The 72089-nt window shown below is 45.4% G+C and overlaps 1 long non-coding RNA gene across 1 annotated transcript; it reads left to right on the forward strand.

The window, feature by feature from the left end:
• Window positions 1-26582: 26582 nt before the first annotated feature.
• On the forward strand, window positions 26583-32274 carry LOC138283230 (uncharacterized). Its single transcript, XR_011201140.1, has 3 exons — window positions 26583-26666; window positions 30037-30173; window positions 31869-32274. It is a non-coding gene; the product is annotated as an uncharacterized lncRNA (long non-coding RNA).
• The last annotated feature ends 39815 nt before the right edge of the window (window positions 32275-72089 follow it).

Below are 72089 nucleotides of genomic sequence, written 5' to 3' on the forward strand. Positions count from 1 at the left end.
ACGTTGAATCCAGCAACCTTGCTTCCCGGTGAAAATGCTGAAATTGAGAACGCTGAAGACGTCGAGCACGACTGCCTTCAGGTGACTGAATTTTGAACAAAACCCCGACCTGACATTAAGGATACTAAGCTTGATGAAAATGACCAAATTGTTTTTGTTGATGGGTCATGTTTAAGAGATGCATTGGGAATATTGAAAGCAGGATATGCTGTATGTACTGTAACAGGTGTCTTGGAAGCGTCCTGGCTTCAAGGAGTCTATTCCGCACAAGTAGCAGAGCTTGTAGCCCTTACAAGAGCATGCCAACTGTCTACATTGATGAAGGTTACCATTTACACTGACAGTCAGTACGGGTTTGGAATTGTGCACGACTTTGGGCAACTATGGTCACAGAGAGGTTTCCTGACCTCTTCAGGGTCCCCAGTGAAAAACGGGGAGAGAATAAGGGAATTGTTACACGCCATTCAGATGCCAGCCGAAATTGCAGTGGTAAAGTGTAGTGCTCATACAAAAGGACAGGACTATGTTTCCCTGGGAAATGCATATGCGGATCAGGTCGCAAGATTTTGTGCCTTGAACTGTATATTGCTCAGGGATGAATGGAATTTGATAAATGAGCCAGAGCTCGAACCAGCTGAAGCATTTGCCTTGAAGGTCGTGGATACAATGGATGAACTAAAAGCATTACAGAATAGCGTCAGGGAGGATGAAAGAGTTTCCTGGATTAAGTCACAATGTACAAGGAGACCAGATGAGTTATGGGTTTCAAATGAAGGAAAATTTGTTTTACCAAATAGTCTCTTATCGCAGCTAGCGCGGTTCTATCATGGGCAGGCTCACCTAGGGAGAGATGCCATGATAAGATTGTTCAAAACTGATTGGTTTAACCCCAGATTCCGTCAAGTTGCAGAAGCAGTTTGCCATCGTTGTGTCATTTGTCAACAGATGAACCCAGGAAAGGGAACGGTTGTGAACGTGATTCACATTGGCAGGGCGGGTGGCCCGTTCAGCAGAATGCAGATGGACTTTATTGAGATGCCTGTGCATGGAGGTCTGAAGTATGTGTTGGTGATTGTGTGCATTTTTAGTCACTGGATTGAAGCATACCCCACACGTAGAAATGACAGCCTTACAGTTGCAAAACTAATGTTGAGGGAGTTGATACCACGTTTCGGATTCCCGATCTCTTTAGAATCAGATAGAGGAAGTCACTTCAATAACGAGGTGATAAAGTTACTTTGCGCAGCGCTGAACATTGAGCAAAAACTGCATTGTAGCTATCGCCCTGAAGCCTCAGGACTGGTGGAACAAATGAATGGTACACTGAAATCAAGAATGGCGAAAATATGTGCATCGACAAATTTGAAATGGCCTGACACATTGCCTTTGGTGTTAATGTCAATGAGAAACACCCCTGACAGAAAGACTGGATTGTCCCCGCACGAAATTCTCATGGGCAGGGCCATGAGACTTCCTGCAGTTCCCGCAAACGCGCTTTTGAATATTACAGATGATATGGTGTTAGACTACTGCAAAGGTCTGGCTGACGTGGTTCGCTCTTTCTCTCACCAGGTGGAAGCAACCACCTTGTCACCGATCCAAGGTCCAGGACACACACTGAAAGCAGGTGACTGGGTCGTGATAAAGAAGCACGTGAGGAAGTCGTGTCTGGAACCCCGTTGGAAAGGCCCTTTCCAAGTGATCCTGACGACCACTACCGCTGTGAAGTGTGCGGGAGTTCCCAACTGGATCCACGCCAGTCATACAAAGAAAGTGTTGTGTCCCACAGATGAGGAAGTTGAAGCGCTGAAACTGCCAGTACCTGATAACAAAGTGCCAAGCGCTGAGACAGAGCAAAACAGAACTAGAAGCGAACAGGCAGAAATAGAGGAGAGAGAAATATTCTCTGAGGACGAAGCAACCGATTCACTTGGGGAAGACCAAGGAGAAACCTCAGACAGCGACGAAGCAGCTGAAAGTGACAAAGAGCCTGAAGAAAGTAACGGTGACAAAGGGCTCGAAAGAGGTGAAGAAGCAGGAGAGCCTGATGAGAGGAGGGCTTTCCCAGAAGCAGACGGTACAGAAAAAGAAAAGGAAAACCTGATTGACTCCCCAGAAGGAGGGGACAAGGCAGAACAGAACGAAACTGTTCAAACTTCTTCAGAAGAGATCGCAGGTCCATGAAGTGGACACAGTGCAAAGAGAAGACCAAGTATATCACCAGTAAAAGTAAGGACTAGAGAAACGTTGAACGACGGTGAAGGGCCAAGAGTGAAAGAGAAAAGAAAGGAAGTGTCTGTCGTGGTACCAACATCAAGTGAAGAAAAAGACTTGGCCAAAGAGGAAAGTACCAGTGAGGCAGAATCAAAGAGAGATGCAAAATTGAAAAGGAAAAGGATACCAAACAGGAGATATTCCGGTCCAGAATGGGCATATGTAGTCAATGACGATTGGACCGACGAATTTGTATCTCTTAGCCTCGAGAACGAAGAAGAAGAGATACCAATAGAAAAGAAAAGTTTTATGGACACTATTGACTGAAAGACTGATAAATGACATTGCTTGCTATAATCTAACGTGATACAACCAGCTGAGACATTGCTAAACCGGATGAGACATTTGCTAACTTGATAAGACTTTGATAACCTGATTGACTCTTAAACCCGATTTGAGACAACGTTGCTAACTGATAAAAGACTGAGTTATTGCCGAATTGAGACAAATGCTGCTAACCGATAAGTGACTGGGCTCCTGAAGAAAACTGTGTGAACATTGCGCTCGTTCAGCTTTGTAACTAATTGCTAAATCGTTTCTTTATAAGTGCTTCTAGCTCTCTGATTCTATACAGATCATGACTAAGTACGCTACACAAAACAGTAGAGTGAAATATTGTAAATATGCGTGTATAGGCTTGATAACTGCATTTGTACTAATAATAATGGCAATAGTGCTTGCAACGCGTGGTAAGGGTGAGAATGAGAAAATTGATGCTTCTACTTCTGCTCCTGTTACTGTCACTGAACTAACCGCATTGAAAAGACTAGAATTAGATGAGAGACACTTGCATGATAAGAAGGAACTTTCGTATAATGTTTTCTATCGCCTGCTAACAGAATATGTTGAGACTATGGATGCGAAAGATTGTTATGTGTGTACACAGATACCGACATCGGTAACGGAAGGGCTGACTTATCACCACATGCCTCTTACATATGGGATTACATGTAGTTTAGTAACTTCTAGATTTTATGGTCAAACTAACATACAGTATTTTTACTCAAATTATGATGTTACCTTTGCATATGTTCCTATAATAACGCAACTAAGCCAGATTGCTAAAGATTGGGATGCTAAAATAATGAGGGAATTTTTCGAGCCAATGCAACCTTTTGAAACAGCTCACGCTCATAGGGAAAACCTTACCTGCTCGCTCTCTGCAGTAGAAATAAGCTTTTTAGATCGCACAGATGATAGAAGGGCACAAATGAATGCGAAATTAGAAAAAGAGCTAAGTAAGAGGACTTCAGTAGATAATTATGCTTTTGCCGCAATAAAAACACAAGGGAAAATAGCTTTAGACGCTTGGCATGTAGGGAAATTTTGTATATATCGTGGTGAATCTTATTATGATAACATTTTCGTGGGAGCGAGTGAATGTAAACATACGTTTATCTTTAAGGCCAAATGGACATTCATGCTGAACGGACTTGACCCTGTCATACCTGGTGTATATTACATTTGTGGGCATAATGCCTATTATCGTCTTCCAAAGGGATGGTGGGGGAGATGTTATTTGGGTATAGTGTTCCCAAAGGTTTATCAACTGGATGACCTATCGGTGATTCCAAAGACGCCTGGATCTCATCGTATCCAGAAAAGAGAGACCGCAGCTGCTGTGGTAGGAGATATATTTGGAGCCATGATTCCTTCATTGGGAGTTGTGTTGAATTCCATCAAAATAAGAAAGTTGTCTACTATAGTGGATAACATGTTGACAAAGTTTTCAGGTGCTATAATCCTGATGGATGCTGAACTTGCAGCAGAAAGAGCTATGACTCTTCAATACAGGCTTGCCCTAGACATTCTTTTAGCAAAGGATGGTGGCGTTTGCAAAATGCTTGGTGCGCGTCACTGTTGCACGTATATACCAGACAACAGTGTGAAAATTAAAACAATGCTTGCAAATCTAACAAAAGAGAGTGCAGACTTGAAGGAATTGAAAGAACCAGGAGTTTGGGAGAAGGTTGGAAAGGGAGTTGCTTCAGTGGGAAATTGGCTTGGTGGCATTTGGAATGGAATATTACTAAAAATAATACAGGGAATACTAATAGTACTAATTTGCATCTTTGGGATTTGGGGAATAAAGAGGGGAATACTAATGATCATGGCAAGAATTAAAAGAAGGAAGGAAGAGAAAATGATGAAAAGAATGGCAGAAGAATACAAGGCAAGAACAAGGGGAACTAAAAGGCAAAGAGAACTGACAGAATTTTAATGGAATAAAATTTGTGGGAATGGTTTTGTGTGATGACAAATAGTCATCAGAGGAGGGATTGATGACGCAGAAACGAAGGTTTTACATTTATTAGCGCATAAACGTAGTGCCGCAATAATCAAGTGTGACTTTAACCGAACTAATAAAGATTGTACGGGGACAAATGTGCCCTCAGAGTAGTTCGCCAACATTTATAAGCGTGCTTTATATAACGTGATGTATTAGAATTGTACTAATCTGACAGAACCGTAAACGTGTGCCATGATTTGCTTGTTTGAAATGTTTTAACTTAGCATAACTTTAGTGGAGGCTTCGGCCTAGTTGCCTTGTCTCACGGTTTAGATGCTCGTGTTTTTCTAATGTGCTAATAAAACGTGTATTCTTGCTTGAAGCTGTACTTTTCCAGGGAGATCGGTTCACATGCTTATCTTTAAGGTTTCGTGCCAGCCTGGCATCTTCTTCTTTGCTCCAAGGTCAATCTGCAGGTGCAGACAATGGAAGCTCTGAAAGTGAGTTAATTGGTAAAATATGTTGCAACTTACGTTCCCGACTCCAAGGATAATGTATGCCTAGGTAGAAGCTTGTAAATTGTTGTTTTTGATTGGACAATTTGAAGCCAACCTATGAACCCTCCAATGGAAGACCCTACTGGATTTGAACTGTTGTTTATTTAAACCTGGTGCACAAGAAGAAAGCAGCCATTAGCCATTAGCCATTACCCATTGCACCCATTGAGGACATTATTGCCCATTGCAGCCATTATGGCCCATCTTGCCGACCTCGTCATTTTGCCATCTTCTACGATGCCAATTGATGTTCGACGCCATTTTGAATGAGACTTTGATGCTTTCTCTAATCGAGAGAAAGAGACTTTAAGTAATTCTCGCCCTAGAGACTTTAACTTCGATTTGTCCCTTTGCATAAAGTAGTAGTTTTGTCCTTTTATCTTGCCGCTGTGAGGCAATTGCCCTGTCCACCCTGCCCCCTTTGCCCCGTCCCATGCTGATCGAAACCGGTACCTGTGAGACAAAGACTTCCTTGAATGCTGATTGAATTTGGTAAATATGAAAGGAAAATGTACAATTGCATTGTGTTTCTTTTTAGGTAACCAACTGCTGATTTTTGATAAGAGCCCTAGTTAGGAGTTTTCCAAATCAATGTTGCTAAATTGTTTTTTGCATGAAATCCCACATGCAGATGCTAATTTGAGGTTAGATGAGGATTCATTTGTTGCACGATGCAATTTGAGACCTTGTTATGCTGACTAATGTATGCAATTAGCCCATTACAGATTATAGTTTTAGTGGTTTGCGTTGCTATCATCGAATGCATTGTTATTCAAATGCTGCATAGATTGCATCTTTTTCGCCGTTATGGACAGCTATTAATGTTCATTTACATATATCATTTGGTGTTGAGACACATTTATATCGTGCTAGCTTTGTTAATATAGGGAAATAAATTCATTAACTTTGAATAAACTGGTGTGGTTATTCATGGCCGGAAGGTCATGGTTCGCCGAAATGTTTTCTGGATTAATTGTGAAGTGTTATGTTGATCAGGGCATTGCTTATGTTCGTTATTGATTATTGATTTGATTAAATTGACTAATCTCGGGTGAAGAGAGCCCCACTTGGTCAAAAGATTCATCGACCCAAGAGCGTCCAAATACAGGTAATTTATTAGGACGGAACGCTCTATCAAGCTCTACCTTGCACTGCACAACAATAGCTGAGTCATTTCAAGCACTGGACAGCTATTTCTGAACTCCACACAGCTATAGAATTGCTAATGTATATAACTATACCATGCGCTAGATATAACCATGAGGGCACCTGGGCCTTGGACTGTGTGAGCCTTCATTCCCCTGAAGCTACTCCAATGCCCAAGAAAGATACAAGGGAATGGCAGTAACGTTAGGAACTGAGTAAGTATATGACTTGCCTGATGACCTGACCAGCATTTACCACAGACCAAGCTGGCCATCAGCTGTTCTTAATTTGTAAAGAACTTAATTGGAGGGGCCCAAAGCTTTTCTTAGGGGCTCACTACTACCGCTAGTGGTGGCTGCTGAATACCAAGGCTGTATCATCTTGATTCCACTTCATGCCTTTCTTCTATTCCCCCCTTCACTCCCTGCACCTTTTGCACATTGTTTTTCAAGCCTGTGTTCTCCATGTGTCACTGGTTTCCTATATTTCTGTTTCTCCTTCTTACCCCCTTTTCCTGTATTTTTCTCCTCTTGCTTTGGATGAAATTGTGATGATGACTAATAAACCCTGGTCCAAAAAATGAGTTATTTTTGCGTCGTCAGGGGTCACAGCAGCGACCTCTGGCTTGCTCCTTGCGACCGCTGGTACTATATTTGCGACTCCTGGCCTCAGAGGTAGCAAAATCAGTGTCAGGAACACAGGGGCAGCTCGTCTTTATGAATATTGGTTTAGGGCCCCAATTCCTTGTTTTTTGCCAGTTCATTCTTTTACACTAATCATGAATAAAAGTATATTATTGATGATTAGTGTAAAAAAAAATGGAGTACAGTTAGCTAGACTATGGCCCTCCCTGTCAGCAGAGGTAAGTAAAAATATGCTTTTGAATATATGTTGTGTCCATGTGTGCAGGTGAGAGTGTGTTTATGGATGATTGTGCGTGTACATATAAGCATGTGCGTCTGAGTGAACGTAAAGGTCAAATGACCTGTGATGTCACTTCCGTTACCTGTGTCCTTTGGGTGAATTGAAAATCCTGGCAACCACAGGCAAAAATTAAGCCCTGGCTCATCGGTCTCTAGATTCACTGTATAGTCACAGGGCGACCTGTGATCAAGGCAAGCAGTGGTTTAGCGGTGGCTAATCGTCATTATCACGTGTCAATCAGGAGGCATGAGGAGGGCTCACAGTGCAGCTGAAGTAACCACACCTTAGATCAGAGCAGAAGAATGAAACAGGTCAAGCTTAAGAATGAACAATACTTGAAACGTACGGGTAGTGTACCATTAAATGAGGAAAGTAATTGAAAGTGGGGGATAAAATGGAAGCTGGAAACTGCAAATTACTGCAAAAGAGTAACTGTAACTGCTGCAGCTGTGCTTTCCTGCTCTTGCCTCCACACCTTAAGGAAATGCCCATCTATTAAGCTTTAACGTCTCTTTCATATCTTCGCTCCCGAGGTGAAAAAGCATTGATTTACTTGATCAGTCGGAAAAGCTAGCATTCTAGTAACATCTGATAGAAAACGTTATCCTTTCTCTTGCTGTCAAACGTAGACATCTGTGTATTGCTTTTGTTTTGTCCTCTTTGGAAACCTGAGTAAAATGCTATGAATCTATGCTTTGCCTACGGAGTTTGTTTTAATACGGTTTGCTGGGGTATCGACTGGCTGGCACAATCTGTGATTCACAGATATTTTTCTTCTTGTGTTATTAAACCCTTTTAGACGTCGATTGGCAGTTGCACAGATGATCTTTGACAAAACTAATGCCCGAATTATCAGCGAGGGAGTTACATTCCAATCCTTGTGCAGTCATGAGTTTCTGCGGGGATCAAAATTCTGAGTTCTGTGATATTTTTGCATCCCTGCTGATTTCTTTCCCCTGATAGACCTCACCAGGTGAAGCCTGCTGAAACGTATTGAAGAAAAGGGCCCAGAAAAAAAGAAAAAACATCCAGAATTTGTTGTATTAAAGAATTATTTTGCATGTTATGCCTCATCCCCTCTGAAAAATCAGGAAAAGGGGGTATTTACCTCACGTGGTGTCTACATCACCACAGGACAACTTTATTTACCAGGCATGGTAAATACCGCACCCTCATCTGGCCCGTTTATAATTAGGGCCTAAGTAGGCCCTCTACTGCATATGAGATTAGGAAATGGGCAGTTTAGATGGGCGCTGGAGAGCATTTTCTCTTGTCACTTTTTTACGCCTCGTTGTACATTGAAAACCATGATGCAGAGCCTCAGCATACAATCCTGCCAACACCAGTGGGCAACATCAGCTTAATTGTTATCATTTTCCCAGTCCTGGAAATGTACAGTGTCTCACAGCTGTATTAAGTCATGTTAAGCACAATGCTGGATCTATGATAACTTCGTGGAAAGATAGTAAATTAACTTTTTTCACGAGAATTCACGGTGCTAGAGAGGCACTATTTATTCAGCAGCACATACTATTGTTTGCATCACGTCGAGAGACTCTACCGGGTACACAACCTTCTGATGGGCACACTAGAGTATTTGCTGCATTAGGTGAATACTGCACTTGGGTACTGTGGATGACAAATAAGGATTTCATTATTTTATGAGCTCCCATTCAGTCCATCCGATCACAACCAGGACTGAATAACCAATATATTTGGTAAATTTCACTGTTGTCCCCCGCCAACATACCCTTCATCATTGCGTTTTTTGAGAGGTACTATACCACAGACTCTTCTTGAGAGAGTTTAAGTTGCTCACTAAGTACAGGTTGTGGCTGTAGAAAGACACCTTTTTAGAGGTGCATTTACTCTGGCCTGATCGTTTTGAAGCATCCAGTAAAACTGCGTCAGTTTGAGGTTCGCAACCAGTCCTCTACTGTAACATGAAAACACTCTCTGTATGCACAGGTCCATTCCTTGTCAGCTGGGGCCCCTGCATGTTTGTACAACCCTCATGTGGTTCAGGTCTAAGGTAGCTGTACAGCAGTCGGTCTAGACAGATATTATGTGTGCGAAGTAGGCCTATCATGCCTTGTCCATGGAACTTCCGCTTGAGAGTCTACACTTAAAAGTATCTCAGGCAGAGTCGGTATCCATATTTCTGAAGACCACCATGGATTTTTGAAAATGGACTGAATAGCAATGGTTCTGTAGCCCTGCCACGTGACTATGGCCAGTGTGCCCAAATCACAGGTCCAACATGGGACTTCAGAGTCATTGTTACTTCATTACTACACATATATAAGGGTGAATGTTATTATCTCCACATTGGAAGCTTATAACTGACTGATCTTAGGAATACAGCTCAGTCTAATATTTATAGTTTAGAAATCAGTTTTGTGTAATAAAGAAATGTAATATTTTTAATTGGGGCCCATGGGATATGTGAAATGTTTTGTGGGGTCCCATGCGCCCCTTAGTGATACCTCCAGGAGGTCAGGTCCTTCATATGCTTTTTTCTCCAGAGGAGGGATATTCATCCCCTAATGTTGCAAAGTCTGTGGGAATGTAGCACCAAAGGGCAAATGCAATAAAATTCAGAGCATCCTCGGCCAGGGGATTCTCTGGCCTTTCCCTTGGTCAACAGAACTTTTCAAGCAGACTACAGGTAAAGATGAAAGAGAGAAAGAGAGAGAGAGATAGAGAGAAAGAGAGAGAGCGAGATTATAATTAAGACTTCCACAAACCACCTGATTATCACAAGATGGGTGGCGTGAGACAGAGTGTTCCACCAAGTACACCTATTGAGAGCTCATTATGTCCACTCCGCCACAAATAATGAAACCAACAAAGGTCACTTTATTATCTTGATTTCCTCAACAATCCAGAGGCATAGTCTGTCTACTGTGGGCTCGAACCATGAGGGTGTCCTATAAAAAAAAAATCGTGTTAAAAGTTCTGCAAAGGACTGGGGAGAATTTGGGATTAGACCACCTGTCCACAGAACTACCCACCTGGAATATTTTCTCCCTACGTTATTACTGAATTGCCACACATATGCTTGCTGAAATCATCCCACCTCTCTCCAGTCATAGGGAATTGGAATATTTTCCCCTGAGTCACTTTTGGATGCCCAGAAATTTGCCCACTGCAATCATCCCAAGTATGGCGATCGAGGTGCCTGCACAAACGTAGTTATGACTATTTCTTTTTGTGTACTCTACAAAGTGTCTGAATGCTAGTAAGCTTGTACACATAGTACTAATTATTTCGCAGAGTACGTAGTACAGCATGAAATGTAGCCACTTGCAACTTAGAGGAGTGAGAAACCTTGACAGGCTAGGGCGATGAGACCTGCAGACCTGCATCAGATCCATTCCAAAGTCCATAGAAGGCAATGAGTCCATTCCAGAGCTTAGGTAAGCTCAACAAATCCATTGCAAAGCACAATAGAACCATTCGTAAAGCCCGTAGGAGCAGAGAAAGGGAAATGCCTCTGCACCAGCCCTGTTGCTGGCTTCCTGTATCCTCACAAGAAGTATCCAAGGTAACCTCAGACACCAAGGTCCACTTCCCAGCACTAAAATCAAAAGGCACACATGGTAAAGAATGTGCATATTTTTCTTCATTAAAGAAACTAACATCAACATGATTTTCTTAATTTTCTTCTGTTGTGAACTCAGTCCCAGACCTAGTCTAAAGACGTGAACTTGAAGAAGTCCTGGAAGTTCAATAACTTAATCACATCTATCCTGAGTTTTTCTCTGATGTGATTCTCTTGATAGGTTAGGGTTCTACTGCTGGCTAACCACTCTTATTCTAGCCTCCATCTTGGAAGATCCTTGCTCCGTGAGCTCCCCGGGGCACACCTGATCTTTCTTATTTTTACATATTTTCCCTTGTATAAAGCTTGCTTGCAGACAGCCTTTAGATGCCTGTAGTTAAAGACCAAATGTGGACCATACCAAAACTTACACTGGGCTTTGCTTGCCATTGCTGGCTGGCTTTCCTTCCTCTTCTTGTGTTTATCCTTTCCTCCGGAGAACAGCTCCTTAGCATCTTTTTGCTTGTATGAATTGTATCCTTCCGCTGAGCACATTCAGGGAATTATTTTTTTCATTTGCATTGGGTAATGCATTGGACTGCAAGTGCTATTTTGCTCTTTTCCCTGTGTGCTGCTTTCCCATCACTCCCTCACCCCATGCTCTCTATGTTGCCTCTCTGCTCCCAGGCTTGCCTGCTACTCCTATCCCCCTTCCTGTTTTTCTGGACTTTATTGTCACTTTTTAGTTTGACCCTAAAAACTCAGCATTCTGGTTTAAAAAGACATATTGTGGACTCACCAAAAATATAGGGGATCTTAGAGACTGCCAACTGCTTACTATTGGTTGGCTTTACTGGCACTTTGATTTGCCTGCTTCTTGTTCTCTTCTGCTAGCGTGCCCATCTTGTGTCTGTCCCTCCCTTGGAGCATAGCAACTTTTTCTGTGTCCTTCCATGTTCACTTTTAGACAACTACTTTTTTTTGGTTTGCTTTAAGCACTCCACAAAAGTGCAAGTGTTTTTCAGCTGTCTTGTCATTGTGCTTCTCTTCCCCCTCCATGCTTCATGTTGCTCTGTCTCAGCCATTTACTTCTTCCCTAACCCCTCCATGATGCGTTCACCCTTGTGTGCTTCTCCCTGTATTGCTTTCTTGCCCATATGCTTATCCCGTCATCTCCACCTTGCTTTCTATTTTACTTTTTCACCCTTTTGCTTTCCTTTAGCCCCATCCACGCGCTCTACATCACTTTCCCACGCCCATGAGCCCCTGTGCTTCTTCCACCCATCACACCCCATATTGCTTCTGCCCCCTCACTCAGCCCTTCATGTTGCTTTTGCCCCCTGTATTGCTTCCTCCATCCGCTTTAAAAAAAAGACAATACTTGTGCTTGTTTGTTTCTTTTTATTTAACAGTCCAACTCGAATTGTTCAATATAAAGAAAAAAGTGCTCACATAATTTTGTAGGCACTGGCATCCATTGGGCACACACCTACAAAATAAAATAGGCAGTTGTGTCAATGGGCATGTTTTATTTTTCATAAGCCCTGCTGCACAAAATCACTAAAAACAACTAGCAAAGCGAATTGGTCCCCAAAACTAGCAAAGCCAATGGGTCCTAAAGACGAGATCTATTGGCTCTGCTAATGTTTCCAACCCCTGTTCCCCCTCCTTATTGAACATTATTAATCTCGATGCTCGGCTGGATTTTATCTTCCCCCAACCCCAATCTGGTCCACCACTTCTTCCCGACCCATGCCTTTTTAGTGTCGAGCTTGCGTCGCATGCGCTTGCGCATGCGTTTCGCTTGCGAGATGCTTTAGAAGTCAGAAAAGGGCTCGGAGCCCCGTTCACGTCACATCAGTTTTCTTTCATGGGATTTCCTGTTAGAATCTGCTTGCTTTCATTAGTGAAAGGCACGCATACGTCATGCCTTTTCCGGTGGTTAGCCCTCCTCGAGCGCAGCGACCAAGTACTGAAAACATGCATGGCTCGCTGTTTCCCGTTCAGTTTGTGGACTACTTTTTATCTTTTGTTCGCAGCTCGTTCTCGCTTGGCAGAAGTCGAGCGCTTTGCATAACATCGACGATTTTGAATAGTTAATTGCACTTTTGCTGATAGGTTTCATTACAAGTGAACTGTAGCAGCGCAATCGCGCTGTTTTTTATTTCAATGTGTAAAGGAAAATCCGGTTGGGAGTTAACAACTGCTAATAGCAGCGCAATTGCGCTGTTTTTTACTTTCAATGTGGAAAGAAAAATCCGGTTGGGAGTTTACAACCGCTAATAGCTGTAACTCGAGAAATGCGAGACCCTAGTTCATTGCAAATGCTTGCTTTAAATGTTTTCAATTTCCTTTTCAGGGGGCCCCGTGGCTGACATTTGCTGCTGTGCTGTTCCTTTCTAAAAACACACTTTCAGGCTATTTTTTTTTTTAATTATCGCTTTAAGATTGGTATCCTTCCTCTTGAAATGGTAAATTAAAATAAACCTCAAAATGATGGCCGCGACACGCTGTCTGTGTGCGCATGCACGGTGAGGAATGCACGCTTATACATCATCACGCTGGGCTGTGGTAGCATCATGATGCATATACCAAAATGCACAATGAAGCATGCGCAGATACACATCATCCCACTTTTTTTTTGCTGATGCTCTTCAACATCGATAAACAAGCATTTTTTTAAAATCTGATATTCTTCTTATAAGTGTTCTAAAATTGTGCTGAATCAACAATGACCAGCTGCTTTACCCAGATGAGTGGGGACTGACTGGCCTTACTGTAGTTTACAGTGAGCAAGGATATCTTGAAGTTTAAACAGTCAAAACCAATCATTCAGTGACCTGACAGTATTTGGGGTTGTCGTTTATAGATGTCTGTTTCAATCATGTGTGGAAATTAGTCCCAGGGTCTGTGGGCTGTGTGGGTGAGAACCAACTTGACTGAAGTGTGGTTTCATTTTTGTCACTAGGACAACTCCTTGTTTGTGTCCTTAGTAATGTCCACCCACATTTGCATGTCAGTAATATTTTCTGAGTCACTCAGTGTAGGAAGCTGGCCTGGTGTGTGGTGGGTACTAAGGTACTTGCACCTTATATCAGGTCCAGGTATCCCCTCTTAGTGAAGTGTAGGCAGTGTCTAGAAACCAGGCTCTCTAGAGTAGCTGTGGATAAGCATCCAAGGCTTTTCTAGGAGACATGCAAGGCTCATGCAATACCACTGTAGTCACACAGCACTTACACACATGAAAGAAAACGCTCAGTTGTACAAAAATAAAGGTACTTTATTTTTGGAACACAATACCATAAAATAAAAAAATGACAATCCTCCAATAAGAGGTAATACACTAAATATATACACTAGCAATAAAAAATAGGCATAGAAAAGGTTAGAAAATAGTGCAAATATCAATAACCAATAGTGACCCTAGGGGGAGCCCAAACCAAATAAAAAACAAATGGAATGTGAAAACAGGACTCTCACCTAGGTAAGTGGAATGTGTAGAGGGAAGCTGAAAGTACTAGAAAACCACAGAGGTAAGTATCACAGTACTCCCAGCGTCCAGGAAAGCAGGGGTAAATCACTAGATTTTCCCCAAACCACCCAAAAGGAGGAAAAAGAAGAAAAGAAGACACCTACACAAGACTGCAAGAAACCAGCTATGGAGTCCTGAAGAAGAAGACCTGTGGAGAGAGGTGACTAAGTCCAAATGTGACAGTTGAGTCCAGGAGGAGTAGGAGCTACTACCCACCCAGCCGTACTTGCAGGAGTTGGTCGACGGTGAAGAAGAACAGGTCAGCACTGCAGCCCTGGAGCCGGAGAAGAGTCCCTGATGGGTGCAGAAGATATCCCATGCTGGAGTGAAGATTGCAGATGGGTGTCAGTGCAGGAATTCCACCAACAAGCCTTGGCAAAGGGAAACTCCCGATTAGTGGAAAAGTAGTGCTTCCGGGGGCCAGCAAGGCCCAGGAGGACTTAACCCGGGAGGGGAAGTCGCAGGGAACCCTCAGTGTCGCAGAGAGTCCATAGGAGCAGAGGCAGCACCGACAGGAGCCCCACAGGATGGGGACACAGAGGTTGCAGCAGGAGCCCACGCAGCACTACAGAAAAGGATCCTATGCTGCGAGAGAACCACGCAGAGGGCTGTGTGTCGGAAGAAGGAGAGATGGGGACTGGAGCTGCATATCGCCTGAAGATCCTTTGGAGAAGAGGCAAACAAGCCTTGGCAGCTGCAAGAGACGCAGTGCATGGGGGTACTGTACTGCACTGGGAAGGCAAAGGCTTACCTCCACCAAAGTTGGACAGCTGGCAGAGAGGACCAAGTGGAATACTCTGGGCAACCAGCCATGATACAGGATCCACGTAGCTCAAGATGAGGGGAGAGCCACGCATCCGGTCATCATTGTAGCAGGTGCCTGCGGATGCAGGGGAGTGACTGTAGGAAAGTACCATCTTGCCTGGCATGTTACCCCCATATTTCACTGTATATATGTTGTTTAATGTATGTGTCACTGGGACCCTGCCAGCCAGGGCCCCAGTGTTCATAAGTGTGCCCTGTATGTGTTCCCTGTGTGATGACTAACTGTCTCACTGAGGCTCTGCTAACCAGAACCTCAGTGGTTATGCTCTCTCTGCTTTCCAAATTATCACTAACAGGCTAGTGACCAATTTCACCAATTCATATTGGCATACTGGAACACCCTTATAATTCCCTAGTATATGGTACTGAGGTACCCAGGGTATTGGGGTTCCAGGAGATCCCTATGGGCTGCAGCATTTCTTTTGCCACCCATAGGTAGCTCTGACAATTCTTACACAGGCCTGCCACTGCAGCCTGAGTGAAATAACGTCCACGTTATTTCACAGCCATTTACCACTGCACTTAAGTAACTTATAAGTCACCTATATGTCTAACCTTTACCTGGTAAAGGTTGGGTGCTAAGTTACTTAGTGTGTGGGCACCCTGGCACTAGCCAAGGTGCCCCCACATCGTTGAGGGCAAATTCCCTGGACCTTGTGAGTGCGGGGACACCATTACACGCGTGCACTGTACATAGGTCACTACCTATGTATAGCGTCACAATGGTAACTCCGAACATGGCCATGTAACATGTCTAAGATCATGGAATTGTCACGCCAATGCCATTCGGGTACTGCCAAACTACCTTTCCCGGGGTTTCACTGCAGCTGCTGCTGCTGCCAACCCCTCAGACAGGTTTCTGCCCTCCTGGGGTCCAGCCAGGCTTGGCCCAGGAAGGCAGAACAAAGGACTTCCTCAGAGAGAGGGTGTTACACCCTCTCCCTTTGGAAAAAGGTGTCAGGGCTGGGGAGGAGTAGCCTCCCCCAGCCTCTGGAAATGCTTTGATGGCCACAGATGGTGCCCATCTCTGCATAAGCCAGTCTACACCGGTTCAGGGATCCCCCAGCCCTGCTCTGGTGCGAAACTTGACAAAGGAAAGGGGAGTGACCACTCCCCTGACCTGCACCTCCCAGGGGAGGTGCCCAGAGCTCCTCCAGTGTGCTCCAGACCTCTGCCATCTTGGAAACAGAGGTGCTGCTGGCACACTGGACTGCTCTGAGTGGCCAGTGCCAGCAGGTGACGTCAGAGACTCCTCCTGATAGGCTCTTACCTGTGTTGCTAGCCTATCCTCCTTCCTAGGTAGCCAAACCTCCTTTTCTGGCTATTTAGGGTCTCTGCTTTGGGGAATTCTTTAGATAACGAATGCAAGTGCTCATCAGAGTTCCTCTGCATCTCTCTCTTCACCTTCTGCCAAAGGATCGACAGCTGACTGCTCAGAATGCCTGCAAAACCGCAACAAAGTAGCAAAGACGACTACTGCAACCTTGTATCGCTGATCCTGCCGCCTTCTAAACTGTTTTCCTGGTGGTGCATGCTCTGGGGGTAGCCTGCCTCCTCTCTGCACTAGGAGCTCTGAAGAAATCTCCCATGGGTCGACTGAATCTTCCCCCTGCAACCGCAGGCAACAAAAGACTGCATCACCGGTCCTCTGGGTCCCCTCTCAGCACGACGAGCGTGGTCCCTGGAACTCAGCAACTCTGTCCAAGTGACTCCCACAGTCCAGTGACTCTTCAGTCCAAGTTTGGTGGAGGTAAGTCCTTGCCTCCCCACGCTAGACTGCATTGCTGGGCACCACGTGATTTGCAGCTACTCCGGCTCATGTGCAATCTTCCAGGATTTCCTTCGTGCACAGCCAAGCCTGGGTCCCCGACACTCTAACCTGCAGTGCACAACCTCCTGAGTTGTCCTCCGGCGTCGTGGGACTCCCTTTGGTGTCTTCGGGTGAGCTCCGGTTCACTCCTCTTCTAAGTGCCTGTTCCGGTACTTCTGCGGGTGCTTCCTGCTTCTGTGAGGGCTCCCTGACCTGCTGGGCGCCCCCTCTGACTCCTCATCCAAGTGGCGACATCCTGGGCCACAGCAGCATCCAAAAACCCTAACCGCGACTCTTGCAGCTAGCAATGCTTGTTTGCGGTCTTTCTGCGTGGGAACACCTCTGCAAGCTTCTTCATGACGTGGGACATCCGTACTCCAAAGGGGAAGTTTCTAGCCCTCTTCGTTCTTGCAGAATCCACAGCTTCTACCATCCGGTGGCAGCTTCTTTGCACCCTCAGCTGGCATTTCCTGGGCATCTGCCCACTCTCGACTTTGTTGCGACTCTTGGACTTGGTCCCCTTGTTCCACAGGTACACTTGTCCGGAAATCCACTTTGGTTGCATTGCTGGTGGTGGTCTTCCTCGCAGAATTCCCCTATCACGACTTCTGTGCTCTCTGGGAAATATAGATGCACTTTACACCTACTTTTCAGGGTCTTGGGGTGGGCTATTTTTCTAACCCTCACTGTTTTCTTACAGTCCCAGCGACCCTCTACAAGCTCACATAGGTTTGGGGTCCATTCGTGGTTCGCATTCCACTTTTGGAGTTTATGGTTTGTGTTGCCCCTATACCTATGTGCTCCTATTGCAATCTACTGTAACTTTACATTGCTTGCATTACTTACTTTTTGCTATTACTGCATATTTTTGGTGTTGTGTACATATATCTTGTGTATATTTGGCATCCTCATACTGAGGGTACTCACTGAGATACTTTTGGCATAATGTCATAAAAATAAAGTACCTTTATTTTTAGTATATCTGTGTATTGTGTTTTATTATGATATTGTGCATATGACACCAGTGGTATAGTAGGAGCTTTGCATGTCTCCTAGTTCAGCCTAAGCTGCTCTGCTATAGCTACCTTCTATCAGCCTAAGCTGCTAGAAACACCTCTTCTACACTAATAAGGGATAACTGGACCTGGTACAGAGTGTAAGTACCCCTTGGTACCCACTACAAGCCAGACCAGCCTCCTACAGTGACTCCTTCACTCCAAGGGAGATTCTTCTTCTTCTTGTGCACGCTGAAGAGTTGCTGTCTTCTGAGAATGCATAGCCAGGGAAATAAGAGTCTTCCTCGTTGATTGCAGCTTTGTCAGTTCCTGGAGAGTCCAGTTGCAGTTCCAGTGGCTAGAAGTTGAAGTGGAGGTTGCAGAGGAATCCTGCTGGAGTCTTGCAAGCCGAATCTGAGGATCCACCAAAAAGAGAAACCCTAAATAGCCCTGAAAGGGGGATTGGTCACCTAGCCAGGTAAGCACCTATCAGGAAGGGGCTCTGACATCACCTGCCAGGACTGGCCACTCAGATGCTCCCAGAGTTCCCTGCCAACCTTGGAAACAAGATGGCAGAACCCAGGGACCCTCTGGAGGAGCTCTGAGCACAACCCCTGGGGTGGTTATGGCCAGTGGAGTGGTCACTCCCCTTTCCATTGTCCAGTTTCACGCCAGGGCAGGGACTGAGGGATCCTGAACTGATGTGGACTGGGCTATGCACGGAGGGCACCAAATGTGCCCTTAAAAGCATACCAGTGGCTTGGGGAGGCTACCCCTCACAAGCCAGTCACACCTATTTCCAAAGGGAGAGGGTATTACCTCAGATTGGCAAACTAGGCAGGCAGCTGATGCCCAAGGCCAGTTGTTTGCCCTGCTCGTGATAGAGGTTCGCAAGCTGCTGAAAATTTGAGCTAGGCTCAAGCCTGAGGCCTGACTGCGGCGCAGCTCAAGGTCCCGTTGCTGAGCTTCAATTTACTTTTGCCTGCCACCCTCGCTCTATCCACGTGCATAAAGGTGTACAAATCAACAGTCACAGCTTGCTGCGCAGTGAAAGGACAGAGTGGCACATGGGTTGGGGGACAACAAAATAAACAACTAACATTACATTAAAAGAAAAAGTAAAATAAAAACGTACATGACTCGCAGTCCCAACGCTCCTCTGTCCTCAGTCACTGCAGATATAGGCTCCCAGGCTGCCCTGCGGACAATCCAGATGCTGCTGAGAGCAGCATTAGGATTGGCTGGAGCACCCTGACTTGGCTCTCCCAGGCAAACAGGGAGCCTGGGCCTGCTGTGTCCAACCTAGCAACACAGTGCCAGGTTGGAGAGAGTACAGTGTGCATGTGTGTTTGGCCGGCCCGAGTGCCCAGCACTCCCCCTCCATCCCTGTCACGCCCCATGGCCCCACCCCTTTAACAATAAAACCATAATAAACATCGTTTCTCATGGTTTTATGGTTAAAGGGTTGCAGCTGCTGCTGCTGCAAGGGGGCAATACTCCTCTGCCATAGCGGAGGAGTCGCTGCTGCAAAACAAAGCATTAACATTCAAGTTAAACAGCAGAGACAAACAGATTCCCATTCTTTGGCTGATTTGTAAACGTGAAACTACAAAACCATGATTAATTGTGGCATCTCCACTTAACCACCATGTGTGATTTTAGGCAAGCGTTTTTATTTTACTGATCCTCCTTTTTCCTATCCCAGCATTTTAAAATATGTGAGTTCTGAATATCAGCTGTGTACAAAGCCTACTCTGTTTGATTTTAAAGCCTATAATGCCGCTCTATCGATAAGAACATGGGCCACAAATAGAGTTCACATGACAACTGTCTTGCCTCTTGGTTCACTAATGACACTTTTTCCAAGGTAGAGACTGTGGCAGGAATGGTTCTAAGTTCATGGTGAAACATTATCACTTTTAATAAGTACTTCTCAGTGCAGTGACGTATTACTATTAACGCCTCTGCATGTTAAAAAAATATGCAGAGGCGTAAACATTTTCAGGGCTTGACTCGTGCATGGGCTCCAAGAACTATGCAAACACTTGGCTCTGCTCTGGCTTGCCTCACCCTATTAATTTGTTGACTTGCCCACTGCAAGCTTGTAATAACCATATGTGGGCCTGTGTGAGCCTGCTCACGCTGCTCCTGCAGGACCCCATATGCTGCAGGGGCCCTGAGCACGTGCTGTTGGGCTGGTCCATTGTCATGCATAGACTGACAATGTACCAGCTCAAGCAGACAAAGGATGTGGTGCACCTCCTTCCATCAAGGCCTTAGGGCATGACAAGGACGCCCTACCCCAGGAGCTGCTGTAAGGAGCAGCAGAGTTTGAACTCACCTCCCAAGAGGAGGACAGAAGTTGTGGTGCAGCCAGTTATGAAACTATTGCTCCCTATATTTATGTTCTTAATTAAACACTGATCCATTCCTCAACAATGAATGTGAAACCCTTTAAGGTAATCGATGTTGCCAATGCAGTCCCTATTTACATGTCCCGTTTTACTGTACCTTGCATTCCCTAAGGGTATTTGCTTCTTGCAGATCTTCTTTTATAGTTTTGGTTCCATGCAACACGTTACTCTGGTAAAGTGCACTTTGTGAACTGAGTCGTATCTAGGTGTACTATGCAGCATGTGAGTACAAGTTGTGGGTGTTAATGAAATTACATGATAGAGCGCTCTGGAGAGGAGGCAGAAGGCAGTGAGAAACTAGCACAGTGGCAGCATTGTGGTGAATCCGATTTAATGTTTATTGGGATTAAGGAGATTAGCTTGGCCCTTTAGCTTGCAGCCCTGTGCCCCCCTTACCTAGTGACTTTTAACCTGCTTGGCCCACTCTGTTTTAGTCCCATTATTTTATTATTTCTTTTAAGATGTCTGCCATTGTTTATAGTTATAGTAATGTTTCGATTTGCATTATCTGTGCCACTCTGTGAAAGCATCATTATCAGAGTCATGATGAGTAATGTACTTAGGTAGTAACATCATGTCCCTTTCTCACTTACATGCGACAGGAACATAATGTACAGTTGTTGGGGATTGTTTATATAAGTGCCGCCACAAGTCTGCCTCCTTATCAGTTATTTGGGAACATACTTGTGTCAAGGGTCCTACATGATCTGTATAAATACATATCACACGGACAAGGTCATTAGAGGGTTCCTTCCAGTTGCCATCTACACTGCACATCACCTTGCTGCAGAACTCAGCCTTTGGGTGCTTCTAGTGGACCTGCTACTGGCAGATTAGGTTTATCATACCTAGCTCTCATTAGGTTAGAGATTAGGTTCTCTTTGCTAGGAATTTTACATCTCATGTTTATTGCTAGACTGTGGGGGTTTTGTATTCACAACTCTCATCTTCACAATTATGCTTCTGTTACTGTTCGTATCCCAATCATTGCAGCTCATGCATTTTACTGTAGATTGCAGTCTTTTCCATAAACCTATTGAAAACTTTCCTGCGTGTCCTTCATTGCATGGGTGTGACTGAGACTTATTGCTAACGAGAGAAAAGGGTAACTTCTGTTCCACAACGACTTCCCTGAGATGTTGCAATCTAAGAGTCCATGTGTAATGCTGCTAGAAATCACCTTTTACAGCTTGGGTTTTTGGTGAGGTACTGCTTGTGAGCCGGGTGGGTTGGGCCGACAGTTGCGAATTGTTGTAAGAATGACCTAGTCACTTACAAACAAAAGTTCTGTCATCCCTAAACCAGCAGTCTCGCCCAGGAGCAAGAGTCCAACTACAACAGCGTTGGGCTGGAATAGATCAGTCAGGCAGTGCCCGACAGGCTGCTCTGAAGGATCAGTGTGTGAGCTGTTTGTGAGCCTGTTTCATGGTCTGCTGGGTTAGTTTGTACTGTTGATTTCCCTGATATTAAAACAAATATTGTTTGTAGAAATGCTTAAATCCACGCAGGCTTCCATCCTTCGCAAAACAATTACATAGCATGTCCATACAAGTTAAAAACTGTCTCATTAAATAATCAAGGGTCACATTTCTAGACATCTAATTCACTAAAAGAGGCAACTGTTATTTTGGAGCCTGTGCCTTTTTTCTGTCCCAGTCCAGACCTGGTGAGTGAATCATGAAGGTGTTAAGAATACATGTTCATCCAATCCATGGCTTCTCTGCAGAGCTCACAGAGCGATGGCCACGTGTGTGGCAAATGCATATGCTAACCTATGGAAAAGTATGTGAATAAGGTACACAAGTCAAGATTTTAAGATCAACAAGGAAAAATTAATGCAGTGCTTACAAATGAGTGGGTGAGGTGTGTGTGCGTGAGGGAGATAGTGAAGTGGGGGAGTTAAAAGTAAGTGCTGAAGAGTAAAGAGCTATTGTGTGAGATATGCTTATGGACAATTTCAGAAAAATGTGGCGGGGGAGTGTTTATGGGTCCAACATAGTGAGAGATGAATAAGGAAAGTGGTGTGAAGCGGAGTATGGGGGTGATGGAGACAGTCAGAAGACCACTACCCTTTCAACCGACCGTAGTAATGTTCAATGCAGTGTCTTTTTTTAAGAATTGAAGCATTTCTATTACTCACAAAATTATTGTTACTATTTATCTGCTATAGATAACAAGCACTGGGAAAGGCAAAAAAAGGTGTGGCTTGCTTTTTTCAATTGTGCAATATGTTTATTTGTAATAACAGAAAACTCACAGAGAGACACCCAACTACTGGCCAGATGGCACAAGGTGTAAACCACAGGATTTTAGGTCACATGTTCCAAGCCCTTAATTACACAGGCCATGTCTCTTGGTAAAGGTGCCACGGTATGCTTCTATACCATGCCTCTTTTAGAGACCCCGCCACCTTTTTCAGCCCACTGAAAACACTGGATTTGAATGAAAGAAAGATGTATTCAGCACTATCATTGCTTATTTATAGAGGCTCTCTCTGTCCTCCCTGCTGATTCTACTACTTCTAGCAGGAGACAATGATTAACACAGAAAATAGGACTCTTTAAAAACAGAAAACTGCCTGGTAGCTCAATGTGCGCAATGCAGAGGCTGCCGATGAAGACCAGAGAGGGTACAACACCTGTTGCCCATAACTTTATATGTGCAGAAGCTGCTGACCAACAGGAGACACTGCTGCATTTACCAGAGGTGCTGCCAGATCAGAGCTAGTCAAGCAAGAAGTGCACTTGTATTGTAGACATCCTAGTAAGAACAGAAGAATATAATTTCAAGAAGGGGTGAGTGACACAAGGCTCCAGACAGCGTCATAGAACTTAGCGTCCACCTGTCCGAAGATGTAGTCACTTCCTCCTCTCCATCCTTTTAATTACTTTAACCCGATGACAAACCAGGAGGACCACCAGTTCATCCTTTCCTACCTGCGTGAAAGAACATATTCAGAGCCTGCAGTGGACTCCTGATTCTTACAGTGTTAATGCACACCACAAACTAAAACGTCTCTTGGTGTCTAAATGGTAGCTATTATGATTGTCCAACAAAATGGTACCCATTTTAATGTCCTTGAAATGATGGAGTGCTAAATGGACCCTGGCAGAGTCCAACAGTGTGACCTGCTGTTTGCACATAAATTTCGAAGCTGTGTGTGTCTGTATGGATGGAGTGTTTTTTAGTGCTGGCTGCACCTTGACACTTGCTCCATAACATGTAGTGGGGCTAAAGAAGATCCAGAAGGGAACAGAGATAGTCCCACTCTTGGCCACTTTTAGTTGGCACAAATTACTTTAGTCTCGGTCTTGAGAAGCATTTTGCTGTCAGTGGTGTATGTTCCAGGGGGTTGTTTGGGATGTTACACCTCCCTAATAAAAGTATTCCCTGATAAATAGTGGGGTACAGGAAATTTAAGTCAGGTATTGTGAGATGTGAGTCATTCTTCATACACAAAGACAAAAATGCACACACACAAACACTGTTTCGAAAGTCCACAAAAAATATTGGTTATTTTACAAAATATTGTGTTTTCTCTCTTAGTATCCCCACCGATTCGCATTCCTCTCCCTTGTCACTGCCCCTGAAAGCCCTCTCATGCAACAGGCTTGTCGTATAATGTATTTAACCATTACATTCCAGCTTGATTGTCAGAAAATCTGAAGCTCACACCCCCTCAATCTTACTGACCAACCTACGCCCCGGCCTACTGTAGAGAGACAAGTAGAAGGGCCAGAAGATAGCAGCTGATTGATCTCATAACCGCTTGAGAGAGGACCGAGAGAATGTACTTCCCAGGCAATAAGGTGTTTGCTGGTGAGCAGAAAGTATTATCATCCCATCATCCCATTAAGTCAAGTTTCAGAAAGTGGCTACAACAATATTGAGTGAGACCTGGATACCATATATATTCCTGAAGTAACCAGCAGTGTGGAAGCATAGGTGTTCCTTATCACAACCAAGTATATGCAACCAAGTATATGTGGCTGTTTTCTGTATATGTAAACATGTTTCTAGCCCTACCTTAGGTCACACCTGTAATTTAAAGCGGCAGCAAGTCTTGATTTACCAACGCCTGCCTCTTATGAAGGCAAGCTAATTGTGGTCTTCATTTGGCTTGTCGTTGAGTACATTTTCTTCAATTCACCAAAAACATGAGATCAAGCCTTTGCTTGTGAGCTATAAATTTAGTGCAGGATATTCCGATATGCTGTTTCTGAATCCATAAACATTTTTTTGTTCATTCAGCTCCCCAATTAGCCTCCTGATACTCCCAAGTAGTGCCTCGTGTGAGGTCGCGATTCTCAAATGGTTGTGATCCATGTATTTGGGCCAATTAGTTTGTCAGGTGCCTAGACCTATTTATGGTTCCAATCTAACCCTGTTAGTTCCTGAATGCCAAGTCCGTCTTTTGAGCCCAGTGGCTACTGGTCACTATTATATTAGTTTAGGGACTGCTTGCAGTTGTCAGGGAGGGTCGGCCCACTTCCCTGTTTGCATTGTCTGGTCGTTGAGATTCGGAATGTTTGAAATGTACTGAACTGGAGTTTGACTCATAATTCCAACTGCCAGGTTGCATGTTTGTATTAGGTAGTTGGGAACATACTCCGATCCTTTACCTTGAACGTTGTTCCTTCGTGAGTCTCTTGGCAAATAAGTAGGGTTTCTAGCCTGAGTGTCCTTCCAGTATGGGTGGGTTTCAGGGTCTCAGAGATGCCTTGTTCTTGTGGGTCCCTGTATGTGGCACGTGAAAGGGCATTCCTTCCTGCATCTCCCTTACCAGCACATTTTATATTATTCCTCTTGTTTATGGTGAGTTTCTTGCTTTCGGTTGTTGGTGCCTTTGAGCACTTGTTAGTGTTTTGGTTGGGTTTATATAATCTTCAGTAAGATGATAGGGGAGTGGTCGCATTGTGTGTGGTGGTTCAAGGACTGTGCCATACCACTGTGAATAATTAGTGGCTGGGACATACACAAGTGCTTTTTTACAATTGTATTTTAAGTCAGTTTGTTGTTGGTTAATGCCTTCGTCTGCTGGGCTTTGATGGCTTTTCTGTGCTTTCATTGCTGTGGCACATCTGCAATTCATTTGAGGCGGCATTTTAGTCATTATTTATCCTCTGCTACACAATTATATTCATATACTTTGTGCTACACTGAAAATAAAGGCTGTGAGAGACTCTAAATGGAGGGAGGACTCGGCCAGGGCTGGTGGGCCCTGCCGTATTCTGGAGCCTGTTGGCCCAGACCGCCCAGGGCTCAAGAGCTGGAAACCGTTGACCTCTGCAAGTCCTAGGCATTGAGATGTGTGTCTGCGACCCAAGACCCTCACAATCAGAGGGATCCTTCAAGATGAAGATGCCGAGTGAAGGGGATCTGGCCCTAGCAAGTCAGAGGCAAAAAAAGGGACTGCTAGAACTTATTGTGCAAAGTGAGGGGCCCTGGAACTACCTGGTCCTTTTTGGAGATAAGGGCTTTGCTGGACCTGATTGAATGAGGGACAGCTGTGGACTCTATAGACTATTTTGTAGGGGTATGCGAAATATTGCAAAATTTGGAGGGAATTACACATATTTATGCAAAATGCAAATCCACCTTTTAATGATATGTCTTAATGCAAAATGTGCTATTCGTACATTCTTGATGCAAAGACGCATCTGCACCAAAAATTAGCTTGAAAAACACAATTGCTGCACACAGCTGCTTGTGCTCCGGTTGTTCCCTTGCTGCTGAGTTATATTTTTTACCACGAACTGCAGAATAATTACTCGACTAACATAATTTCGGGAATTTCATGCAGCAGTGCCTGATGGGCTGGTCTGACAGGTGAGTATGATATGGATTTTTAGCAGTTGGTGGGCCTTTTTAATGACCTTGTGGGCAGGTTTTTACTATTGATTTCCCTGATATTACCACGAACATTGCCTGCAGCAAACACACATATGCAGGCTCCCATGCCTTTCAAAAAGTACTCAAATAGCCTGTCTTATGAAGTTCAAAACTGGCTGAATAGCAAATGTGGCCCACTTTATTAGCTATAAGGTTCGGTAACGTGCGGGGGGCACTTTTATTTTTGTCCCCTGGCCTATTTTTTGCCCCAGTCCGACCCTGGATATTAAGAACAGCAGGCTCCAGATACTAAGTTCACGGTCCACCGCAGGCCTAGATGGTGGAGTCTTTTTAGGCAGGGTGAGGAGAGGCTTCGCAAAGGAGATGGGGCGTTTCATGCTAATACACGGTTGGTTTTACACATCAGTGCTCCGCCCACGCCCCAGTCCCACCTAGTTTGCCAAGTAAGGGAGCTGTCTAACTGAGAACTTCAGCAGAACTGGGCTGGACAGCAGACATTGCAGAGGGGCGGTGGAGAGGAGGGAGCCGGAGTCGCCGCAGCCCTGCAGGGAACGGGGCGCAGGTGGGTATGCTTCTGTCGGGGCTCGTGCAGTGCGCGGACAGGCGGCAGTGCGGCGTGAACCGCACGTGAGCACACTTTTGAACAGCATGGGGTGGGGCTGGCTATTAGAAGAGAGAGGAGGGGGCTTTGGACACCAGGAGAGCAAATGTCTGTCGAGGGGGCGGGAGGGGGTTTACTTGGGGGTGCACTTGTGAGGATTTTTGTGAAGGAGATGTGAGTGCCGGTAGCGGGTTCTGCAGTGAGCACACATCCGTGGGGAGTGACTGAAAGGTGTGGGCGTTAAGAGAGACAAAGGAGGCATGGTTGCTGCTGTGCAAGTAAGACCCCTCAATTGGGAAACTGTGATGCAAGCGAGGGGGACTGATTCTAGGGGGCAAGCTGAGGAAGACGCGTCCGTGGGATATCCGGTTGAAGTGCTTCCGGGCGCGTGGAGGACTTTCCTGGGTTTATGGTGTGCTCCTCTGGTGTATGGGGAGTACCCTACCCGACGGAAGAAGTGCTGTGCTGACGAAAGCTGCCACGGCCCTGACAGGACAGAGGAACAGACCCCACTTGTTCACACTGGCGGGCTCGGGGTCAAGCAAAGCAGAGTGCAGTTTAAGTGAATTACAGTTCAGGCGCAGTTTTAAAGAGATTATTTAGTACGGTGCTGAACTGAACAGAGTATGCTTTAAATGCAAAAAGGAAAGGTGTCGACACGCTTACAATAGTTTTTTTAGAAAAATGTTTTAATAGTGGAGCCGTTTAGCGATACAAATAAAAAATACGGAACGCACTTTCTGTTCGTTCCTCCTCACTACGACTTCTGGGACGACGGAGACGGGAGTACAGCGACAAACCTAGGAGCTAAAGAATATCAGCTACAGAGACAGGAGCAGGGAAACCCCAAAGGCACAGAGACACATAATCACAGGAGACAAGAGAGAACTTGGCACGGATAAATACAGCACAGAAGACAGAGAAGCACAAAGACAGGCGGAGGCAGGAGCACTGAGAACTCGAGAGACAGGAGCAGAAACAACTCCAGAGACAGGAGCACAGGAACTTCCAGGTATAGAAGCACCATCAGATCCAGAAAAATGAGAACAGGGAACTCCAGAGATAGGAGCTCAGAGAACTCCAGAGACAGGAGCACAAACAACCCCATAGACAGGAGCACAGAGACCTCCACAGACAGGAGTACAGAGAGCTCCAGGTATAGAAGCACAGGCAGCTCCAGATACATGAGAACAAGGAACTTCAGAGACAGGATGACAGAGACTAAAAGGGATAGAGCACAAACATCTCCAGACACACAAGAACAGGCAACTCCATAGATAGGAGCGCACAGCGATCTTCAGTGACAGGAGCACAAACAACTCCAGAGAAAGGAGCACACAGACAGGAGCACAGAGACCTACAGGTATGGAAGCAAAACAGCTCAAGAGGCATGAGAACAGGGAACTCCAAAGATAGGATCACAGAGAGCTTCAGTGACAGGAGCACAAACAACCCCAGAGACATGAAAACAAGGTACTCCAGAGATAGGTGCACAAACAACTCCAGAGACAAGAGCACCAAGACGTCCACAGACATGAGCACAGAGACCTCCTGGGATAGAGCACAAACAGCCCCAGGCACATGAGAACAGGGAACTCCAGAGACAGGAGCACAGAGAACTCCAAAGACAGGAGCACAAACAACTCAACAGACAGGCACACAGCGACCACCAGAGACAGATGCACAGAGCCCTTCAGGTATAGAAGCAGAGCTCCAGAGATAGGAGAACAGGGCACTTCTGAGATAGGAGCACAGAGAATCAGAGACAAGACAACAAATAATTTCACAGACAGGAGCACAGATACCTCCAGACAGGAGCAAACAGAAGTCTGCAAACAGGGGCAGAAAGAAGTCTAGAAACAGGAACTCAAACAGCTCCAGACACAGAATCACCGAGACCTCCGGAGACAGGAGCATATAGACCTTCAGAGGAGCACACAGCAATCTAGAGAAAGTAACCAACATACATAGAAATGGAACTTCAGAGATGAAGGTAGGGAGACATCAAGAGAGAAAAACTCAGGGATCTCCAGAGACCAGAGCACAGGGATTTCCTTAAACTGTAGCTTAGACACCAGAGACTTCCAGGGATAGAAACATAGAGGAATACACGGGTAGGCAGGAGTACAGCAACCAATGATGACCAACAAAGGCAAGGGCAAAGAGGCCTCCAGGTACAGGAGTCTAATGATAGGCCGAGAAAATGTCAGGTCATAGACGTGGAGAGAGAAGAGAGTAAAGGCAGTATGGGGGGCAGTGGCACAGAGACCTCCAGTGCGACCAGAGAACAAAGAAACAGATATAATAAGTGCAATAGCATATGAGAACAGACTTTCTGCTGAAGATGCACAGATCACTTGAGGAAAGGATATAAAGACAGATACATGAGTACAGATAATAAAAGGGACAGACCCTTGCCTATGAACATGTACAGCAGTCTGCTGCCTTTTGGCTAGGCTTATGCTACAAAAATACACGCATACATACACACATCCATAGATACGTACATACATACATACATACCCAGTGGCAGAGAACTTCAGTGACCAGGACATGACAGATACAAGAAGACAGAGAGTGGAACGGGGATAGACAGATCTTCAGAAAGAGCCTGCAATATATAGACCTAATAGGAGAGAGAGGAACACAGACAAAAACAAGAAAAGTAGACACAAGAGTTTGGGCTAGTCGGACCAGCATAGACATAGACCGCAGCAAAAGCACAGACACCATCACAGACAGACGCACACTCATATTTTGAATTTCAAAGACAGACATAGGAGCAAAGGCACTGAGAAAGACTGGCCCAGGGCGATTGATACCACCAGAAGCAGACGTACATAGAGCTTCACAGACCGGCTCACGACGAAAGAGACTAACACAGACAGCAACAGTAGCACAATAGCTTACAAACACAGAAAACCGGAGCCCACCGGGACACGGACTGTATCACAGATATCAAATAGACAGGAACCGAGAGGCTTCCACTGTCAAACCTAAGGGGAGGCACAGAGCCTAACAAGGGCAGCACAGAGACAAAAACCTAGCACGCAAACATGACAAAAGCACACCTAAAACTGGTAGAATGTTAGCAGCGTATACAGTACGTCCTTTCTAATTAATATTTACACTTCAAATATAAATAATTACAGAACAAGTCCAATAGAAATACATCTAATTACATGCTGGTTCAAAAACTTTCAAAGGTAAAGTTTACATTTAAACAAAAACGAAATGCCCTTTTGTTAAACATAACATAAGGTTACAGAAATGTTAATTTTTTTTTCCAATTCTGGTTTGGTAAAACTAACCCACAAAACGTTTTTTACAGAAAATGCCCGCACATAACGGGAATTTGTAGGTGTTCCTCTAAGTGCAATAAGCTTAAAAACATTTGAGGAAAATACTGCAAAAGACTCATTTTGCTGAAGTTGGATCAAGCGAAAGAAGTAAAAGTTAATGAATAAGGTATCTATGAGCGTTTACTTTTTTTTTATTGAAAAAACAACCTTTTCAGTTAGAAATATGTTAAACAACGTTTAAAAACAGTTTAAACTGCAAATAATTGTTAAGATGTTTTCCCCATGGACATAACTTTAAAATCTGGGTAACTTACTTAGATGTTTTTTACAACATAAAATAGATGAGAGCAAATATTTTCTAATATAATTTTAGGTAAAAAAAGTAATAATTAACTTGTTTAGCACCGCCTCTAATTTTCTGTGAAGATCTCTTTGTGAAATAGGTTTTTACATCTAGAAAATGACAATAACTGATAACGAAGGAAAATTACAATAACTAACTATGCCAAGATTTTATATATAACAAAATAAAGGCTGCGTCATAAGAACCTTGAAATTTTACAAAGTTTTATTGCATTTTGTAGGCTATTTCTTTAGTAACAAGATGGAACAGCCAATTGCGAGATTTTTCTTTAGCTTAGAAGTTAAAAGTGACAGCTTCGAAAGCAAAAACCCATAATGCTCCATCGAGAGTCTTGTGGAGTGGTATTTTATAAGTCGTACTTTTTTGTGGTGTTTCAAAATAAGTTCACATTGGTTGGCAACAAAATAAGAATAACTCTTTTAACTTTTATCAACCAGCCCCTGATACTTAATGTAAAAAGTGATTTATCCCATACCTATTGAACATTAAGTATTTAAAATATATAAAACACGTGTTTGGCTTGTTTGTATTTGTTGTGTATATTTTCATCCAGAAAACATGTTTGCCTATTCAATCTCCAGCAAGCGTCCTCATATTTTGCAAGTTTCCTTAAAAGGGGTGCAATGCTATCACATTTGTATTAATGGTATTTTCAAATTCCTTGTCTTCTTAGTGGACAGTGTTATTAGTGAGATTTCGCTTTGTCTTCACAGGAGTAAGATATGGTGTTAGAAGGGGGAAAATACACTGGATGCATGATGCTATGAGAGGAAGTAGGTTTATGGCATTACTATGAAGGCAGAGTGTGCATAGTTGTAGGGGGATCATCTCAGGAAGAGGCAGTGCACAGGGGTTCACCAGTGGGGCAGAAAGTTTATGGTCCTCAGGCTACTGGCGCAACAGGGAGTGTAGGATCAGGGTCTGGGAAGGTGCTTGCCACGGTGCAGGCAAGAGGGAGTGGACAGGTGGGGTGGGGTAGAGAGTGTATGGGAGTGGAGACAAGTGTGTATGTCAGCTGGGAGTGCCTATGGAGGGGCTTTTACTAGAGCGGCAGGGAGTGTACATTCATGGCTCTTCCTGATGAGCAAGAAGTTTATGGTAGGGGTGGTCGGTTCACAAGTAAAGCGGGTGGTGCATGATTAGTGGGCCGTCAGTGCATGGATCTGTGTTTACCGGAGTGTGAGCAGGTGTATGGTTGGAGGAGGGCGCCATATAAGTAATTGTTCAAATGTGATTTCACCAGAGGGCAGGGGCGTGCAGTTGAAAAGGCCAATGTGTTTTGTTGGGGATGCTGGAAGAGTGGCAGCGAGTGTAGGGTCGGTTGGGGGACTGACAAGAGGGACAGCAAGTGTATGGGGTAGAGGGTTACCAGAAGTGGGTGTGGTCAGTAGGGGGTGTTACCAGAGAGGCACTTGATGTATGCTTAACATATTGACTCTTCTTTTCTTTCCATTATCTTTTCTGAGCCTTCAGTCGTCACTTTGCATTTCTCTATAGGAACGTTATCCTGAAGCAGTGCTTGGCCACTACCAGTCTTCTCCTCAGCCTTTCCTCAGTCACTCCTGCCTCCTTATCACTTTTCCAGCCTAGCTTTTTGTGTCTGGCTGCTGGACGGAGAACTGATAAGGGTGTGTGTCTGACAGTCACAGCCAGAGGCTCTGAGCTCTACCAAACTCCCTACAACAGAACCGGCTCCTCTCTACTGAACCTGTACCCTGCAGGAGGCGCCTGCTGGACCCCGCACACTCCCGACGGACACCGGCACAGGACCTGCGGAGATCTGAGCCCCCGGGGCCCACCGACTTCGCACAGAGCTCTCCTGCCATGTGAATTTTTCTTGGACAGGTGACATGTGGAAAATTGATTTTTATATGGCGTAGCGCTAATAAACGTTAAATGTTCTTACAAATTGAGTGAGGTCATTAGTATATTCGTATCAAGATCAACTTTCAGATTGTGATAACATGGGCACTTATGATGAGTCAATCAAAAAAGGTAAATATGCTTTATTAAACTCCAAACAGTTATTCTCAAGAGTGAGCAGACCTTCCAAATATTTGGAGACGTGTTCAATTATTTTATGGTCTAAACCCCCAAACCATCTCCCGTTTTTAATTTCTAATTTGTATGCACATGTTTTAGTGATGTTTTATAATTTTGGCAATGACACACTTATCTTCTCTGAACATCAGAACACTGTAATTAAATAAAAGGTTACTTAGTAACTTGTGGGTTGTGATGGGCCAACAGTTTTCAGAGAGATGCACCTGTCATGATCGTGTTTCCTTCTACTAGAAGAAACACCATCCCGCTGACCCTTGATTCTGGTATCACCTGCAACACTGTGAAGGGGCGTGGGTAAGCAGGGGTGAGTAAGAACCTGCAAGAGTGATATTTACAGACAGGAAGTGGTGGAAGTAAGAGTCATGAGAAGAAATCAAACATAGGTATTCAACAGTCCTGGTATTCAGCAGTACTGGCAGCGAGCTCCTAAGTAAAACCTTGGGCCTTTGCATGCCTTTTTTCCACAAATTAGGGACTTGGGCTCGGTGTAAAACCTGGCTGTGGCATACCATGGATTTAGTTGAGGTCTACACCACACACATTCTGCTGTCTCGGCAGTAGCTGGTCATGGATTTTGTTGGGGTCTACAGAACAGACTGTCTGCTGTGTCTGCAGTAGGTGGCCATGTATTTTGTTGGGGTCTACACCACAGACTCTCTTCTGCCTCTGCAGTAGGTGGCCATGTTTTTTTTGGGGGGTCTACAGAAAAGACTCTCTGCTGTCTCTGCAGTAGGTGGCCCTGGATTTTGTTGGGGTCTACACCATAGAATCTCTGCTGTCTCTGCAGTAGGTGGCCATGTATTTTGTTGGGTTTGTACAGAACGGACTCTGCCGTCTCGGCAACAGGTGGCTATCGATATTGTTGGGGTCTACACCACAGACTCTGCTGTCTCAGCAGTAGGTGGCCACCTCCAGTATCACACAATCATTGCCAGATGAAGTACATGAGGCACAAGAATTCTGCCTCCTCTCCCCAGTGCTACCTGAAATCAAAGGGGGGACTGTTTGTGTTAAGTTCTGCATCCTAACTGTAAGTACCGGAAGGGGTGCATGTGGCTCTCAGTCACTTTTTCGTGCTCTTGTACATGGTGCGGCACACATCTTGGTGTCTGGTGGATGACAGCCCCTGCCTGCTGACCTCCAAGCATTGCTGCCTGCAGCGCAAGCCACTGAATCAGAAGTTCGCATGCAGAAGATATACAACTGTTTAAACTGTTGTGATTTTACTGTAGTATGTTGGATTGTACTCTGAGCCTTCTGGGACAACATTTTTTTTTTTTGTGACAGCCACTTGTGAATGTTTGCATTTTCTTAGGACAACGATCCTAGGTGCTCCCATCTGATGCGAGGATTCGTTTTCGGTTTTAAGGCTCTTTTACAATAAAATACCACTGTGCCATAAGTATGTAACTCCAACAAGAAATATCAAGATCAGGCTTGGCTGTACAGACTTGTCTTCTTGCAGCTTCTGCCAAGACCTTGTGTTTTTGTACTACTGAAGGTTCCATCATATCCGACTTAGGTATCCTTCCCAATGTGTCCTTTCTCGAATTCGGTTTTGAAACGTCCTGATATTGTGAAACAGACTGGTGTGACCGCACTACACAAAGAAACACATTGTGAGAGAAACACTGAGGGGCCACTGGAACACTGGAAAACCACAGGTCCAGATTTTATTCTTGACACTTTAAAGTTGAAAGCAGGCTTCAGGTCAAAGTAAAACTCCGTCAGAAAATGGAAGCAATGCGGGGACTGACAAGGAAAAGTTTGACTTCCTGGTGTCATTCTCAATTATCTTGTAATTGGAGGTTATTTGTATTCCTGGAGGCAGGAGACATTCTAGTCTGAGAACTTGTAATCGGATCCTTATTATAGACCCATGTGTTCACTTTCTCTTGTAGTGTCATGAACATATTGTTGCTTACTCCTAGTTTGACCTTATAGTTTTAGTTAAGGTAGTGATGCTCACAATGTTCTCTTTTGCGCTAAGGAACAAAGCCCTATTGGCGAACCGTACATCATAATTAATTTCTCCAATAAGTTAATTATTGTGTCCGTTGGTTTGTTGAAGTCGCCATATTGCAGACTTTCTCTTTGAGCGCTGATGATGTACACAAGCATGGACGTTCAAGGAAGATTCTTATCCTCATGAAAATGCTCACCTGCGATCTACACAAACATATATAGCTTTTGGTGTGGTAGTTCACTCTCTCTCTTTCTTTCTCTCTTAATTGCACAATGAAGGGAGTCACAGCTGATGCGCTTGTAGAGACACAGCACTGAGGACTTGCCAGATGCCGCAAAAGACACACGCATATGAGTTTACAATATTTTCTTTAGGGCAAGTATGTACGTATATGTGTGTGACCTGCTTCATGTAGACCAGTTGGGAGTGTGTGCCTCTTGGATCAAGTATGTGGAGGCAGAATGGACAATAAAGATAGTTGGTGATTGATTTAAAGCAGAGGTCGAAGTGGGCATTACGAGGGGGAGTGTCTCAAGGCAGTTTTGCCAAGCTGACAAGGTCAGACCCCCCAGGGCTGTGAAATCCTCAGCCTGGGAGAGTTCAGCCCAGCCAACCTGGAGCCTCTGTATTTTGCGTAAGTCTAGCTCCTGGCTGCCTGACCTGAACAAGAAGAGTGTCTGTCAGGCTGATCTCTGTTCCACCTTACAGACACGCTTTGCTGGTGAAAAAGGTTGAGGCATGGCCCCTCAGCCCGTAGGTATGGACGGGCCACTGCTGTAAACAGTCATTAGCATCAGCACAACTGCACTTGAAAGGCCCTCTCTGCCATTTCCCTGACTTTTGTGAAGCACCTTTGATTGCCTCCAAGAATGTGGTCTCCTCATTTCAAAAACAGACCTGCCAACTCACAAGGCGCCATTGTGTGACACAATATTGACTCTCCTTACATGGTCTCCCGGTGAGGAGCCAATATTACACGGTGGCAGGGAAAACGAGCTAAAAACCACTGTGAACAGTGGTTTTCAGCTCATTTCCAGAGGCTTTTAACTGCTGATGTCCATTAATGGTGTGAAACACCCCAGGACATTGACAGCAGCCTCAGCAAGCTATCTTTTTTTTATGGAGGGTGTTTGGGGCCAGGGTGGGGGCAAAGGTGCCTCTTAGGTGCTTCTCTGCACGAGGCCACACCCTATCCAAGGCCCCGCCCCCTACTCACATTGTGAGGTTTCTGGTGAAGTTTGCAGGTCTGGTGTAAGCTGGCAGGTAGCTATATGTCACATGTCACGCCTTAATCCAGGTCTGCATTTTTGATAACGGCATGCATTCTGGGACTTGTAGTTTTTTATGTTATACCTACTGTTTGGTACTTAGGCTCTTTAAAGGCATACAACACACGCTAACTCCACCTCCATTGTCATCACTCTCACAGCTTTGCATCCCATACTTTTTATTTTGCACTTGGATCACTGTCAGACTGATTCAGTGGTTTATCTGGAAGAGGATAGACCTCAGCAAAAGAAAATCACATTTTAGGTTGGCAACTGGCCAAAAACCCAATAGGGCAAAAGCATAAAGCACGTGTTAGGCTGTCACCTCAGAAAGTGTACTAGGGCTGACACTTGGTGCCTGGTGTATCATTCCCCTGGATGTTCGATTTACACACTGAATGGTTTGCGAACGGAAATGCAATCTGCGATGCCACACATGTAGTAACAGGTAACACTGCAATGACCTGCCTAATGGATATGAATTCGGCAGGTGGAAATTTAAACCACCCGTGAATACCCGACCTTGGTCCCTGAACTGCTATACGAAATGGGAATTTGTATTTTTTTTAAAAAGTTGCCCACGTCATTTTAAGGCATAGTGCTGCTTTAAAAAAGTTTCCAGTATGTGACAACAGCGTGGGGCTTCAAGGACAAGAGTGACCGTTTTGGAGAAGCAGGAGAAAGTTCACAGTCATAGGGTCAAGGAGCAGCGGAGAAAAGTCGGGTTCAGAGGGAGGCAGGAAGCCAAAAACTGTGCCTGTGGAGGGAAGAGTGCGTAGGATGGAGCAGCATGACACAGGGTTGGTGGTGGGGTTGGGCATTGTATAGTGCATGGGGCAAAGACTGCCACTCAGGGGTGGAGGCATGGGAATGACAATCGGCAGAAGTACACCCAGTGGTTTCCCACTGCAGCAAAGGGCTGCTGAAGCTGTCCTTTCTAATCTTTTTTTCATGCTTCTGATTTCACTCCTTGACAAGTATGGTGAGTTGAAAGTACACCAGCCTATGCCATTGCAAATGGTAGCTACGAGCCAGTAGCTCCTTAGAAAGGCCCAATGGTTTGACTCAGTCTAATGTCAGCCCATACATCTCGAGGCATAGTAATACAACATGACAGTGTTAGTCACATGTCAGATCAGTACCACTTAAAGGTAGGCATGGCTCTGCAAAATAACAAACAGATTAAAAATTGAGAGTCAGAACGGTGCCAGGCATTAAGCTCTTCTGAAAGGTCCATAAGGTCGAGGCAAATCCATTCACGTCAGGCTGTTAAAACTCAAAGGGCCAGATTTACAATGCCCTACTGCCATTGGAGTGTCACTTTTTGGGAAACTTCGGTGGTGCTGTGCAGTTCACCACATTTACAAGGCGGCGCTAAGCCACTTTTTGTGGCTTGCCACCACCTTGTACATATGGGCCTCTCCGACGCAGTTTTCTGCATCTGAGGGGCGTGAGATGGGTGTTGCTCTGGGCGTTCCACACAACACCCATTGCTTTTGACGCTGCCCCAGAATTACAAGAAGGTGTAATTCTGTGGCAGCCCTATAAACTAACGCCACCCCAGGGGTGGCATTAGCATGGCGCAATGAGGAGGAATACTTTTATTCCTCCTCGTTTTTGCTTTTCAATGTGTGCTGCATTCTGCAGCACACATAGAAAGAGCAAAAGGACATGAATGACTGTTTATGTGCAGGAAGGTGTGCCTTCCTGGACATAAACAATCATTCAGAAATGACGATTTGGTACTTCTATGTGTGCTGCTTCGCTACTGTAGATTGTTTATGTGCAGGAAGGGGCACTTTCCTGCACATACACAAGCAGGAAGGGACAACTTCCTGCATATAAACAATCAATCCCCTCAGCACAGACACCCTTGCACTATGATGCAAGGATGCCTGCGCTGGTGCTGGCAGCTAAATATAGCGCCAGCACAGGGGGAAACACAGGAGTGTGCCATATTTTTTTGTAAATACGACTCCTCGCTGCACTTCTCAATTGATGCAGCGCTGCAAATTTTGGCAAGGCACCACAGTGTCCCACTTTTTAGTAAATCTGGCCCAAAGTTTGGTACGTCAGGACAGTGTCAGCCACAAGTCACCCTGGTACCATGGAAATGGTAAAGGAGTTGTGAAGGAGACACTCAGACCTCAGGTTGGCAACTATGGTAGGATATAGGGCTGGCATATTTAGTAATCCAGGATTGAGCAAAATCAGCCACATGTCAGTCTGGACCCACTCAGTAGCTAGCATTGCTATGTTAGACAGGGCTGTCAGAATGGGGATAGAAAGGCAGGGATCCACAGGGAGCACATGGGGACTTATTTCCCAGGTCTGTGATTGTTCAAGGATCAGTGCATTGATGCCAAATGTATCTACAGATTTTGAAGCAAGGCTGCCTTGTTTAATAAGAATGAGGTAATTAATACAGCTTTACCAATAGATTGAATCAACAGATGCCAGAGCTACATTGTTTTCACTTTTTCCTGCCTGTGGGATATCGTTTAATATTTAGAAAGAGGTGCTTGTGCTTTGTTGACATTGCAATACTGTTTTCACCTCGTTCCAGGCAAAAGGTAATGACATTCCTGATGGAGCAGTCATCCTACTCTGGTCAGAGTCAATAATATAAGTACCAAGTTAGAGTCAACCACAGTCTGGGGGGGGGGGCGCCAGAGTGGGGCTCGAGAGTAATCAATCAGTCTCATTCAGTAATACGTCAGCTCAATAATTGTAATTTTAAAATAACAGCCAATGCCCTAAACCAAATCTTGCAATGGTTGTATTGGTGTATGAGGTGATCCAAGGTAACAAAAGCAGCAAATGAGAAACCTGCATAAGATTAGCAATCTGTGCAACAAAATATTTCAGTCAAAACATGTTTCAATTTAAAGTTCGAGGGATTTAGTGACATGAAATGGTGCATACTATATAGACATCTTCTGTTGTCTCAATAGCTTCAGGCAGTTTAACTTCATTTGTCTCTCCTGTGGAAGGGGTTCGAGAGACATGGCACTTTCATTATCAGGAATTTCTAAAACACGAAATGAACAAACAAACCATACCAATTTTGAAACATGCAAACTTATGTTTAGCTGACTGTCAGAACCCCTTTTAGAAGGTCTTGGGGAAAGCAGGTGTTACTGAGCCCATACGTAGGGGCTGAGGCCTTTTACTCCTGATATCCTGTGGCCCACCTACATTGGATTCTGAGCAACTGGGCCAAGTGCCCCTTAAGCATTTGACTCTCAGAGTTAGCGTGGTCAAAGACTCTTCCAGGATGAAGGTAGATACAGGGAATGAACACAGGCTCACAACTCAGTATAATTGCAGCAGCAGCAATAAATACTTGTCCAAATACTCTTATGAAAAAAGAGAAGTATTGTAGTTTACCACTACCAACAGACAGGTAAACATGACATTCACACACAGCTACACAGTCCCCCTGAGGTCAGGGCTCTAGTGTTTCATAGGCAGTTCACTATTTACCGCTCACATCTTGCTGTGGAGATTGTGGTTCCGCCCCATTCACTTTAGGCAACATTCAGAGTAAGTGCCACTGTTAGTCCGAGTCTCAAGAGTCCATTATTGCTATATGGTAAAGCCAAAAGTATTCCAACTCCAAAGTGCTTTTTAGCAAGTGAGTTCCCCTGTGGCTAACTTGGCCCAAATTCAGTCTCACCCACACCTGCAGTATTGGAGTGTCTGGTGTTTTGGGTCACCACACCTCTGCTATACATGGGCACCAACCCAATGGGCACATCAGATGTCAGCATGATGGCCCCTGACACACAGTAAAAAACCTGACTACATGTCTGCCCATTATAATTGGGCAGACAGACATACAACCAATTGTCCAACAGCTCTTATTCCATGGGGTCATCAGAGAAGTTTGGCTACGGTGGTGACAGAGTAGTCACTGACGTAGCCATACCTATGGTCCGCCGACATTTAAATCATAAGGGCGGAACACTGTGCTGGCGGGGAGGGAATAGCGTTCCCTCTCTGCTAACATATTAATTGGCTCCTGAGTCTCTGAAGTTTATTTTGGGGGTCTTCTTCCTTTAGAAGTGCCCACTCTTCTGCCCTCTATTCCTCTTGAGGGCAGTCTGTCACAGCAGGAGCAACTCCAAAGCTGATAGCCCCACAACACAGGCCATAGGAGTGACTAGTTTTCATGCCTGTATGTCAGACACAGTGATATGTGTTTGAAAAGGTTAGTCACAGCCCTTCTCTTTATGATTACCCAATGAGCCCCATCTCCTTCCTGAGATGTGCCCTGACCCGTTCCTTGTGACTTTTCTCTGAATCAAAGAGCACCCTTTAAAGTGTACAGGATAAGCCTGGCTCTACACCCTCCAGTGCGTTCCACCCAGCTTACAGGGCTACAGCAATCTGTCTGGGGGGATTCTGCTGCCTTCTCATGTTTCAACATGCAGGCCTTGGTCTCCCAAAATGGAACCCATAGTCTGCCATGTATTGTGCCATTCACAGGCACACACACACACACACACACCCAGTACATATGTTTAATATATGCACACTGCACAGCACTGTATCCCTCCTGTAGTGTACCATTCACAGACAAACATGCAGCCAACACATACAACTCTCATGCATGTACTGCACAGCTCAATATCCTTCATGTATTTTACGAAGCACAGGCAGACATACACCCAGCATATGCGCCTAACATGCACGCACTGCCCAGTACTGCATTATCCATGCGTTGTACTCTTCCCAGTCACACATACACCCAGCGCAGGTATACCACTCCTGTGCTGCGCAGCACTTCACGACAACCTGATGATAGCCATGTGTGAGTTAAGCACTTAGCAGCGGGACTTTGAATGAGGAAGTCTGTAGGCCTCACTCCACTGACACAGGTTAACAAGGGCCTGTTCACTCCTACTGATTACTACAACAGTATGCTACCACCACTGGTCTCATGCTGCTTAGCTTCTGGAAAAGGCAGTAGCCTTTCACCACTAAGAGGGTAGCGCTTTGGGCACCCCTCCTGGCTCGACAATACCACAGCCCATGAGACAGACTTATGTCATGACAAACATGCATGATCCATGTATGCCTATGACAACAAAATCAGCATTATGGATCCAGACATCGGCACTGATGGGCCCTCAGGGCATGGGTGCATCCAAACACTGACTGAAATGACACAAATTAATCCTGCCCACAAGCCTTTCTCAAAAACATTAGGGGGTGGAAGAAAGATTCCATGCTACCAGCGGAATTGTTGGAATTTTGGCCATTCTGTGCTACTCTTTAACACAGAGTTCTGGCCAAATTCCACCAATTGCTGCATGACAGAATTGTTCTCCTGTGTGGCTCCAGAATATACAAGCTGGCGAGCGCGAGTGAGATTTTCTAATGCAGGTGGTCACCAGTGTTCGCGAGCGGTTGCAGTCAGAGGGCTGCTTTTCGAGTAGATTTTCTGCTGGTCTAGTAGATTTTCTACTGAAGAGGCAGCAAAATCAAATTGAATGGCTACATGCTCTTGTGCAACACATGGTGCTGCTCGTGCTAATTTTCAGCGCTGTTCATGCTAATCGAGCTAATTTGTAGCACGAGCTGCATATAGGCCCATTGGTGGGATTCTGCGGAATCTCAGGGAGCTTTTCGTAACCCCACAAACTCTGCCCACCTGTAAAAAAAAACAGTTCCCCAAGACATAAACATGGAAGCCCAAATCTGCATAGTAGAAAGGTAACAGTTTAAAGAGTCGGTGAAGAAACTGAATGAATCAGAACAATTTCATTGCAGTTCCAAAAAACTACAAAATAAAGAAATAGCATCTCTAGTAAATGGTCGGTACAAGATCCTACCTCCACAGAGGACTCTGATTCAAGTGTGGTCCAGCCTTTCTAGGGCTAGTGAGGCAGTAGGCAAGGTAATGCATCCTCACTGGATACACTTATCCGGGAGGCACAACTCATTGCCAAGGTATTTTTTTGAGAAATCTGTGTAACTAGCTCTCGTGTCACATGTTGAGCATTCAAAAAGTAGGGCCAATATATACAGCTTCTCCTGAATCAAGTAAGGTAGAATATCTCATTAAGTACCTGATGCCGTGCCCTATACATTCACGACCTCATTACGAGTGTGGCGGTCTGAAGACCGCCACACTCGCGGTGGTGGTCTTTACCGCTGTGGGGCTGGTGGTAAAGATCGCCGTATTATGACATTGGCGGTTTGGCTGAAGCCAAACTGCCACAACGCTGCCAGTACCACCCGGGCAGTCGGACCGCCAGGCTGGATTTGAGTACCTCCCACCCGGCGGCAGCCGTAAGACCGCCGGCGGTATTATGAGTCAGCACAATGCCAGTCTTTCCGTGGCGGTTGCAGCGCCATGAAAACCCCGGCAGTAACGCACCCGGTGACAGGAATCTCCATTCCTGTTGCTGGCACTTGCAACCCCACACATCCACACACCTTCAGACACCACCCTCATCTGCAAGCTTGCATACCCCCCATCCGCACGCATCCACACAGACACCCCCACTCACTCGCAGACCTGCACACATGCACCCCCACTTGTATGCATCCCAATACACACACCTACTCATTCGTTCCCCAACACCCCCTCCCCTCTGCATACATGCAGACACCCCCCATCCATACACATGCAGACACCCCCCAACTGCACGCATACATCCAGGCACCCCAATTCGATCGCTCACAAACACGCACTCAGACACCCCATTCACACACAAACATGCACCCACACAGATACCTCCACCCCCCTGCCTACAAATACGCACGCAATTGCACCCTGACACACCTCATCCCCTCCGCTTCCATTCGGACACACACACCCTCCACGCACACATACACACACACACACACACTCATGCACACCCGTACTGCTACACATACACACACACACCACACACCTTCACACAACACCCCCAATACCCCCCCTTTCGGACGGTCCATCTACCTGTCTCGGTGAGGCAGTCGTCTGGGAGGGGCTGGGTCTCAGCGTTTTCCACCTCCAGCACTCCACCGCTGTTCAGGAAACTGCCGTGCCATATTATGTATCACAAGACGGCGGGCGGTGGCCTTTTGAGGTGGCAGTGCTGGCAGTGGAAACGCCTCTCTTCCGCCGTCGGCCAGGCCGACGGTGTTGATTTTCCACCCGTAAATGGGCGGAAATCTGACTTAACTCATAATATGGCCGTCCTCTGGAGCCCCCAACTTTGACGGTCTTGTTAAAAGACCGCCAAAGTCGTAATGAGGGCCTCAGTGTATCCAATGTGTCTCTTGCATATGCACCTATTACTTGTTTGCGATTCCTATTCAGATGTACAAAGCATTTCATAAATGTAAGTTAGGCATTCAGGAAATGCAGCTATCATTGACTTCAAGTCGATGGTAACCATGTGCAATTTAAAAAAAGCACCCCAAAATGCTTTTTTTAAAAGGGCATATGTGTGCTCTACATGTGCACCACTATTTTTAGGGTGCATTTCGGGGGGAGGGGGCGGCTTTTGCCCATAGCCATCCTTGGTTTTACAATTCCCAAATGCAAAACCAGCCCGGTGTCACAAATGGCATGGGATTTCTTATTTGCGATTTCCTAATAGCGATTCCTACTTTGTAGGAATCGCTATTAGGAAATTGTTATTTTGGAACATAGCATTTTGCATTTCCTAAATAGCAATTTCTATGAAGTCTCTATTTAGGAAATGCAAAACTGCATCTACGTACATCTGGCTCTTGGAGTCTTAGTTGAGCAGTGATATTGTTATGGTTACTGAAATTTCTCCCTCCCCCATTTTATTATTTATTTTCCTGGTCCTCAGTGTTCTTCGATTCTCTCCTTCAGTTGGTGCAATGCTTTGCCCAGATACATTATTCTACACATGAATTTGATAATGTAGACAACAACGTGATTTAAGCAGATTTAGGAGGCATCTAAATAAGATATCTAGAAGCTGCCAACGATGTTGTATACAATTACTGTGCCTGTTAAATAATCTTTAGAAAGAGAAGGGCTACTGGTCAAAAGGCTACACTGACCTAGTACCCAGTTGCAAATATCTATATTTCATCAAATCAAGTAAACCACGATTTGTAAAACCCAGCTAATCACCCACAGGGGTATCCAGGCACTAAGGGCTAGTATGCTCAGGAGAAATCATTTGAACAACCAGGTCTTGAGTCCCTTTCTGAAGTCGTTTAAAGAGGAGGAGGTCCGGAGTTGGAGGCCGTTGCAGTCTTTCACTGCAAGGTAGTAGAAGGAGCATCTTCCACTGGTGCTTCAGTTGAGGCGGGGGGTGTGAGTGAAGGAGAGGGCGGCAAAGGGGAGGTGTTTGATGGGTTATTAAGCTCAGGTGGGGGTTGATGTATGCTGGCCTTTAATTGTGCAGTGCTTTGTAGGTGTGGGTCAGCAGCTTGAATTGATATCTTTTGTGTAAAGAGAGCCAAATATGTACATATTGAATTTACCTCAAACCTAAGTCAAAAACCCTTATTCCTAGTTAGAGACACATTTAGCGATACAAGAGATGCATTTGTCACAGGGAAAACTACTAAGTTGCCTAGTGTCAGTTCTATTGGTACATAGATTCATATAATTCCAAGATCATATGCTATTAATGTATCTCCTGTAATATTTATCACACAATAGTTTCCAATGTACAAAGTTCAACTGCAATAACCAACATGTGTTTGACCCTATAAGTGGCTCTCAGGCCTAGGACTTTATCGAGTCTTTAGAGATTATCTGGTCCGATGGTAAGAAAAAATGAACAATTATTTTGGTATAGTTGGCGTATTTGGCCCCAAATTTAATCGAGGGCATGTATGGTTTTGTTGTGGTATTTTTGAAGTAAACAACCTGACTCAACCAATATCAAAAGCATAAGGTGAACTCCCGGCCATCTTAGATGGAATTGGGAGTGTAATAATTTGACACGGTCAGGCTGCGAGGTAGTCCCACCTAATTTTAAGGATTTAAAATAGTATGTTTAATGTTTCATAACGTGTTTTCTTTTAGTCTGCTTTTAGTAGAAACTGGATGAAAATTATAACAAATAATACTTTGTTTTTTTACAAATTGAAAGGAAATTAAGCATTTTCATGGCGAAGTCATGTCTTGAAAACTCATAGCTTTGGGAAAGCATCTAAAGTAAATGTTCTCTTTTCATGTTGATAATTGACCCAAAATCAAAGTGATACAATTATCTGAATAAACCAAACTATACCAAATATTCAACAGATAAAGACAAGTACATGTTTTCAATACTCATTCTATCTTGTGAGTTTCAAAAATGCATCCGAATGTATTAGCCTTGCTCAGCTCCATATTTGTGCTCATGGGGGTGTCTCTTTTTTCTAGAAAAAAATGGTTATCAAAAGAAAAATAATTCCTATGTAGAACCAGACCAGGCAACAGCAATTCATGTTTGAACTTAATTAAATCAAAGTATTTAAACAACGTGTCTCACATGGTGTATACAAAAAGACAGCCACATTTCAGGTTAGGAACAGTGAAACGCTGGTAGGACTAGGGCAGACAAGATTAATGACTGGAATTCTCCAAATTTACTTTCAAACCAGTAATACGTTTGAAAGGGAAGAACAACTGTCTCAAAAACACGTTTTTTAAAATAATTGTGTTGCTATATTCGGCTTTTACTCTATATAAGGAGAGTTCTAGTATCTTTGTTTGTCGAAATATATAGGTGGTCATTCTGACCGCGGCGGTCGGCGGTCGACGCCCACCAAGCGGTTCCCGCCGAAAGACCGCGGCGGCCATTCCGGCTTACCCGCTGGGCCGGCGGGCGACCGCCAGAAGACCGCCGGCCGGCCCAGCGGGAAAGCCCCTTCAACAATGAAGCCGGCTCGGAATGGAGCCGGCGGAGTTGCAGGGGTGCGACGGGTGCAGTGGCACCCGTCACGATTTTCACTGTCTGCAAAGCAGACAGTGAAAATCTTTGTGGGGCCCTGTTAGGGGGCCCCTGCACTGCCCATGCCAGTGGCATGGGCAGTGCAGGGGCCCCCAGGGGCCCCACGGCACCTGTTCCCGCCATCCTGGTTCTGGCAGTGGACACCGCCAGAAACAGGGTGGAGTGAAGGCGGTCGGAATCCCCATGGCGGTGCTGCAAGCAGCGCCGCCATGGCGGATTCCCTGGGCCAGCGGGAAACCGGCGGGAAACCGCCGGCTCCCCTTTTCTGACCGCGGCTTTACCGCTGCGGTCAGAATCGCCCAGGAAGCACCGCCAGCCTGTTGACGGTGCTTCCGCCGCCCTCCGCCATGGCGGTCATGGACCGCCAGGGTCAGAATGACCCCCATACTGTCTTGGGTTGGTGCCTTATTTGTGGGTGTCTTGTGTATTTGTGCTTATGTGCATGATTGGAGTGAAGGGAGACTGTGGTGTCAAGGTGTGTGGTAATGAGTAGCTTTCGAGGTACATCTATAGCCCTGCTTCTAAAATCTATACATATTAATCTTAAACATCCCCACCTGCCTGCAGTTAGTGTTTAACATATCAGCATTTTACCTAACCAGTGAATCGATATAACCTTTAAATAGCTTCTCCAACACAAAGCGGCAAGGGCAGTACATTTGGTAGTAAGTCATAGAAATCATGAATCTTGGCAATTATTTTGAAAAGATTATGATAAAAGTAATTTAGGAACTGATGAACACCACTTTGAGGGTACATTTCCAAGGACCCAAGTTCTTCACCTAAAAGGAGACAAGGAGCCACTATGTCGCTCTCAAGTGTTTTATTTGCCATCTCAGGCAGCTTTATCTCTATGGGGATCCGACTACACAAGTAGGAGATGCTTGGGATCATAAACGAGGGGTACTTTTCCAGAGGCAGCTGGTACCCTAAACATTTGGTGGGGCAATTAACCAAATATTTAGGGCACCAGTTGTATGTGGGAGGGAAAATGAAAAATAGAAATAGTATACTTACCTCCCCTGGCTCACCTCCTCCGGTCCTCATGCAGCCCCTCGGCGCTCTGAGTGCAGCAATTGAAGTCTTCACACCAATCTAGATAACGTCAGCAGCATGAGCGCAGCACCAGGATTGGTTGGAGCGGGCTGCCTTGAAGCTCCATCAGGCACTGGGGGCCTGTGCCTGCTTTCCACTCAGCTGTTTCAGATAGCTGAGTGGAGAGGTTTACACTTTGCATGTCAGACTGGCTGTTGCAAGATGGCTGGCCAAAATGACATGCACAGTGTAAACTGGTGAAGTGAGCATCACTCCCCTGCTGCCACTCAGCAGCAGTGATCCCGCCCCTAAACACAGCTCGGCTGGGGGAAAGAAAAAAATAAAATGGTAATAAATTTATGTTATTACCATTTTATTTTTCACCTCTTTTGGCAGCGCTTGCAGCAGGGTGGCGATGCACCTCTGCCCTAAGGGAGCAGCCCCCTCTGTACATTTCAATTTCTGGCTGCATGTCAGCTACGAGATTGCTAATTATGAAGCACGTTTTGGCTAAGTCACTGGGAACGCTGCCCTCTTAATGGCAAGGGGGAAGAACCAGCAGTCTGGACAGGACAATATGTTGTTTCTATCATCTTCTAATTCAGGGCCATATTTTGTAAGAAAAAAGGGTGTTGTAAATGAAAAATAAAAAGTGAAGTGACAAAAAGTACACATACACACTAATAATTGATAAAACCATGTTTTAAATTTAAAAGAGGGGAAAGAACTAATTTTACACTTCATTACATCCAGTCTTGTCTGTAACAACAGCCCTAATCTTTACCCTAAGGCTGGCACTACCTATATCTGATCCGAACCTTAACCCAAACCATAGCTCTTAGCCTGCCCCTAGCACTAACCCCCATTCAAACCACCAAATTATACAACCATTGGCAAAACCAATAGGTCAGGCTTTAATGTGACAAAGTATGTACACAGTCATTCATTCACAAATGCTATTTACATGTGTTGCATGGACAAATGATGTTCATCACATTAAAGTCTGACATTTTTTATTCTTTAAAGCTTGGAGAAATAACAAAAAAAGATTTATTTGTGTAGAATTAATTTAGGACATGAAGAATTGAATGTTACTAAAAGTGTAATGATGAGTGTACTTTACAGAAGAAAAATAGTGAATTCAAATTAAAGCCCTTACTGGAAAGCGGAATGATTCACCAACAGCCAATAGCATACAGTGAGAGGGCTATACTCCTCTGAATGAAGCCAAAGTCCACTCTATGTGTATTTTAAAGAATTGACAATGATACGTTTGTAGACATATGCTCTGTCAAGTCAGACTTAAACATAAGAAATTTCACACCTCCTCAATGTTCAAACGAATTGTTTATCAAGCTAATTGTTTTGAAGTGTGCCTTTCAGACTTTTGCTTATTTTGTACTGTTTTCTTAACAGGAACAATGGCAGCATCACTGGAAAGCACACTCCAGTTCTGGTTTCTCTAAATCTTGGGGTCACCGAAAGGTTAGTGAATGCTGAATGGAGAGTCCTCCTTGGATAGTATCTAACTATACGGTCTGTTATGAAAGTTGTGGCCATTCCCTTCAGTATCTTACAAATTAAAAAACAAGTTTTAAATGTAATCTGCTGTTTAATTGGTAGCCAATATAGGCTCTCTGTCATCTGCACTCTTCGAGGGGATTGAAAATATCAACTTGGCAGCAGCATTCTGAATTCAGATTCGGGAAAGACAAGATATATGTTGTCGCATTGGTCCAATCTGGTGCCGATAACGGCCAGCATGACCGTCTTCATGGTTTCCATAGAAAGAAATGGCGGAATCTTCCTAATGGTTTTTTACATGAATACTTATTTAGAAACAATGGCAATAATTTGTGGCTTAAGAGATAAACTTTGATCGATAATAACTACCAAGCATTTCTCCACAGGTTTTGAGGGAGACAACACACCCATTTCGGCTGGCCAAAAGAAACTGGTTCATAAAGAAGGAGTATGGCCTAACACCACTATTTTGGCCTTTTCTGTGTTTAGCTTCAAGAGATTTTGGGGGTCATTACAACCCTGGCGGACGGTGTTAAAGCGGCGGTAAGACCGCCAACAGGCCGGCGGTAAAAATTTTGGAATTATGACCGTGGCGAAAACCGCCAACAAAGACAGCCACTTTAACACTCCGATCGCCACGGCGGTACAGGCCAACAGCTTGGCTGTCACCGCCAACAGACAGGCGGAAGGCAATGTACCGCCCACAGTATCACAACCTACCAATCCGCCACCTTTTCCGGGGCGGATTCACTGCGGATAAAAACACGGCGGAAACAGCTATTATAAAGGGAAAACGCTCACCTCTACACATCCCACGAGGAATCAGGACACCATGGAGCCGGAACTCGATATTCCGCCAGCGATAGTCTTCCTGCTCCTATACGAGGATCATCAACGCCGGCGGCGAAGAGCACGGTGAGTACTGCACCTACGACATAGGGGAGGGGGAGGCAAAAACACAGGGACACACACAACCAACATTCCAACCTCCAACCCGACCCTCACCCACTACAACACACACACCAATGCATATCTATACATTACAGTACCACCCCCCAAACCCCCCCGGAAGAATGCAAAGACAAAAGGAAATGAGTTGAACCATTGTATTATATAAAAATACAGTAAGCAAATATATACAGATATGTATACACATTAAACATAAAATACACCACGATTAGTAGTGCAGGTAATGCACCATTCATTGTCCGTGGACCACTGGGCCCAAAATACATGGGCGAGGCCCACACAAGATACATGATCAAAACGGAGAGAACACTGCTGGGGCATCAGATGAGTGCACCACGCCAGATCCACGAGGGGGCTCCATGCCCATTGATGTATCCTGGGGAGTGCAAAGCCACAGTCTCTCAAGTCTCTACAGTGGGTGGTTTGCCCACTGTACCATCCTGGGGAGTGCAAAGCCACAGTCTCTCAAGTCTCTACAGTGGGTGGTTTGCCCACTGTACCATCCTGGGGAGTGCAAAGCCACAGTCTCCACTGGTGCTGGAGGGGGACTGGTGCCCAGAGTGCAGCACACACGCCGTGACGGTCCCAATTGCGTCACTGCCCCTGCCGCAAATGGGCTAGCGGTGCATTCCATGGCGGTCTTTGCCCTGTTCAGCGGTCCCTGGCTTGTTCAGCGGTGTTTGTGTTGCCAGTGTCAGACCTGTTCAGCGGTGCATTCCATGGCGGTCTTTGTCCTGTTCAGAGGTCCCTGGCCTGTTCAGCGGTGCTTGCCAAGGCGGTCCTTCATTGCCCAGCAGGGCTGTGGCTGGCGGTCCTTCATGGGTCAGCTGGGCTGTGGCTGGCGGTCCTTCATGGGTCAGCTGGGCTGTGGCTTGCGGGGCCCTCCTGGCCAGCTGGGCTGTGGCTGGTGGTGGCCTCCTGGCCAGTGACGATGGGGCTGGTGGTGGCCTCCTGGCCAGTGACGATGGGGCTGCCCTCCTGGGCAGTGACTCTGGCGGTGGCCTCCCGGCCAGTGACGATGGGGCTGGCCTCCTGGGCAGTGACTCTGGCGGTGGCCTCCTGGCCAGTGACGATGGGGGTGGCAGTGGCCTCCTGGGCAGCGGGGATGATGGCGGTCCTCTCCGCCGTGCTCCTCCTCCCAGACTTTGGAGATTCCTTCTGCCCCTTCCCCACCTTGGGAGGAGTCACAGCTGAGACGACACTCCCCCCGGGACCCTTGTGAGCGGCTTTGCTGGCTGGAGTCTTCCCCCTCTCCCACCAGGCACTGTCTAACTTCTGGTGCTTCACAGGGGGGGACTGGCTGTGCTGTGGCTCTGTGCCACACTGGCTGGCCTGGTGACCGGTGCACTCCACATACCTGTAACAACAGGCACCACTGGTCCCGAGATTTTTTGGCTGAGGTGCTAGTACGGGACCTATGAGTTGGGGGGGTGGTGGTGGGAAATAGGTTAAAGGTGGCCAGGAAAAGTTTTTAGGAGACACTGGGACCGGTGGATGGAGGGGGTTTGGGAGTGGAGGAAGAGGTGGTGGTTGTAGGAGGTGTAACTTTTGTTGATTTGGGTGCAGGTGCATGGGCTGGAGGCTGTCGTGAGGTGGATGGCTGTTGGGTGGGTGTGTGCTGCGTTTGTGTATCTTCGGAGGGGGCGTCACAGACACACTGGGATAGGACACAGAGGACGTGTAAATGGTAGTGGGGGTGGTGAGTGCACGTGAGCGGGGTGTGGTGGTGGGTGTGCTGGTGCGGGACATAGTGGCTGTAGTGGTAGTGCATGCAGGTGTGAGTGTAGACGAGACTGGGAGGGAGGAGGGAGACGACGAGGAGGGGGACACAGCGGAGGCAGTGGATGTTGGTGTGTCTGTATGTGTGTGATGCTTGCGTGAGTACCTGTGGGATGTGTGGTGCTTATGTTTGCCTGTGCTTCCCTTGTGTCGTGAGGTGTGTGCAGGCTGGTCTGATGGTGTGCTTGAGATAGGCAGAGGTACAGGGGATTGGGTCGGGGTGGAGGAAGTTGGAGGGGGGAGGCTAGACACAGGGACAATGGCTGCCATCAGTGCTGAGGCCAGAGTTTGCAGGGTTCGATGAAGGGCAGCATGACCAGAATGAATGCCCTCCAGGAATGCATTAGTGTGTTGCAATTCCCTTTCTACACCCTGGATGGCATTCAAACTGGTAGACTGCCCAACAGTGAGGGACCTGAGGAGGTCAATGGCCTCCTCACTGAGGGCAGCAGAGGTGACAGGGGCAGGGGCTGAGGTACCTGGGGCGAAGGTGATGCCCACCCTCCTGGGTGAGCGGGCACAGGGCACACGCTGAGGGGCTGCTGGGAGGGCGGTGCAGGGAGGGGGAGTGGCGGCTGTACGTGTAGAAGTGGGGGGCACAGATTTTGCCGCCACCACAAGGGAGCTCCTATCGGAGGACGAGTCTGTGTCGCTGGTTGCAGATTCTGTGACCTCCGTGGGGCTCCCCTCGCCCTCCGTCCCACTGGTGTTCTGAGCCCGTGGTGTGGCCCTCCATGGCCATGTGGGATGCAGCTCCCTCGTGCTCCGGTGCCACTGTACCTCCGCCTGATGATGCTGATGCACACAAGAACAGGGAGACCACAAAAAGGGGGGGACGACAGAAGAAAGACAGGTTGAGTGCATGGCTTACCGCTACCGTTGCCGGACAATACAGACAAAGCAGCCCCCTGCACTACGTCGCGCTGTTGGGCTCTATAGATGCAATTCCTGGGATATGGCCTACAAGGCTATGGACGACATCTGCACACATAGATGACACAGGGGCATGAATATCTGTACTTGGCACTCTACAGAGGTGGGGTGGGGTGCCACATGGTCTGCATTACAGAGGGGCCTAGCCTACGGAACTCGCCCTGGCCTAGGGAAACCCACAGCCCTCCTCCCCCACCCAGACACCTTCACTGCGTGCAAAGTCTGCTGAATGATGTTGTACTCACCACCTTGTGTCTGCTGTGATGCCCTCAAGCGCCCATCCAACTCAGGGTAGGCCACCGCCAGGATCCGGAACATCAGGGGGGTCATGGTTCGACTGCACCACTCCCACGTTGAGAGGCCATCCCCAGCTGAGCCTCCGCCGTCTTCCTGCTCCAGCGGCGAATGTCCTCCCATCTCTTCCGGCAGTGGGTGCTCTGTCTGTGGTGGACCCCCAGGGTCCGGACGTCCTTGGCGATGGCACGCCAAATATCCTTCTTCTGGTGGGCGCTGACCTACATGACATGTACAGGGGAAGAAGAGAAGTCATTAACAACTGCACCGTCTAAGTGAGTGGCCCACATCCCTACCCTTGCCATGTGGCACATGCATTCACAGTTCATCATGCACGCAGAACTGTGCCCCCTTCATTCTTACAACCAGCCCTCTCCACACAGGCAAAGCCCATACAACATGCTCCCTGTGTACTTACCTGTTGGTCTGGAGGACCGTAGAGTAGCGTGCACTGGGGGAGGACCCCGTCCAGGAGCTTCTCCAACTCCTCTGCAGTGAAGGCAGGGGCCCTTTCCCCAGACGCACAAGCCATTGTCTCTTCCAGACCGAGGTCACAGCAGCACTTGCAGTGTAGGTCCTCTCCTGTCGAAGATCAGGTATCGAGTGATTCAACAGATAGAAAATGGCGGTCACGTCCGCGGCGGTGCGTAACATCACCGCCGGCGTACTTCGTCGTTGGCTCCTGGAACCCATAGGGTCCAAAGTTAACCATGCAGCATTGCGCCGCGGTCTTCGACCGCCTACCGTGACGGTGTACAACGCCAGCTCAGTTACCTCACATCCCATTGTCCCACTTTATAGGTCAGGCAGCCGCCATTTCAGGGGCCCACATGCCCTAATTACCAACTGCGTCACACAGACCTAGGTCTTGTCGCACAACACAAATACAGGCCACATTATGTGTATGAATGGTGTTCTGTGTAGACTGTGGGTACATACCTCTGAGTTGTTTGACTCTGTGGTCGCTGTTGTCATTCCTAGGCACCGTCTGCTGGGACATGTGAGGAGATGGCGGAATCCTCCGGTGTACCGACCGCTGGTGGACCTGTTGACAATGGAGGAAAGACATTTGATCATCACCTACAGGTTTGACCGTGCCCCAATCCAGGAACTGTGTGCCCAGTTGGAGCCTGACCTGATGTCAGCAATCCGCCATCCCACAGGGATCCCCCCTCAAGTGCAGGTGCTATCAGTGCTCCATTTCCTTGCAAGTGGGTCATTTCAAACAACAGTGGCCATGGCATCAGGGGTGTCCCAGCCTATGTTTTCCAACGTGTTGTCCAGAGTGTTGTCTACCCTTCTGAAACACATGCGGAGCTACATCGTTTTCCCTCAGGTGGAGGATTTGCCTACAGTTAAAGGTGATTTCTATGCCCTTGAACATATCCCCAACATCATCGGTGCCATTGATAGGACCCATGTAGCTCTGGTCCCCCCCCCACAGGAGTGAACAGGTGTACAGGAACCGGAAGAGTTATCATTCCATGAATGTACAGATGGTATGTTTGGCAGACCAGTACATCTCCCAGGTAAATGCTATGTTCCCTGGTTCAGTGCATGACACCTACATCCTGCGGAATAGCAGCATCCCTTATGTAATGGGTCAACTCCAGAGGCACCAGGTGTGGCTATTAGGGGACTCTGGTTACCCCAACATGTCATGGCTACTGACCCCAGTGAGGAATCCCAGGACAAGGGCAGAGGAACGCTTCAATGAGGCACATGGGCGGACTAGGAGGGTGATCGAACAGACCTTCGGCCTCCTGAAGGCCAGGTTTAGGTGCCTCCATATGACAGGTGGTTCCCTATTCTACTCACCAAAGAAGGTGTGCCAGATCATCGTGGCCTGCTGTATGCTTTACAACTTGGCTTTGCGACGACAGGTGCCTTTTCTGCAGTAGGATGGTCCAGATGACGGTGTTGTGGCAGCTGTGGAGCCTGTGGAGAGTGATGAGGAGGAAGCAGAGGAAGAAGACATTGACAACAGGGACTCAGTTATCCAGCAATATTTCCAGTGACACAGAGGTGAGAACACATTCCTGCCCACTACAAGAACTTTAACACTTCTACCTCTATCCTGTCTGTCGATTTCAACCAGTATATGGTAACTGAGTTGTACATTTCCCTTACGGTTCTACAGGTGTGGTTTCCAACGTGTGTCATCTGCTTAGATTACTCATGGACTTGAGATGTGTGACATAGGTATGTTGACATTACATTTGAAAGAGCATTTTGACACTGTAATTGCTAATACGCATTTTCGAAATCACAGACTGACTCCAGATTGTTTTGTGATTCAAGGGTGTTTATTTAAATACAAAATATTGGCGTGGGAAGTTAAATGGTGAGGGGTGATGGTGGAGGAATGTCCATGGCAGAGTCCAGTCTATTAGTCTCACAGGTGCCTTGCCCATATGGGCATAGGAAGTGGAGCTGGGGCAGTTTAAATATGGACAGGGTGACAAAGTGGGACAGTGGAGTGACAATCAGGGCGGTCTCATTTCTTGGCGGGGCTCTTGGCATCGTGCTCTGTCCTGTTCCTGGATCTCAGGGACCGTTTGCGGGGTGGTTCTCCATCTGCACGGGGTGGGGTGCTGGTGTGGTGGTCCTGTGGCGGTGCCTCCTGTCCACTAGCACCGGCAGAGGTGATGGGCAGTTCATCATCCATGCTAGTGTCAGGGTCCCCTTGTAGTGCCACAGTGTCCCTCCTGGTGTTTAGTATTTCCTTCAGCACCCCTACGATGGTGCCCAGGGAGGAGCTGATGGTTCTGAGTTCCTCCCTGAACCTCAAATACTGTTCCTCCTGCATGCGCTGGGTCTCCTGAAACTTGGCCAGTACCGTTGCCATCGTCTCCTGGGAGTGGTGGTATGCTCCCATGATGGAGGAGAGGGCCTCGTGGAGAGTGGGTTCCCTAGGCCTGTCCGCCCCCTGTCGCACAGCAGCCCTCCCAGTTCCCCTGTGTTCCTGGGCCTCCGTCCCCTGGACCGTGTGCCCACTACCACTGCCCCCAGGTCCCTGTTGTTGTTGGGGTGGTGGGTTAGCCTGGGTTCCCTGTAGTGGTGGACACACAGCTGATTGACGTGTCCTGGGGACGGAGGTATGGGCCCGCTGGGTGGGTGCTGTGCTGGTGTTACCAGAGGGTGGAAGCTCTGTGGTGACCTGTGACTGGGTGTGGGGAACCGACTGTCCCGAGGCCCACGATGGTCCGGGCTGGTCATCTGGATCCAGTTGGACAGACCTGCTGTCATCACTGTGGGCCTCTTCAGTGGGTGGGTTGGAGATGTCTGGACCCTCCTGTCTGGTGATGTTGGTCCTGCAGGGGTGTAAAAGCATGATTATTGCATCTGTGTGTGTCATGGTGTGCAATGGGTGGGTGACCGTGTACCCCAGTGCTAGCATTCCTGTGTGGGGGCTTGTGTGATGATGGTTGAGGGGGGTGTTATGGGTATGTGCAGTGGGCATGCTTTAGTGATGGGTGTCCATGCTGTGTTGTGTCATGCATGGCTTGGTGTTGGGATGTGTGGTTTGTGATGTTGGGACATTTGTGAGGAGTTGGAGTGATAGGGGAGGGGGCGAGGGTGGGAGTCTGTGATAGCATGCAGGTAGGGTGGGGATATGAAAGTTAAGATTTGACTTACCAGAGTCCATTCCTACACCGACTCCTGCGAGGCTCTCAGATTGCAGAATCTCCAAGACCTGCTCCTCCCATGTTGTTAGTTGTGGGGGAGGAGGTGGGGGTCCGCCGCCAGTCCGCTGTACCGCGATGTGGTGTCTTGAGATCACGGAATGCACCTTCCCCCGTAGGTCGTTCCACCTCTTCCTGATGTTGTCCCGATTTCTTGGGTGCTGTCCCACTGTGTTGATCCTGTCGTGTTGATCCTGTCGACTATTCTTCTCCATAGTTCCATCTTCCTTGCAATTGAGGTGTGCTGCACCTGTGCTCCAAATAGCTGTGGCTCTACCCGGACGATTTCCTCCACCATGACCCTGAGCTCCTCCTCTGAGAACAGGGGTGTCTTTGCTGTGCCATGGGGTGGTGTAGGTGATGTGTGGGGTGGTGTATGTGGTGATAAGTGTGGTGATGTGTAGTGGTGTGTGGTGTTTTGTGCGTGGAAGTAGTGTGGGTGATGGTGTTGTGTGCCTGTGGATGCTGTTGTTCTTGCTGGTGCTGTTTCTCTCTGGCCTTCTTTCAGAATTTTTTGTCATGGGGGTTTGTGGGTGATGTTGGTGTGTGTTTTATATTGTATTGGGTGTGTAGGAGTGGTGTGTGTATGTGTCTCAGGTGTGTGTATTTCGAATTGTCCAATGTGGTTGTGTTTTGTAAATGTGTGTGTATTTTGAGCGCGGCGGTGTGTACCGCCAATGGAATACCGAGGTTGAAAGACCGCCGCGTGGATTCGTGGGTCGTGATAGTGTAGGCGTATTTCTGTTGGTGTGACGGTGGAGGTTTTGTTTTTGCCAGTTTATCACTGACCTTTGGTGTGGCGGTCTTGTGTGGGTGTCTGGATTTTGTCAGATTTCGAGATGTGGGTCATAATAGCTGTGGTGGAATTCTGCGGCGGTGTGTTGGCGGTCTTCTGCATGGCGGTGAGCGGCTTTTACCGCCAATGTTGTAATGACCACTTTTGTCTCATCCACCCACTGATGAGGCACATCATATTCCTAAAGTTATCCTGTGTGGATTCCTGAGTATCAAGCAGAAGTAAGATCTGACAATCATCAACATAATTGAGAATTCGATAGCCTCTTCTGGAGCACTCCTTAATAAGTGGCTTAATATAGATATTGATAAGGTGGGGTAAAGAGCAGATCCTTTTGGAGCGCTGCACTTGATCTTAAATTTCGATGCCCTAAAGTTAGGGCCAAGACAGGTACAATGATATTGTAGAGAGACTGGGTGCTAGTTGTAGAGTGCCCACAGCAAAGTCCTTATGGGTACTAGCTGGTCGCCTTCACTGTTTTCAGCTGGTGGGGATACCAAAGAAATGAAAGAAACTCAATGGAATCCTATGCTCAACCCATTGGAACTTTGGACAGTGGCAAACCCGCCTTTAAACACAAATATCTCAGCAATAGTTAAAGATAGAAAGGATGATCCTATGGTTCCTGAAAAAAGGGTTAAATGGTTGCAGTCTTGATGTGGATGGAAACGGTCTCCTCTTCAGTATGGAGTAGTCCTGGGGCAATGCAGGCTCACCACGCCTTCAGTCCTGGAACCGGTCTCTGCACCTCCTTGACATCTGATGATACTGTTACACTTCACAGCACTCCTGGACAACTGAAATGTCAGGTTCTTGTACCTTTTGGGGGGGCCTCACTTCCACTAACTGCTACAAAATAGTGGTCTCAAGTTACCTAAAGTGGTGGCCAATGTTGGGAAGCAATGGACAACAAAACAGGGAGTTTTATTTTCAAGTTTAAGCACTGCTCCTGTCATGATGGATGCATCCGGTAGGCTACTCCATATTTCCTAAGCTTTATTGCTGGCAGCCAACAGTAAAATTGGATGTGACATGTCCAGGTGTTTTATAGATTGGACTCTGAAATCCTCAGCCAAGATTCCCCGGTTGCTTGATAACCCCATCAAAACCCAGGAAAGGAGGCTACGAGTGTCAATGAAAAGTGGTAAAGCATAGAAATAGTTGTAGATTTCCCCAGTCTATAAGCCATCTATTATAGTGCTTCCCAAACGTTTTACAATCATGACTCAATTTTTAGAACAACAAACCTTTGAGACCCCTCTAGCTTTATGAGACATGAGGCAGTTGATTTTTTAATGTAACTAAAGCCTTGTGTGAAAGTGCGCTGTCATTTACAGACTGAACATTTTCTATTGAAAAGGCCACTAAATTTGCACATACAGTTTTACTGATAAAACTATATTGCGCACAAATTATAATGTATGGAAAGTGAGTTTCAATGAATAGTTATATTTGGGCATCACGAAGTAAAGCGTTTTGATTTATTTTAATGAAATTAAAACCTTTGTTTCCATCACATGTCAGAGTTACAAAAAGTGTTTCATTTTTTATTTCCTAACTGCTGAATGTGTATAGTTCATTTACAGACATTTACATTAGTTATGTTGCAAACAAAATGACACCCTACCGCCTTTCTATTCACATTTTATGCACCCCAGCAAGACTGTCACATAATTCACTTCTGTTTCTCTGCAAGGTGAAAGTAGCTTGTAAAATAAGCATCACTTTGTCCATGACACAGCCTGACATTCACTTCTGTCTTTGAAGCACAGTAAATGTGACAAGATAAATGCAGAATGTAAAGGCCTCTTTATTTATAGCTTGGACTTTCTCGACCCGCCAAAAATTGGCTCCGAACCACATTTTTGGAACCACTGATCTACAAAGCAGCCAAAGGACATGCAAGTAGTCATTCTTCCTTTAAGGTCACACAAAGAGCCAGTGGTAAAGCCGAGATAGAGGAGGCTTTCTGGAGTAAGTCCAAACTTTCCACCTGCTTGCTAAGAACCGCTGGTTATTGTAGCCTGTCAGTGTACCATACATTTTATACCAGCCACCGTGTGAAGGTTCCTGCTTTGCGCGGCTGACCTTGCCCAGTGACCTCTCAGTGGCACACCCAGCTGGCCACCGAGTCCCCTCAGCCGCTGGTTTTCTCTTCATTGATTGGTTGACAGTAAACTGGTGTGGAAGTCTTTGAGGAAAACCACCGCAGATTCCTCTTCTCAGGCGAGGCAGGGGGAGATCAGAGAGAGGGGAAGCGCAATACGTGACGTCTTAATACCCTCCAGGCCGAATGGATTCAGCCTCATATCGAAGAGGAAATGCCTTCTCTTCCAGACTGAGTAAAGACAACATGGCTGCAGGCCGCACATTCCCAAGGCACGAGAGGAGTTTCCGGAATCTGCTGGCACGGTTAAGATTCTGACCCGCAGTGCCATCTGGGCACCTGATGGCCTTTGTCTCGTAATACCTGCCACTGAAGCGCCGCGAGACAAGTGCGTTTATATTCCATGCTACATAAAAGGTATGTTGTTACTGGGGATGTTTCCAGGGGAGAGGGGCAATGGGTATAGTGGACTCATCTCTGCCTGGAAGGGCTCGCCCGCTGCGTCTGTCTGTGAATCCCCGCAGACACCCCTTAACAATGCCGAAAGGACATAACATTATATTCAAAACTGTTTAGAGAGCACTGGATTGTACAGTTCTACAATTGTGATACTTTCCTTCGTTGTACATTTCCACACTACAGTATTTGTTTAAAAGATGAGCAGATGCAATCGTTTCTGCTAATACTATCTGCTACATTGGCAATGTGACAGGAGTGAGGTATATAATACTGTACATTCAAGTACATATCGCATTGTACCCTCGTATTTCGTAGAAATGTACATGCATATTGCCGTGCAACGGTTACAAGTGAAACTTTATGCCATAGTTTGTGCTGTATTGACAGCCAGGGCAGATGCCCTTCTATCTCACAAAACCACAAGCCCCCAACCACAGAGAGAAAACAGTATCGTGTCTAGACTACGATTTTTAGGGGGCGCTAAAACTGGTGTGGCAACCTACAACAGGGTATTATGGACAGTTTGTACCTGTGAAGCAATGCAAGCACATACACACAATATATATATGTATAGATAAATAAATATATATATTCATTGGAAAAAACAAAGGTTACAGGAACGTTATATTTAGGTTCTGAATTTATTCGTACAAAACCGGAGAAAGAGTTATTTCAAGTAAGAATAACTTGCACCCTAAGGTAACTATAACTCGCTCCCTCGCCATGCACAGTGTTCTTATCAATAATTTTATTGCAAATATAGCAGTGGTCCTATCAATAGATGTCATCAATGATACTATATGTGGCGTAATTAGCTGTGCATGGTGAAGTAGCAAGTTATAGTTACTTTAAGGCACAAGTTACTTGAAATAACTCTACCTATAACTGTTGAATTTCTGTGGTTTTGAATGAGTAAATTCAGAACCTAACTATAACGTCCCTTTAACCGTTGTTTTTTTTAGTGAATTTCTATGTTTTTTTAAAAGTAAAGTAATTTTAATTCCGTGCTCGGATGGGGCTGGCCACAGGGCCTGTCTCTGCCAGTGGATCTGTAAGTCAGTGCGTGAGTGTCTGAGTGGGTCTGAAAGTGGGTGTGTGAGTCTATGAGTGGGTGTATGAGTGTCTGAGTGCATTTGTGAGTGGGCGCATGAGTCTCTGAGTGCATGTATGAGTGAATGAATTAGTGAATGAATGAGTCTGAATGTTTTTTTTGTTGTTGCATATTCTGGAATATTCGAGAATATATTTGAATATTCTCAAATATTTTAGGTTAATTGAGGATATTCGAGAATATCACGCATGGTGAAGAAAATAATTTTTAAACCCATAATTTGACTCTAAAACACCCCTATTTCACACACCTGGGGCCAGGGTACCTCCACCTTGACCCCTTATACCACTTATCATTTCTATTTTCAGCCCTGGGGACCCTTTCTCATAACATAAAATGGCATCTGCAACTTTCCAGTCTGGTTGTGGCAAGCTAATTACAGCTCTTCTATTCCCGTGAGCATTTGTGAAAATTCAAGAATAATTGCGATTTATTTGTGAACAGAGATATACAAATTTGGATTTTCCTTAATTTCTCATAAACTAACAGGTTTACACCAAATATCCAAAAGTGTAATCTGTGTACTGAAAGCTACCTTTCTGCCAAATTTGGTGTAATTCCATCCAGTGGTTCGGGCTGTAGTCGTGTTCAAAACTCCTATGGGAATCAACATAGGAAATGCAAGTTTTTGACCACCCCCCTTTTCTCGACCCCCCCACTTGGCAGATCACCCTGAAACTTTCCATGCGCAATAATCATGGGCACACTTTTTTTGGACACTTTCATGAAGATTCGTAAAATGGCGCCAATGATATAGGCAAGTCCAAAAATGCTTTTTATGGAAACATGGTCCTAACTTTAACTACTTCCTGGCAGCCGCCAATAGGTTTTATATATATATATATATATATTTTTTATACATATATATTTATATAGTTTATTTTAAAGAGTGGTTGTGACCACTCTGTAGTTATAATTCCCAGAGATAGGAATTCCTCAGATTTTTGACTGTTAATAACTTTGCGCCTGTTTGACAAATATCCATGAAACTTTGCAACCCTATTGCTTTTTCTACATTGGCGGATGATGAAAAGTTTCATGGTGATTCATCAAGGGGATAAAAAGAAAAAGGGAGGTCCCAAAACTTGTTTTTCTCCCAATGCATTTTCCATAGTGTATAGTATTGGACGTATAACGGAAACGGACAGTCGGATTTCCATGAAATTTGGCAGGGTTATGGATTATTGTGTGCAGGTGATTCGTTTTGGTACTAAAGGTAAGTAGGTAAGTATTTTTAAACTATAATGCATTTTAATTTAATGACATCTGTGATCGCAGCAGTTTTATGTGAAAATACTGCAGTACATGCCGATGACAAGGCAATATGTAATTGGCTAATGACTGCCTTTACAAAAGTTAAAGACAGCCATGTTGTTTTGAGAACACTTTTGCTGTGTCTGGGTTAGGGTCTTAAATATTGATATTAGATTTCATATTCCTCCTACTTATTACGACTTTACTAAAGTGGTTATGAGTAGGGAAAATGATTTATACATTTCTATATATTTTTTAAACAAGATTAAGGATACTGCAGTACCTCCTAGGCGGTACCACAGTACTTAATTAAAAATAAAATTAAAAAAAATATGTTAAAAATACACTGTACGACACCATATATCACAAATATAGTGTACTACAGGGTATTTATATGTTTTATATATTTAATTCTTCACAAAACAAACTACAGAGTAACACCGTAAAACTTAGATATTACTGTGCTACATAAACAAAAATGCTTAAAAATATAAAGACTGTACTGCACTATATTTCACTAATATAGTGTGCTACATTGTATTTTAAGGGTTACTATATAATATGTTTTTTTCTGTAACTACTGTGGTACTTTGTAGGTAGTAGTGTGGTTATCTGTAAACTGTTTTAAAAGTATATAGACAAATATCAATATATTTTACTATGTATTACCACTTTAGTAAGGTGGCAATAGGTAGGGAACAACAATAAAACCTACTTCTTACCTATATCTAAGGCCCTAAACCAGAACACAACCAAATTGTGCTGAAAACTACATGGCTGTCTGAAATGTTTTGTAAAGACAGGGTTTAGCCAATCATATTCTTCCTTGTTGACGCCATGTTCTGTGGTATACTGTGAAGTTACTATGGTATACCTTGAAGTTACTGTGGTATACCGCAAAGTTACAGCAGTATACTCCGGCACAATATAAAACTAATTACTTTGACACTTCTAACTTTAACACTAATAAAATATTTACACTTAATACAAAAATTACCATTTATACACCAGAATCTATACTCCTGCCATATACATCTGCATCTGTTCATGCAGTTTCACACTACGTCTGTTTAAACTACCACAATCCACTCTATGTCACTCCTCTCTATGCCATTCCACTGTATGCTGTTCCACTCAATGCTACTCCACTCTACGTCACTACGCTAAACGTCATTCCCCTCTATGCTAGTCCACTGTACGGCACTTCACTCTACGCCACTCCACACTACCCCACTTGCTATGCACCACTCCACTGTGCAGTGTCGCACTTTACTCCACTCCATTCTATGCCACTCTAGTCTACAGCACTCCACCGTACGCCACTCCACCCAATGGTATTCCACTGTACACAACACAACTCTACACCATTCCACTCTACACCACTCCACTGTATGCTATTCCATGGTATGCCACTCCATGTATGAAACTCCAGGCAATGCCACTCCACTGTATGCCTCTCCACTCTACTCTGCTCTACTCCACTGTATGTAACTCCACTGTGCGCCACTCCACTCTAGGTTATTCCACTCTGTGTTACTCCAGTCTACACAACGCCACTGTACACTTTTCCACTGCATGCTACTCCACTGTACACCACTCCTCGCTACGCTGCTCCACTCTTTGCCACTCCCCTGTATGGTATTCCACTGTATGCCACTCCACTGTACCCAACTCCACTCCACACCACTTTAGTGGACTCTGCTCAAGGACACTGTACTCTACTCAACAACAGTCTATGCCCCTCCACTCTACAAAGCTATAGTCCACCCTGTAACACTCAACTGTATCACAATGTACTCCTGTCAATGGAAGTCTACAGCACTCTTCTTTCTCTATGCCACTATCGGACACTGTACCCCACTGTACAACACTCTATGAAACTCCCTCTATGTTGGTCCACTCTACTTTACTGTACGACACACCACTCTACTTGACTCCACTGTACTCCACTACTGCATTCTACACCACTCAGCTCTATGCTACTCTATGCCACTCAACTCTACGACAGTCTATGTCACTCTACTCTACCATATGGCACCCCACTCTACTCTACTTCACGGCACTTCACTGTACAACACTGTAATCTATTCTGTCACACTCCACTCTACTCCACTCTTCAACACTTTCCGACACTCTGCAACATGCCAGTCCACCCCAGTGTATGACACACCACTCCCTTTTACAACACTTTACTCCCCTGTATGCTATGCCATTCCACTCTACTCCACTCCAGTTCACTCTACAACACTCTACTCTACAAGATGCTACTCCACTCTATGCTATGTCACTACAATAGACTCCATTCCACTCTACCCCACTCTATGCCACTGTACAATACTCCACTCTACACCACTCCATTCTAAAACTCTCTATTCCACTCTATGCAACTCTACTGTACAATACTCTACTACAAACTGTGCCACTATACCACACTGTACTTCACTCTATGGCCCTACACCATACTATACAACCTTCTACTCCACTCTATGCCCCTACCCTATACTATGAAGCCCTCTACTCCACTCTATGACACTTTCCAACACTCTATGACATAGCACTTGCACTGCACTATACAACACACATCTCCACTTCAAGGCACATTACTCTACTGTATGCTATACTACTCCAATCTACTCCACTTCACTCCACAACACTACACTATACAACATTCTCCTCCACTGTACTGTACAACAATCCACTTAACAACACTCCTCTCGAAGACACTGGGCTCTACGATCTGAAACACATAAAAAAAACCACAGTAAAATTAATTGAAAAAAAGGTTAATCTATTGTTATAGTTGGGAAAACTTTATTTATTCTATTCTACAAATCAAAGTTATACTACACAAACATTTGAAATTGTTAAGTTATAGCTATACCTTAAATTTATATTTTACACATCACCTTTAAATCACTATAACTTTATTTATAATTTCTATAGAAACCAAACTTAAAGTACACAAACATTAAACATTCTAAAGTCATACTTATACCCTAAATGTATAATTTACACACCTTCAAATTATTATAACTCGCGCACCTCCATTCATAGTGTATTGAACTTGGTAGCCATACTACAATAACTATGCCTCACCACTCTACTATGAACTATGTTCTCACAAATGTGATTTGCAATGTCATAAGTGTTATTATAAATGCTATGATTTCTGATGTATAATTGAAGTAACATGAAAGAGTATAAGCAGTGCATTTAGAAGGCGCAAGTGCTGTTTAGAAGAGGAAGGGGGTATGTGCCCTCACTCCTTGAGTCTTTACAGGCCCCAGGGATGTCATCCCCCAGGGCCTACTATGGGTGCCCGACCAGGCCTCCCACAACACACAATATTGGGAGCTGGGGGATGGTGGAGCTGCAGGGCCCCCGCTGTCCTGCCGGCTCCTCTGCATGCACCCATCTTAGGTGAGCAGGTTCTTTTCTCTGCTCCCGCTCGGCAGGAGCAGTATTGTTTTCCCTGAACACCAGAGCGCAGGCAGGGAAACACATATCTGCCCCCACTCTACAAGAGCATTTTTCCTGCACATACGTTTTCCTTGCCCATGCTCTTGCAGGCAGGGAAATGGTGCCTGGTGTGTGGGCTCTCTGGGACCCATAATCGGAGCCCTACTAGGGAATGGGGTCCAGAATGGGGTTCCTGGGGCTTTAGGAAGCTCAGGATGGGGGACGCACATCCCTTCCCCTTTAATAATTATGCCAGGCCCTGAGGGATTGGCTCCCTGGAGCTTTAATCGGCTCGGGAAGGGGGCTGCATGCACCCTCCCCTTTCGTATTAATGCCTGGTGCCAGGGAATCTCAGGGCTGTAGTTGGCTTTTGGCAGGGGGGGGGGCACAGCCTCTGTTTCATAATACTGCCAGGTCCTGGGGAATGGGATCCCAGGGGCCCCCAGTGGGTCGGGGGTGACTGCCCTCTCTCCTTTCAGAACAGTGCTGGTGCTTGGGGATGGGGCTACGGGGGCTTTAACTGACTCATGGAGGGGGGCCCAACACACATCTTCATCCTCAATATGTATTTTGTTTCACCTCCCGGCCCTGGGCCACCCCAGGTGTCATTTTATTAAAAAATAAATGGCCCGCTATTTATTTTCTTTTACTGCGATCCAGCGGGAGAACCATGGGATTGCATCATAGAAAACTTTTTTAAACTTTTGGCCCCGGTGTAGCATTCTGGGACTCCCATCATCAGGGCTTGGGGGACAGAGTATCCCTCCATTGCCCCCTTATGGTGTTTTGCAAAAATGTTTCCAGGACAGGGGACTAAGGGGGTCATTACAACCCTGGCGGTCCAAGACCGCCAGGGCTGTTGTGACGGAAGCACCGCCAACAGGCTGGCAGTGCATTCCGGGTCATTCTTTTCATGTTGCGGTGAGCCAATTAGAGCCCTCTTTCTGAGAAAGCCCCCTCAGAAAACCAAATGACTTGATTTTTTTAAATTCTGGAATAACTGCCAGATGTCAATACATTTTGAACCTTCATTTCTCCAAAACTATTGAACGGATTTACACCAAATAAAACAGCACACTTTCTGAACCAAGATCTAGCTTTTTGTCAAATTCGTAATTATATTCTTCATTTTGGCTGTATCAAGATTCAAAAACTGTCTAGGGAAATTGCATGGGGAGTTTGCATGAAAAATGCTGCTCTAGCCCGGGTGGGAGCAAAGTTAAATAGCCAGCTCCTGTCAGTACCACAATGGGTGATGGCTGGTAAGTCAGCTAGGGCCATGGGGTCATTGGTGCTCCCTCTTTACATCCCCCAATGTTTAATGATATCGTGGGTGCTCTAATTGGGCACCCACATTTAAAAAGGGAATAAAGAAATGGCAAGCTGTCGCGAACAGTGGTGGTTGGGGAGCAGAAAGGAGCTGCAGAGACCATGGGCTCCCCCCTTGGCCACCAAAATCTGATTAGTTGCCCTGGGTGGGAACCAGGGTATCCACTTTTGAAAAGAACTATTAAAAAATGGCTGGATCCTACCACAGTGGCATTTGGAGAGCCAGCAGGCGTTGTGGTGGCCATAGGACCCCCCCCCCCCCACATTCCAAGGTATAAAATTAGAAAAAAAGTGTGTCCCAGGTGGACACCTGGGCATCCAAAACATTACCAAAAATGGCCTATAAAAGGAATAATAAATTAGAGTTGGGAGCCGCTCATTTATTATTCACTGCTCTGGCAAGGAACACTCCATAATGCTCTTGTTACAATTTTTTTTTCTTCTGGTGGTGCCTCTAGAAGGGGCAAAGGCACCACTAACCATGATTAACGGTGTTGGGGGCTGCTGCGAGTGTATCAGTCCCCCAACACCATTAAAAAAAAAACCATAATAAGTCTCCTGGGTCATTTAATCCATGACCCCAGGAAAGCTTATGATATTCCTTTAAAGCAACTCAAGGTGGAGATGTATGCTCTACTTGTTTGAGTGCTATACATTTGATCATATTTACTGGTAACTTTTTGACAAAGACAATAGGTTGGCTCAACATATGTTGATATGCTGACCCCTTGATATAGCTAATAGCTCCACTTTTCATATTTTGGTATTCTGCATCTTTGAAAAAGTCAGTAGGTCTACCTTACTTAAAATTACATTCTTCATATTGTTACATCACAAAGTCATCCTGCACATGGCAATGGACTTCTTACTTACATTAAAAAAACAATAGAAACAAAAGGGTAAATTGACATTATAGTTAGGAACTGTAATGATATCTTAATTTATAATAAAAGAAAACTTAGAAATTCACTGACAAAAACAAAGGTTAAAGGGACGCTATTGTTAAGTGAAAATATCAGTTAAAACATACTGTTTTAAATTATCAAAACCACTGAAATTCACCAGTTATAGTTTTCCCAAGTAACTGTAACTAGTTCCCTAAATTAACTATCGTTATTTTTTACACTACAGTCTTTGCTCCAGCTCCTGTCTCTCTTCACTTCACTGTCACTCTACAAACCCAGCAACTTTTCACTGTCACATCTTGGTAATAATTTTTAGCAACTCTCCATTGTCCAATCTCGCCACAGCCCCTGCATCTCTTCAGTGACCTTTCTCTCACAGCCCCTGCATCACTCAAAGTTCCCTTAATGTCTCCGCTTCCACTGCATCCGATCACTGTCAAATCACACTATAGCAGCTGCACCCTTTCAATCTCCCATCTCTCCATAGCCGCATCATCTATTCAGTGTTCCATCTCTCCACAGTTTTAGCATCTCGGCATTTCTTCTCTGCCCCATCTTTTTACAGAGCCTGTATCTGCCCACTGTCACATATTGTCAGAGGGAAAGTATGATTTGCCCAAGATCAAACAGTTTGTTAAAGTAGGAAACACAGAATTAGTCACTCCAAATGTTAAAACTTTACTATCATATTACATTTTGGTGAAAAGCCCATGACACTGGGTACTGCAGTTTTTAACATCATCTTTTGGATTGAATCAGCATACCTCTAATCTTGCAAAGGTGACAAGAATACATTCAAAAATTGCTTGAACAGCAGCACACACTTGAGCCAAATCAGGAGGGATTAAAAACCATGGTCCCACAGTTTTCAAATAGCACACTAAACCACAACTGTGGCAAGTGAAGGGATTGTCACTATGTTGCAGGTTGTTGGGTGCCCCTCCCCAAACACAGAAAGTGAGGCATACCAGAGGCACCTTGTGGTGTGGGATCTGTGTTCTGTTCAGTCAGTGCCACTTAGCCCTCTATTATATTGTTGGAGTTTAGAAACAGGCTCAATACAGGTACATAGGGTTATAAAAAAAGCCCTGAAAGGACCCCTAACAAGGTTCGGCGAGTCACTGGGGTGGGCAGGCAAGAGAGGTAGAAGTGGTCCAGTGGGTATATTTTAGCCATGGAACTAGAATACTTCAGTAGGGGCTCGCGGGGTGCGGAAGGGGTAGGGCGGTGCGCCAGGGGAGAGACGGGGAGGAGGGAAAAACATTGATTTAATTTAATTTTAAAAAACACTCCTTCGCAAGCTGCAGGCGCAGGCTCCGAGCCTGCTCTGCGGCAAATCATGACGCTGTTCAGAGCATCATCAGGATTGGCTGGTAGCGCCAAACCTGGCGCTCCCATGCAGACTGGGAGCCTGTGCATGGGACTTTGTTGCTGGGCTGGAGAGAACCTACTGAGCATATGTGTTTGGCCAGCCTGAGACGGCTGCTCACCACCCCTGTGGCCCAGCCCCTTTACCAGACTACATTTATTATCGTTTTCTGGTAAATGTTTTGCAGCTGAGGAGCCGCCCCTGGAGTACTTGACATCTAATCATGGATTTACCACTTCATATAAACATGCTGGAAGCAAGCACTATTCGAAACCTGGGCAGACCCCCCTCCCCACACAAAGTTATATTTCCATTAGAAGGGTAGTCTCTTGGCCGTGCCATCAGAATCACTGCACATCTGGGGTTTAGTGGGCTAGTTGGAAATTGCGCATCCCGAGATACACGGGGCCCTCTTTGAAGGTAGATTTGATTGTAAACTTAAGTTTACAACCAAATTTACCTTTTATATGCCTGCCTGGGATTCAAAAAGGGATTATTAGCAGGCATTCGCTAATCTACTGGAACAGAGATCCCCAGCACAAGTGCAGTGCGGTGATCTCTGCAGCAGTAAATCTAATAAATGATTGAGACAATGGGTATTTCAATGCACTGCTTGTCTTGAAAGTTTGGGAATGCCAACAAACAGAGAAATTTGTTGACATTTTCAAACTATCATCAGACCCATTCCCAACCAGGAAATGGTAGGAAGTTTACCTCAGCACGGGGCAATCGTTACTCACCTTACATGATAGGACGGGGACCTGTGCTAGGTACATCTTTCCACGCTGATTCTATTAGGAAGTGGTGAGGACCAAAAAGTAGTGAATCCACACCCAGACTTAGAAGTGCATCTGCAGGACCAGATTTACTATTTGTTTTCCTTGAATAGGACCCATAGTTGCTAAACCCAGGCTCCCAATTTGGCCAAATTGTGTACTCTCAGGCAACCTCTTTTTACACTTATTCCTTTGCTCTCTTTTTGGCAAGATTGAGGGCATTTGGGAGCAATGCAAAAGCTGGTACTACGTTTATGGTTAGAAAAACTGGACTGGATATCAGCTGGGGGATTGGGTGATGGTGGGTGTTGGGTGCAATGCACCATCCCATTCTATATTCACTAAAATGAAACATGGGGGTAAAGTTTTGGAGCAAGCAGGGGTGTTCTGCAGAATCAGATCTTTAGTTTATCAAACTGTTTTGTGACTCTATCTACTAAACTGACAACTTGTGAGCACTTTGAAACAGGTTTACCAGGAGAAATAACAGCAAAGGCTTATTTCCTATCAGGATCTCAGCTTGGCTTCCATTAGCTCATTTAGGGCTGTTCAAAAGGAGATGGCTTTATGTGCCTCTGCATAATGAAATGTGCTCCTGTATTTGCATTGTGCAGGACCACTCCTGTGCTGCAGCTACTCACATCCAGCCACCGACAGGCACCTCTTTTACAGTTCACAAAGGACTGAACAAGGGAGAATTGCATCTGTGTGAGCAGCAGGACAGGAGCTGGACAAACCTGCATACTGCAGGCCACCCTCATGGCATGACGGTTGGTTGGGTGCAAGGGGGGCCATGAAGAGTGCAGAATGGGCAGAGACCCAATTGCCTCCCTAAGGACGCCACTGCAGGTCATGGCTCCTTTGTCTGGGAGGCGCACTGATGCTTCTGTCACAAGGTAGCCCACTCTCCAGTAGTAGGGATGCACAGTAATTCTGTGCTGTGTCCCAGGGAAGTACATCTGTCCCTGCCATAGAAGCACAAAACTAATGTCTCAGAAAGGCGCCAAGCCCTCCGCCTCAGGGAAGCACAGGTGCATTTGCCTAAGGTTAGCATAGATCCTTGTGTCATGAAGAAGCACAACCCCCTCTAGGAGAGCACAAAGAAGAATGGCAATGCACACATTTCTTTAGATAAGAAAAAGAAATCCAGAATATACAAGTGCATATCAAAAACCTAAGGAGGGTAGTGTAATTATCTCCCCTGAATTGTAGTGAGTGAAGTAAGTGATCTCTACTTAAGGGACACAATACATTTCACACAAATTACAGGGATGTTCTATGTTTCAAACCTCTTAAGAATGGGAAGAGGAAAATTAAAATTCGTTTTTTAAATCATTCTAAACTCTTAGCTGCCTTCCATGCAATCCGACCCTTTGAGAGATCTCTTCCCCTAGTGGGGTTTGACATGGTGAGTGGATGTGAAGTGACATGTTAAATTTCAATCAAATCATGCATGTGCTATCCATGAACTAGGAGGAGAGGTGAACGAACTCTCATGGTATTGAACTTTGTGATGGTCCCTTTGTGACTGACACCTCTGTCTTAGCTGACCACCCGAGAGCCCCTTTTTTCTTAAGAAAGCATGGTTGCCTGTCATCTACTTGTCAATTTTCACACTTTTCTCATAATACCCAGGTAGGAAGAAGAAATCAACAATCAAAGGTCGAGATCATCCTGGTAGAATTTTAATTTGCAGTTTGTAATAAATTATATGATGATGAACCATATCATCCCTCCCCTTCTCCTTGGTCGAACATGCAGCCAATTCCCAGTATAAACGGTGTAGGATATATGGGCTACCGGGCAATCCGCAGGATTCTTATATGGAATATTCATGGTTATAAGACTTTCTTAAACTTTAATTCATGCAAATCATTTGTAGAGAAATGCGCCATATTAATGTTCAAGAGGCTAATGCATGAAGGCTATGTGACCTATGCAGAAAAATGCCATCTCACTTACCCGAGGTTGTCCTTCTGGGGGCCAGTTGATTTTGGTGTCAGATCGCAGTCGGAGAAATGTTCTAACTTTGGAACACACTTGTAATTAGTCGCAGGACTGCTTTATTAAATTAACTAACCTCTTAGTGATTGCCGTTCTTTAGCTTATCTAAATGTATATGTTTCGCCCAAAGTGTCATAAAAAAAAAAAAGATGAATTGAAGCAGTTGGACAGCGATTTGCGCAGTTGCTTCCCAACCTTGACTTTCATTTTGTCAGGCGACCTCAATCTAAAAATGTCACTGTGTCACCTTGATGACTTTCATCATGATTTAATTACAATATATGAAATAACCCAAGTGGGTGCATTAGAAGGAAATATTTTTGGTAAAGTCTATTCAAATTGCTGGTGCAGCACAACTTAATCTATCTAAATTGCTGCTTCCCAAGTGACAGCCCTTCCATGATAACATGCAGAATCAGCAAGGCTATGGTTCTGATAGACTATTCATTGTTCCCTTAGAGCAGTTTGACAAATAGACGATAAGGTAGCAGATTTGGGGTTTAGTTATCATCTTGCTATGGAAGTATTTTTTAAGGTGTCAAAATCATAAGGGGAAGAGCTCGCCGTAGAATTAAATCTGGTCTATGGATGTAGAATATGGGTTACAATTTCAGAAAAAATTAACAAGAATTATTTAGTGTAAGACTCTGTAAGCCTCTGATGCGACACGGAAGCTCTGGTGATATAGATAGGTATAATCAG

The sequence above is a fragment of the Pleurodeles waltl genome, chromosome 3_1 (assembly GCF_031143425.1).
Source record: "Pleurodeles waltl isolate 20211129_DDA chromosome 3_1, aPleWal1.hap1.20221129, whole genome shotgun sequence".
NCBI lineage: Eukaryota > Metazoa > Chordata > Amphibia > Caudata > Salamandridae > Pleurodeles > Pleurodeles waltl.